The sequence below is a fragment of the Giraffa tippelskirchi genome, chromosome 6 (assembly GCF_054371585.1).
Source record: "Giraffa tippelskirchi isolate mGirTip1 chromosome 6, T2T-mGirTip1v1.2.pri, whole genome shotgun sequence".
Classification (NCBI taxonomy): Eukaryota; Metazoa; Chordata; class Mammalia; order Artiodactyla; family Giraffidae; genus Giraffa; species Giraffa tippelskirchi.
In genome coordinates, this window is record NC_137280.1 from 114,190,242 (window position 1) to 114,260,615 (window position 70,374).

Consider the following 70,374-nt stretch of genomic DNA (forward strand, 5'->3'; position numbering starts at 1 on the left):
AAGCAAAGACATCACTTTGCCAATGAAGGTCTATATAGTCAAGGCTATGGTCTTTCCAGTAGTCATGTATGGATGTGAAAGCTGGACCATAAAGAGGTTGAACACCAAAGAATTGATGTTTTCGAATTCTTGTGCAGGGGAAGACTCTTGAGAGTCCTTTGGACAGCTAGGACATCAAACCAGTCAATCTTAAAGGAAATCAACCCTGAATACTCATTGGAAGGACTGATGCTGAAGCTCCAACATTTTTGCCATCTGATGCAAACAGCCAACTCATTAAAAAAGACCCTGATGCTGGGAAAGATTGAGGACAGGAGGAGAAGGGGGGTGACAGTGGATGAGATGGTTGGATGGCATCACTGACTCAATGGACATGAATTTGAGCAAACTCCAGGAGATGGTGAGGTATAGGGTAGCCTGGCGTGCTGCAGTCCACCGCGTTGCAAAGAGTTGGATGAGACTTGGTGACTGAACAGAAAAGTATATTCACTTTCATCTTTTGTTTGATCTAACTTTCTTCCTGTTTTCACCATGCTACACTTATGTTCCCGATTCCTTTCTTTTTCAAAGTCTCTGTCTTACAGTGTTATATATTCATGGGTATTGAATTATACGTTAAATTATATTGAAATCCTTTGTACATTTGCATCTTTATAGGCTCCATTGCCCCAAATTGAAATTCCTTCCCTATTCTTCCCATATTCAAACCATTTATCTTTCAATGTTTTCCTTATGTACTGTTTCCTTTATAAAGATCTTGGCGTCCCTCTTCCTATTCATCCATCCATCCACCCAGGTCTCACCCCATACTGAATTCTGAGAGCTCTGAGTACCCCATTCGTTAGATCACTTGGAATCTTATCATGTGTGCATGTCTTGCTCTCTGTTGTGGGTTGAACCCCACAGAAGATATGCCTATGTCCTAATCCCTGGACCCTGTGAATATAAGCTTATATGGAAACAAATTCTTTGCTGATATAATTAATTCAAGGACCTTGAAATGAGATCATCCTGGATTACCTTGGTAGGTCATAAATCAAATGACAAATGTCCTTACAAGACACAGAAGAGGAGACACAAGAGGAGGAGATGAGGGCACACACAAGCTAAGGAATGCCTAGAGCCACCTGCAGCTGGAAAAGGATGAAGGAGTCTCTTCAAGAGCCTTTGGAAGGAGTGTAGCCCTGCTGACACCTTGATTCGGTACTTCTGACCTCTACAACTGTGAGACAATAGACTTTTGTTGTTGGTGGTAATTTGTTAAGGCAACCACAAGAAACTAGAAATTCAAATGACCAGCTCTTACCTCTTTGTATGGGATCTTTCCTCTACCTGGAGAAAAGTAGCCAGAACAGAGAAGCCAAAACAGAAAAAAAAGAACACCAAGAACTGAGCTGAATTCACCCCAGTTCAGAATGACCCATCCCTTACTAGCTGGTTCTCATCTCTAAATCAGGGACATGTGCCATTTCCTCCAGAGAGTGACTGTGAAGTTTCCATGTGGAGATGGATGGGGAGGTGGACACAAAGAAACCCCCTTCTTCTGTGTGTGCAGCTCTCACTGTACTCACTCACTGTTGCTGTTTTGTGATTAGTTTCCCTATCAAAGTGACAGGATAAGGTCTCACCTATGTGGAGAGAGGACAAAGTCCCTCTGAAAAGTGTGTGGTCATTCTAGGGTTAATCATGAGGAAGAGGCAAGTCCTAGACATGAAATCATAATTTGGAAACCAAGCTGCAGGCAACCTCTCTGGAGCTGGGATTTTGATATAGCAGCCTCCTTTCAGTTTCCCCAAATAGCCATGTTCTTTTTTGTTTTAGGCTTCTGTATTTGCTATTCTCTCTAGCCAGAACATTCTTTCCCCAGCTAACCTCTATCCTGAGTCTGAGTTCTGAAAAGCACCCTTCTGTGACTAACTAGATTAGACCAGGACCCTTGAAATACTGCCCTTACCCTAGTGCCCTCCTCCTCAGAAGCATGCCTCACTCTTACATCTTGTTCAATATCCTGACTCATTTGGTGTTATACCGCAGGTTCCATGGGCAAGAATGTGCCCATCTAGGTCACTTTCCTTCCCCTGAAGCAGAGTAGAGCACCTTCCCCATCCCCACCCCCACCGACTTCAGATAAGGGAAGTGAGCCTCAGGTCACATTCTATGGTTAGAGGTTATTCTCCAGTGGTCCCTGCCCCCAGCCTTCAGTTAAGCCTCATTCATATTTTCTGAGGCCAACTGTGGCCAGACGCACAAGTGAGCAACACCCCTGAAGCTTGCAGTCACCCTCAGGATTATCCCGGGGAGGGTGAGTCTCTGTCAGGGGCCAGGGCTATCACAGCTGCACCTCCGCATGGGGAGTCTCTCTTATTAATACTCCTGGCCTTGACAATTTGGATGTGAATTTATTGAAATGCCAACCAGTGAATTTCCTTATAACAGAAAATGTCAAATTCACATGAGAGATGAGTACAGTCCAACAGGGCCACCAGCATAGGATTTGGTAAAATGTAGACTAGATCAGGCAGAAGCAATGGGGGGTATCTATACCTGTGTGCCAGGGCTTCCCAGGTGGTGTCAGTGGTAAAGAACCTGCCTGCCAATGCAGATAGACATAAGAGACGTGGGTTCTGTCCCTGGGTCAGAAATATCCCCTGGATGAGGGCATGACAATCCACTCCAGTATTCTTGCCTGGAGAATCCCCATGGACAGAGGAGCCTGGCAGTCTGCAGTCCATAGGGTTGCAAAGAGTTGGACACGACTGAAGCGACTTAGCATGAACACATGCATACCTGTGTGCACTTGTGAAGGCTGAGTTACAGGAGATGCTGAATATAATGGAAACAGTGACTTGGAACTTCAGGCATCTCCTGAAAAGACAAGCCAATGGAATCACAGAGAGGTCAACTGAAAAAGAGCAGGACCACAGAGGGGCGCATCAGATTCCTTGAAGAACCTAGCAGTCCAAGTAATTGGAATAAGGTAGCACATGAGCCTGACTAGAGCCCAGAGAGAGAAGGTGCACTGGGCACACGATTACCACCAGCACTCAGGTTACCCAAAAGAGGAGCCCAAGTTAGACTTTTCTAGAAAAGGTTCCACATGTTGCTAATGCTTCTGGGATAAAAGCATTCGTCACCTCATCCACTTTGGGATCAATCTCCCACCAAAGCCTCAAATGTTAAACATCTGACTGGCCACATAGAATGAATTGTAGCATAGGAGGCAATAAATGTTTAGCTCAGAAAATTGGACAGTTACAATTTATATTCACTCCTATTTCTCCATCTTGGGATAGTTCACTCATCCTAATTAACACGGGGGTGGGGGTAACACTCACTACCCTCCTGCTCAGCCAGCAGCTCCTCCCACCCACGTGTCTCTAGCTGGAAAATCATTCTCTCCCAAATCTCAACTGAGAACACCAGTTGAACGAGGTCCTCTCTCCCTCTGCCAGTTAACAAGGAAATCCCTCAGGGTTGGGAAGGATGGGAGAAGTCAGGAGACAGACCAGACCAGACAACTTCCCAACATTCAGCAGCAGGGGATTGACTGGAGGCCAGGCCTCTGGTCTCTGAGGCTGATCTACACCAACTTCTTGGCTTTAAAGAAGCTCTTGAGGTGCTGCATCTGCCAGATGCTGGTGGCCACGAGGATGAGGGTCTGCAGGATGGACCACCACAGCACCCTCTGATTGGTGCTCTCGCTGGTCTGCCGGAAGCGCTCCTCTCGCCACTGTGGGAAGGGGAGAAGGAGGAAGGCATGTGGCTAGAATGGAACTGATCTCCAGCGGAAAAGCTGAAACAGCTACTCCCTGGGAGGTTACACGTCTGCTGTCCCAACTGGGCCCAGCCCAGCCCCTCACCCTCTGGTATTCCTGCTCCTTCTGGATCTTCTCCACCTGCTCCACCAGCTGCTGTATGCGCAGATGCAGCAGGGTCAGCTTGTCATTGGCCGCAAGTTCCGTATAATCATTGGTGTCTTCACCCAACTGCATGTCCAAGTGGATGGCCTGAGGAGCAGAGGAGCCAAGGGTTGGAGGTCAGGGAGAACCTGCAGGAAACCCAGCTTCCACACACTAGTCTGGGCCTGACTGAACTGAACAGTTCAGTTCCTCACACTCAGTGATGTGGGGACAGCCCTGCTCCAGGTGCCAAAATCCCAGATCGAGGCCCTGCTTGCATGGAGTTCCAAGTCCAAAAGACAGAAGAGACAGAACAAAATGTGCAGAGAAACCAAAGTGTGACTCAGTGTTTGAGACAGCCAGCTTCTAGGAGATCTGTGTCAGTGGGAGGTGGTAACGAAGAGCCTGGCAGCATTCAGCTGCCGGACAGCTCTGAATCTCACATTAGAAGCTTGGGCTTCATTCTAGAGATGGCAGGGGGCCTAGGGATGATTTTAAATCCAAGTGACTCCCTCCTGGGTCCCCTCTCATTCTTCAGGACCTGTCCTCTGTAGGCTTACTTCATGGAAAGCCCAGCCCTCATCAAGAGACACCACATACGGAACCCTTCTCACCCCAGGGACTGAGACATTGAGGACTGGTAATGTTCCCCTCCATACTCACCAGTTTGCCATCATAGAAGAGGGCGAACCGGATGGACTTCAGGTGAAGGCAGACCTGGTGCTCTCCTGGAGACTGGGAGGTGAAGGTGAAGCTGCCCCGAGGGCCATACTGACGGGCCAACAGATTCTAGCAGAAACAGCTTCTGGTGAGCACAGAGAAATGGACCAGAAACCTGCTTCTAAGAGAGGAACTCCGAGGGTATTCCAGGTTCTGATCCCCACTGGCCAGACCAGGAAGGAGGGTGTGAGAAAAATGGCATCCGTCCGGGTTTGAAAATCTCAGATCCCAGCACTGCCAATACACAATACTCTACAGTTTGCAAAGAGCGTGGCCTTCCTTGAGCCCTTCTGCCTGTGAGGAGATGGTCCCTCCTCTAAGAAACGGAGGGTTAGGGAGGACTAGGCATTGACGCTGGAGACCGCTGATCCAGGCAGGGGTCGGGTGAAGGGGGCGGGGCTGCAGGAGGTCAAGGCCTGCCTCACCTTGTTCTCAGGGTCCTTCACAAACACGAACAAATTGATCCACTGCGGGGAGGGCTGGTACTTTTCCATAGCAGGGTCGTAAAGCTCGGTCTTGTAGTTACCTAATGGAGAGGCAGCCTGGATGCATCTCCATCCACAGTCGTGACCAAGAGCCCACCAGGGACTTTTGGTCACAGGGGTGGTGGTGGGCGGAGGAACAGGAATTTCTGGTCTGATTGTGGGGCCTGACCACAGCCCTCTGGCTCTCTCTTCCCTTCTCCAGCCCTGTTTTTCTGCTGTTATCCGGATCTGGATCAGTCTTGCCTCCTCCGTGTCCCCAACCCCTGCTCAGGCAATGGAGAGGGTGCTTTGACCACACAGCTGTCCACCTGTTTCCCATCCGTGCCCTCCCTGGGGCCTGAGCTGATCCCGCGGGCCCCATCTCCCATTCCCTGTCAGGGCTCTGGGTGTGGGTAGGGCAAGGGCGGGACTGGCGGCGCGCGCGCACCTATGACCACGGTGCCATCGGGAATCTCCTGAATGAAGCACTTCTCCTCCAGCTCACGGACCTCGAGGTAGAACGCGCCCCCGCCGCCCGCCAGCGCCAGCAGCTGCCCCAGCAGCAGCGGCAGGGCCAATCCGGCTGCCCTCGCTCGGCCATATCCCAGCCCGGGACCGGCCCGGGGCCCAGGGCCTCGTGTCCCGCAGGCCCCCGCCACTTTCTCAGGCGAGTCCGAGGGCCTCTGCGCCCCGCCTGCGGAGACTGCGAACTAGCGCACAGACTACAAATCCCAGGAGCGCCAGCGCGGCCCCGCCCCAGGGGCGTTCCCGCGAACCAGCGTTGCGAATGGGCCACGCGAGCTCCCAGCCTGCCAGTGAGGCGCTCTAGAACGCTTTCCTTGCCTTACCTCTCTTAATTCTCGCAAAAACCCAAGGAGGCAGGTGCTCTTAGTGCCATCTTGTTGATGTGGTAACTGAGCCTCAGAGAGAGGAAGGAAGAGGATTGCCCTCTGAAACTTGCAGAGCAGTTGCCAGAGATGGGTGGCTGGGCCTAAACCTCAAGGAGGTTAGAAGTGATGGTAGACGGAATGGTGAGACAGAATGACAACTGCATACAAGCCCCGTGGAGTTCAGAGGCTGAGATAGTAGTTCGGGAAAGGGAGGGAGAAATGTCCCTTTTATGGAAGGGGTAAGTTTGACTCAGGGCTTCGCAGGTGGAGCTAGCGGTAAAGAATCTGCCTGCCAATGCAGGAGAGGGAGGAGACACAGATTCAGTCTCTGGGTCGGGAGGATCCCCTGGAGGAGGACGTGGCAACCCACTGCAGTATTCTAGTCTGGAGAATCCCACGGAGAGGAGCCTGGTGGACTTCAGTCCATAGGGTTGCAAAGAATCGGACATGACTGAAGCGACTTAGCAAACTCGCAAGTTTGACTCAAGCTCTGAAAAATGGTTAAATCTCCCTGAGCAGCGAGGGAGCAAGGACCACTTAGGTGGAAAGACCTAGAATTACCTAGCAGCAGTAGGACAGTTAAGGTACTAGAAAGTTTACGGGAAAGAGGAGGTAAATTGGGCCAAATCACTTGAGGGGGCAGAAGCTGCCAGGCCCACTTGACAGGTGGGACCCTTCATCCAATGGGACCAAAAGAAGAGATCGTGGGTGAGCCTGGAGAGTGAAAGAAGGCAGCAGGAATGCAACTGGAAAAGGAGAGGGAATATACAACTGAAAGGTGTGGGAGAATGGGGCCAACATGACAGGATAGGGACCCAGGAATAGAAAATCTCAAGAATTTCAAAGCTCACAGTGCCCTGAGTAGGCAGTGTAGACCCAAGCATCAATATAAAGCAGTAATCTATCCAGATGGTGGGATGAAGTCTTCCATACATACTCATTGGTTTATTCAGCAATATAAAATAATGATGATGAAAATGATAATATTCTTTTATTCTTCTGTGCCAGCCACTGTTTTAAGCACTTTTAAGTGTACTAACTAAATTAATATTTTTAAAACTTCATAAGGTAGATTCTCATGGGATTCCAGTTTAACAGGTGGAGAAACAGTGGCAAAGAAAAGTTGAGTAATAATTGCCCAAGGTCATCCAGCTGATAAGCAGCAGACATTTGCTCACACAAGCTCTGGGCAAGACCTTACGATGCATATTGGACAAAAAGATGAATAAAACCTGTCTCCTTCCCTCTAAGAACCCACTGAAAAACAAAGCATCAATGTCAATACAGTATTTTAAGATTAATTATATGTTTAAGTTACCAGAAATTGTCCCCCCACTTTAGCAGTGTGGCCCGTTGATAATTCTAGGGGAACGTTTTTGTTCCTTCATTGAGAATGATCTTTAACAAAAATGGCAGATGCAAGTGTTAACAAAGGCAGATTCTTTAGAAAGGTCAATTAAGACAACAAGTGAAAAGCATCAGTTGGATTTGGAAACTAGTTGTTCACAAAGGGCATTCACCAGGAGCTGGGAGCAGGGATGATGACTCAGGGTTTGGGAGACTGAGTGAGGTGCTGTCCATGGTCCTGAATGGTGATTACCAGTACCACTGCCTGCATTAAAGGACTGGTTTTGTTTTTGTTGTTGTTGTTGTTTTTATATAAAATTTCCAATCCCTTATGAACCAATGCTTTTGTAAAACAAAATTTTAAAATATGAAACATTATGTGCTTGGATGTCACATCAATGTTAAATTTCTACAAAAGTTTCTAAACACTCAATTTCTGTACTTTATCTCTTTGAAGATCTATAACAAATGCTCATGGACCAACACTGGCCCACAGTGAGTAGTACTGTTTCATAGCCAGTATTCAGACTTCCCACAGAAATCTTCTAAAGGGACAGAAGTGTAAAATTATTAGGGGCTGCCAAGACATGCATGTAAGAAGACAGCACACCAGCAAGATTTCAAAGTCAAGAATTCAGATGTTGGGAATGGTGACATGGTTTCCAAGTGGCAAAAGTATTGTTTTGATGATAAAACCTGTTTTTAAGTGATGACAGCGTTGAGAATATAAGAGCAGTGAGGGATTCTCCCACTTGACAGTGATCTCATTCCATACTGCCAAGACTGCTGAACCTGGGTGTCATTTGTGAGATTCAAAGGGGATATTGGGAGAACTACATCTGCTTGCCTTATCTGGGGTTCCCCCAAGATCTAGTCTCTGCAGGCCTCTACTACGTGCTGTGCCCTTTTTAAAGGATGTCCCAAACCCCCATTGCTGCTCTCTTTTCCACTTGCCTAATTCCTATTCACCCTTTCAAGTCTCAAGTGCAGCTGCACTTTCTTAGGTGTTTCTAATCCTGGGTTCCTTGGGGCCTTGTATTAACCACGTTGAGTTACAGTTGTCCATTCACACTCAAGTCCCTTAGGGCTGATGGCTAGAAGGGATAAAGACAGGTTTCTGCCACAAATTTATCTCTGTTCTCACCAAAGCCTAGCAAAAATCCAGGAACAGCATGATTGTGTGATGGATGTTTGGTTAGAGAAAGGGAAGAGAGATGAAGGAGAGAAAGAAGAAAAGTATGGAGAGAAAGGAAGGGGAATAGAGAGGAAAAAGAAAGAGAAATTGGAGAGAGAAAGAGAGAAGAGGGAAAGGATGAAGGGGGAAAGAAGAAAGAAAGGATGAAGGAGGTGGGAAAGAAAGAAGGAAGAAGAGTAATGGTGAGTCATAAGCACTGGAAAAGCCAAAATCTCTGTACCTGATGTCTGGCTTTTCTTGTGATGTCCCCTCCTCATTATGCCCATTAGGCATCTCAAGCTGAGGATGGTGGGGGAGGAGGCTTATCAGGGTTACGATGTCCTGCAGCTAAAATTGGAGCTTCCATGTGCAATTCTGCTCTGGTGCTGGATGGATTCTGTTGGTTTGCTGGTGACCTCCACTTCATCCCCAGGATACCACAGTTTCACTGTCCCTTCTTCTGGTCCATTGGCCTCTACATTCTTCCTCCTCCCTGGCCTGTAGAAAAATATTCTTTGTGACCATCTCCACAAAGGTATTTCCTATGCGTGTTCTTTCCCTGTGCTTTCTGTCCCAGAACACCTAGGCACTGAAGGGCATGTATGTGCTGCATCCAGGGACATCAAGAACATTATCACTCTGGATCTGGAATCAGCTACACTTCTTGATTCAGATACCTCCTGCTCCCAGGCTGACATTGATCCCTCTGACAGAATTCTTTTACTCCTGGTGAGTTTTCTCACTGTCTTCCCTTCCAGTTTTCCTCAGATCTTCGGGCAATGGGTCTCACAGGTATGTGCCTGGCTTGGTCCTCCCTCCTTCCTGCACTGCAGGGGTTCCCATAATGAGGGCAAATCAAAGGGAGTGTCTCAGTCCCTGAGAATCAGGAAGCCATTGATCCCAGGACTCAGCGGACTACTAGGGGTAGTGTGGCCAAAAACAATACACTTAAATAACACACTTAAGTCTCAGCTCTACTCCAGCCAAAATGTCATTATACTTTTCCACAGTAAAATATTTGAAGCATCCTCAAAGTTCTCCACCATCTTCCAAACATCTTTTCTGGATGATTAAAGAAATGCACAGACTTGGCTGAAGCACCAGGACTCCTCTCTGGGCTCTGTTTTAACCAAGGGCAAACCCTCTCCTCTCATGCCTGAAGTTGTATAAATGAACCTGGACGCGGGATGCAGCTTTCTCAGACATTGTCTACTGCTCATAACCCTTTCTGTCAAGTTCCCTAACTGGTAACCACTCCTGCCCTTGACTGAAGACTTCCTCTCCAGTCTTTCATACAAATGGGAAACCCCATTCTTTAGGTTCAAAGATCATTCATTGTCTACAACGAGATAGAGCCCAGGGGAAAGGTGGAGGGAGGAGAGGGGAGGAAAATGGCAAATGCAGACAGTGACACTTAGTTACTTCCACTTTCTCCCCCTTTCCTCTCCTCTCTTTCCTCCCCTCTCTCCCATAGCACCTCCCACCTCTCTCTCCTGTTTTTAAAATGCAAGTTTTACTATTATTTAGGCATGGTGAGGCCTAAAGATAGGAGATGATTGCTATTGAAAAGATAGTTGGGGACTTCCCTGGCAGTCCAGTGGTTAAGACTCTGTGCTTCCTCTGTAGGGGATGCAGGTTCAATTCCTGATTGGGGAACTAAGATCCCTCATGGAGCATGGTGCGGCAGAGAAAAAAAAAAAAAAGAAAAAGAAAAAGAATAAGGATGAAAGAAAGAAAAAAAATATATTTTCTTACTCACAGTTCTCAAGAGGACTGTTTACACCACATCATGCAGGGCCACATGGGGAAACACCAGGTTGGTTAGGAGGCAGGAGTGAGGGGAAATCATGGGTAAAAGCCTTTATTGTGGTTTCCATGGGAAGGGGTGGGTGATTGGTTAGTTTGAATAATTTCAGCAGTCTCTGTGGTGTTTTGGCTTTCATTGGTTGTCTGGTATCTGACCATGGGGTGATTAGGGCAGGAGAAATACTAGTTTGGCACATGAGAGTTCAATAAAGATGGTGGTTGAGGGCCGGTGGTGGTGGTGATGGTGATATGGGCTTTGGATTGGTTCTTTTGCATCTGAAAGATACCCTCTGAGTGGAGTTCTTTGCTATTTCTAAGAACTGACTCACCCTGGGAGGGGCAATGAGGGCCTAGATGCCAGAGCACCAAGACCACAGAAAATAAGAAAATACGGTTAATACACTCCCAGCCAGAGTCTGTGCCACTGGGTCTCCAAAAGGTCATGGCAGCATTCTCATCCCAGCTACACTGAAGTGTTTACAAACCAGGAGATGGGGGTCAGAATGGAAAGGCAAGAGTAGAAAGGTGGGTCACAGTCCTGTCTTCTCTTGGACTGGAGTGGAGCAGATTGGGGCTGAGGTTAAGAGGAAAGTAAGACAATTGGGTTTCTGCTGCTGCCACTGCCATAATACTGCTATACCAAACCTGGTAAGTCCCAGTTATACCCAACCTGGTAAGCCCCAATCATGTTTCTAGCTTTGAATAACAAATTCAAATGACCTAAGGTGGGTTCTGGTCTCCATCCTTCTCCATCCCCCTCCTTAAAACTAGGATTCAGGATTCTGGACTAGCTCTCAGTTGATTATATGAGCTTGTACCTTGCTTCCCTTCTCTGGTGCTCAGATTTTCCTGCCCCTAGGGCTGATCCAGATGAGGGCTCAGCCGCTGTGCTGCTTGCTGGTCCATGTTGCAGAACTCTCTGCCTCTCAGGGGCTTGTGTCAATCACTCCATCCTACAGTCCCAAGTGTGTAGATACTTGTTGATTAAATAGGCACTGCCAGCCCTGGAGAGAAAGGGAACCCCAGGACTGCTCCCTGAGTGTGGGAGAGGTGGCACTGGTGTTTGCTTCTCAGGAAGCAAACACCTCCTCCTGGGGGAGTTTCTGCCTTAATAGTTGGATGGAATTAAAGTGAAGTAAGTTCTTCAGTTACCGTTAACACTGATTAATGTTATTTGATCTCTAGTTTCCCTGTTCCCTTGAATGTATGTCAAGAATAAGCTCCATACTTGTGTCCCAAATCTCTCTCTCTCACACACACACACACCTTAGGTATACATTTTTTTTTTTTTAATTTATGTGGTGGAACTGGGTCTTAGTTGCAGCATGCAGGATTTTGATCTTTGTTGCAGCATACGGGATCTTTAGTCTTAGCTTATGAACACTTAGTTGTGGCAAGTGGGATCTATTTCCCTGCCCAGGGATTGAACTCTGCATTGGTAAGATCCCCTGAGGGAGGGCATGACAACCCACTCTGGTATTTTTGCCTGGAGAATCCCTTGGACAGACAAGCCTGGCAGGCTACAGTCCATAGAGGTGCACAGAGGCGAACATGACTGAAGTGACTTGTCATGCATGCATGCATAGGAGCATGGAGTCTTAACCACTGGACTAGGAGGGAAGTCCTTGGATATACATAGTTGAACATTCATATTCTCCTACTGCTGCCTTCTTTACTTTCCCTGTATTATTTAATCCCTTATGAACATTTTCCTTGTTACTGTTCAGATTCCCATCTCTGAGTGTTCTCCAAGCTGTAGCCCTGGATTTAGGAAACCTGTTTAGGACATGAAGCCTATCTTCTGCTTTGACTATGTCAATGCTCAGTGGGGAAGATTTCCAGCAAGACTGATAAAGGTCTGGATAGAAACTGTTTTCTTTTTCTACACTGCTACAGAAACAGAATGTGCCAAGAGTTGTCTGCTTCTTGATGAAGAGGGAATTCATAGGACCTGGACTCCATCTTAGGCCTATGTATGCTGATCATGCTTGGCTACCTCTCTAATGGACTCTAAACTCTGTGTTTAGTGCCTATGGAAATGACAATAAAAGGATAAGACCCCCGCCAGACAGGGGAACCATGAAGATCATATCCAGGTTACTCATTGCCTAGGAGAAAACATACACTAATCACCCCTGTCTCTGGACAGGCCATAAATTTTTCTGTACCTATCAGAGTGTAACCTTGGGCTTATTGATTATTGGCCAGTTGTTTAACTGTTTGAACACATAACACATAAATGATGAGATTATTGTGGTTGTATTTACCCTTCCTTTGTTTATGTAAGTCTCAAGGAATTTGGGGTGGTGAGTTCAGACACGTACACATCGGGTATGAAAGATTTTCACAAATGCTGGTCGGGGTCCTTGACTAAGAGAAGACTCTGACTTGGGCCCGCCGGTGCAATAAACTGCACTCCACTACTTGCATTGTCCTTCTGAGTGAGTTTGTTTCCCAAAATGTGTGCCTACAACATTGATAGTCCAATTCTTAATGTGAAGACTCTGACTTAAAGAACTCAGAGGAAACCGATGGAACATACCAGAGAGTGTGTCAGACTAAAAGTGCAGAGCCTGGTGACCGCATAGCTTGGGAAATATGACATGTGTGTGAGATGTGGATACATCCCTCTCCTCATCTCTCAAGAAACTTCCTGTAACAGCACTTTAGTAAAACTGAAAATTTAAATTTAACCATGGTAAAAGATTGAAAGATTTCCTTCTAGAATCAGGAACAAGGCAAAATGTCTATTCTCACCACCTTGTTCAGCAGCACATCAGAAGCTGTAACAGCTGCAGTAAGGCTGAAAGAAGAAATAAAAAGCATGCAGATTGGAAAGGAAGAAATAAAACTATCCCTATTTGTAGATGACTTGATTGTATAGATGGAGAATCTCAAGGAATCTACAAAAAACTCCTAGAACTAACAAATGAGTTTAGCAATTTGCAAAATATAAGAGTAACACAAAGAAATCAAGCACATTGCTATGTATTAATAATAAACATAAAGAAACGAAATTTAAAATGTAATACCATTTACAATCATGCCAAAGGAAATTACTCAGGTAAGATCTAAGCAAACCATGTACAGGATCTGTTTACCAAAAGTTACAAAATCCTGATGATAGAAATCAAAGAAGACCCAAATAAATGTAGAGACATACTGTATTTGTGTACCGGAACACTCAGCATAGTAAAGATGGCAATTCTTTCCAAATTAATATTCAGGTTTAACACAATTCTTATTAATATCTCCTGAAGAAGGAAATGGCAACTCACTCCAGTAGTCTTGCCTGGGAAATACCATGGACAGAGGAGCCCAGCTGGCTACAGTCCATGGGGTTGTAAGAGTAGGACACGACTTACCAGCTAAACAAAAACAACAATCAAGATGATAGTAATAAAGGCTATGTGGTATTGGTAGAAAGATAGACAAATAGCTCAGTGGGACAGAACAGAAAACACAGAAATAGACCAACAGAAGCCATTCTGATTTTTGACAAAGATACAAAGCAGTTCGACAGAAGAAAGATATCATTTTTTTTAAAGGACTTTATTTTTTAATGCAGTTTTAGGTTCACAGCAAAATTGAACCAAAAGTACCGAAAGTTCCTTGCCCAGAGCATGCACAGCCTCCCCACTGTCAACATCCTGCACAAAAGTAGTACGTTTGTTATAATCAACTAAAGTACATCGATACACCATTACCATCCACAGTCTATAGTTTACATCAGGTGTCACTATTGGAATTTTGCATTCTATGATTTTGGACAAATGTATGATGACATGTATCCATCATTGTAGTATTACACAGAATAGATTCAATGCCCTAAGAATTCTCTGTGTTCTACCTATTTATCCCTCCTCTACCCCTCACCTCACTCCTAGCAACCATTGATCTTTTTTCTTTTTTTTTAATATTTATTTATTTGGCTGTGCTGGTTCTTAGTTGCAGCCTGTGGGATCTAGCTCCCTGACCAGGGATTGAACGCAGATCCTCTGAGTTAGGGGCACAGAGTCTTAGCCACTGGACCACCAGGGAAGTCTATAACCACCACCGATCTTTTTATTGTCTCCAGTTTTCCCTTCTCCAGTGATAGTTTATGGTAAACGAGGTCAGATTCATGACCAGGCTTGATCACTTAAGAGCTTTTGTGTAACAGAGTTTTATTAAAGCATGAAAAGGGACAGAGAAAGCTTCTGACATAGACATCAGAAGGGGGATGGAGAGTGCCCCCTTGCTAGTGTTAGCAAGGCCCTAGGTGCTTTTATCAGACCCACTCCCACATACATCTTAAGATAACAGGATTAGTCTGAAGGTTCTTGTTAAGGAGAAATATATCCTCGAGCAAGATACGTTGTTGTTACATAATCCTTACTAAGATTAAGGAATGTAGAAAAAAAGTTTGTCCTTTCCTCCTCCTTGAGAATTCCAGACCCCTATCTTCTCCTTGAGAGCCCCAGACCCCTCTCTCCTCCTCAGGGACGCCAGACTTCTGATTAACCTTCCTAGGAATTGACTCTCTCACCAGAACGGCAAATGGTTAGCATCATTTCCCTAGTGGCTCAGACGGTAAAGCCTCTGCCTACAATGAGGGAGACCTGGGTTTGATCCCTGGGTTGGGAAGATCCCCTGGAGAAGGAAATGGCAACCCACCCCAGTACTCTTGCTTGGAAAATCCCATGGACAGAGGAGCCTGGTAGGCTACAGTCCACAGGGTCGCAAAGAGTCGGATACGATTGAGCAACTTCACTTCACTTCTAGCATCATACAGTATGTGGCCTTTTCAGTTTGCCTTCTTTGACATAGTAATATACACTTTTGGTCCTTCGTGTCTTTTCATGGCTTGATAGCTCATGTTCTCTTAGTGCTAGCTAATACACTATTGCCTGCATGTACCACATTTTATCCATTTTTCTACTGAAGGACATCTTGGTTGCTTCCAGGTTTGGGCAATTATGAATAAAACCACTATAAATGTCAGTGTGCATGTTTTGTGTGGACTTCAGTTTCAACTCCTTTGGGTAGATACCAAGGTACATCACTGCTGGATCATACGATAAGAGTATTTTAGTTTTGTAAGACACTGCCAAACTGAATTCCAAAGTGACTGTACCACTTTGCATTCCCATCAGCAATGACAGAGTTCCTGCTGTACAACATCCTCATCTGCATATGGTGCTGTTGTGTTCTACATTTTGGCTGCTCTAAGAGGTATATATAAGATCTCCCTTTAGCTCAGTTGGTAAAGAATCCTCTTGCAATGCAGGAGACCTGGGTTCAATCCCTGGGTTGGGAAGAGTCCCCTGGAGAAGGGAAAGTCTACCCACTCCAATATTTTGGCCTGGAGAATTCCATAGACTATATAGTACATGGAGTCACAAAGAGTCAGACACGACTGAGTGACTTTCACTTTCAGAGGTGTATGGTGCTATTTCATTTATTTCACTGGTGTTTTAATTTGAAATTACCTAATGACTTATGACATGATTATGTTTTCATGTGCTTATTTGCCATTTATATGTCTTCTTCGTCAAAATGTCTGTCTAGGTCTTTTGCCCATTTTTAATTTGGGTGGTTCATTTTCTTATTGTTGAATTTCAAGAGTTCTGTGTATGTTTTGGGTAGCACCCCTTTCTCAGATGTCTTTTGTAAACATTTTCTCCCATTATATGGCTTGACTTTTATTCTCTTCAAGATAAACTTTTCACCAAATGATGCTACAGAAATTTGTCATCCTTAGGCAAAAACTAAAAATATAAAAAAGAAAGAAAAGAAAAAAATGTTGACCTGTCTCATACCTTATACAAAAATTAACTTAAAATAGACTACAGGTTTAAATGTAAAATGTAAAACCCATAAGGGGAAAAAAATTGATAACTTGAACCTCGTTAAAATTTTGAAATTTTGCTTTGTAAAAAACCTTGTTAATAGAATGAAAAGATAAGCAACAAAGTGACAGAAAATATTTGCCAAAGTATTTTCTGCATGTATTTGACAAAAGTCTACTATATAGAATATATGTAAAGAACTGCCATCATTCAAAAGTAAAAATTCAAATAGAAAATGGACAAAGACGTGAAGAGACATCTAATTAAAGAAGATGTAGAGATACAAATAATTGCATGGAAAGATGTTCAACATCAGCCATTAGGAAAATGCAAATTAAAACCACAGTGGAGTTGAAACAGCATTTCTCAGATGGGACTCAATGTAAGCTCCTTTCAATTTTTTTGCGTATATACCTAGAAGTGGAGTTGCTGGATCTTACGGTAATTTTATTTTAAATATATTTTTTTATATTCCCATTAACAGTGCCCAAGGGTTCCAATTTCTCTGCATTCTTGCCAACACTTATTTTTTATTTTGGGGGATGGAGGTACTATCTCATTGTAGTTTTGATTTGCACTTCCCTAATAGCTAATTATGTTGAGAATCTTTTCATATGCTTATTGACTGTTTGTATATCTTTTTGGAGAAATGTCTATTCAAGTCCTTTACCTATTTTTGAACTGAGTTTGTTTTTTTGTTTGTTGTTGAGTTTTAGGAGTTCTCTGTATATTCTATATATTAATCCTTTATCTAACGTATGATTTGCAAATGTTTTCTCCCATTCTGTGGGTTACCTTTTTACTTTGTTGATAGTGTCTTTTGATCCACATTAAAAATTTTTTCATAAAGTCCAAATTGTCTATTTTGTCTTTTGTTTCTTGTGCCTTTGGTATCATATTCAAAAAACAACTGCCAAATCCAATGTCATGAAACTTTGGCCATATGTTTTCTTCTAAAGGTTTTTATAGTTTAAAGCCTTATGTTTAAGTCTTGAGCCCATTTTGAATTTGTTTTGTTTATGGTGGTAACAATGAAAGTTCATTCTTTTGCATGTAGATACTGAATTTTCCTATCATGTTTTGAAAAGACTGTCTTTTCCCTATTGAATGGTCTTGGCACCCTTGTTGAAAATAACTTGACCGTTATGTGAGGGCTTATTTCTGCACTCTCTAGTCTGTTCCATTAACCTATCTGACTGTAATTTATGCCAGTACCACACTATTTTGATTAATGTAGTAAGTTTTGAAATCAAGAACTTGATTCTTCTTTTTCAAGATTATTTTGCCTATTTTGTGTTCCTTGATATTCTATATGAATTTTAGGATGAGTGCAAAAAAAGTCACTGGGATTTTGATAGAGATTGCGTTAAATCTGTAGTTTGCTTTGGGTAGTACTGACATCATAAATTATTAACTTTTCCAATTCAAAGACACATAGGGTGTCTTTCTATTGATTTATGTCTTCTACAATTTCTTCTAGAAATTTTTTGTAGTTTCATTATACAAGTCTTTCAACTCTTTGGATAAGTTAATTCCTAAATTTTTTTGTACTATTGTAAATGGGATTTAAAAATTAACTTTTTTTCCAGCTTGCCTATGGGAATAGAAATGCAACTGATTTTTTGTCTTGACTTTGTATCCTGCTATTTTGCTGAATTTGTTTATTACATCTAATGGGTTTGTGTATGTGTGTGTGTGTTTGGAATCTTTAGGATTTCTACACAGACCATATTATCTGTGAAGAAAGATAATTTTACTTTTTCATTCTCAATTTAGATTACTTCTATTTTTTCTTGTGTAATTGTTTTGTCTAAGTCTTCTAGCACTATGTGAAGTAGAAGTGGCAAAAGAGGACATCTTTGTATTGTTCCTAACCTTAGAAGAAAAATTTTTAGTCTGTCACCATGAGTATGATGCTCATTGTGGATTTTTCACATGTGGCTTTTATTATATTGAGGTAGTTTCCTTCTATTCCTAGTTTCTTGTTTGCTTTTATCATGAATGGGTATTAAATTTTGTCAAATGCTTTTTCTTCATCAATTGAGATGGTAATGTGCTTTTCTTTTTTCTCTTAATATGGTGCATTACACTGATGAATTTTTGTATATTCAACCATCTTTGCATTTCATGGATAATTCTCACTTGATTGTGGTGTAAAATCCTTTTAATATGCTGCTGAACTTGGTCTACTAGTACTTTGTTGAAGATTTTTGCATCAATTTTCATAAGGAATATTGGTCTGTTGTTTCTTTTCTTGTAGTGTTTTTGCCTGGCTTTAGTATCAGAAGAATGCTGATTTACCCTGAATGAAAGAATTAGAAATGAAGTAGAAAATGCTCCCACTTTAATTTTTTGAAAAGTTTAGTGTTGGTTCTTCTTTAAACGTTTGGTAGAATTCACCAGTGAAGCCATCAGCTGATGGCTTTTTCTTCCCTTTGGGAGATTTTTAGATTACTGATTCACTCTCCTTATTTATGTTTCTTTGTAGTTTAGTCTTGGTAGGTTTTGAGTTTCTAGGAATTTGTCTGTTTCAACTAGGTTATCCAATTTGTTGGCATACAATTACTTACAGTGCGTGTGTGCTAAGTCGCTTCTGTCATGTCTGACTCTTTGCGACCCTATGGACTGTAGCCCTCCAGGTCCCTCTGTCCATAGGGATTCTCCAGGCAAGAAGACTGGAGTGGGTTGCCATGCTCTTCTCCAAGGGATCTTCCCAGCCCAGGGATTGAACCCACACTTCTTATGCGTCCTGCATTGGCAGGTGGGTTCTTTACCACTAATGTCACCTGGGAAGCTCTTACTTATAGTACTGTCTTATGATAATTTTTATTTTTCTAGAATTGTCCTCACTTTCATTTCTGATATTAGTCATTTGAGTATTTTTTAAATCCATCTAGTTAAAGATTTGTCAATTTTCTGTTCCTTATTTTATTTATCTCTGCTCTAATCTATAATTTTCTTGGGGTTTAGTTTGTTCTTCTTTTACTAGTTCTTTAAGTTATAAAGTGAGGTTGTTGATTTGAGATCTTATTTATTAACATAAGCATTTATAGCTATAAATGTGCCCCTTACCACTGCTTTCTCTGTGTCCCGTAAGTTTTGGTACATTGTGTTTTTGTTGTCAGTCATCTCTAAGTGTATTCTTAGAAATAACTTGTGATTTCTTCTTGATCCACTGGTTGTTTAAAAAGAAAAAAAGTTTATAATTAAAATCATACAATCCCCTTTACTAGAAAGTAAGTACCATATGGCCAGAGAATGTGTCTATTTTTGAGTCACCAACATATATCTAATACCAAACATAGGACCTGACACAAAATAGGTGCTCACATCATAGTGGTTAAATAAATGAATAGCTCTAATCACACAAAAATCTGTTATTTAATTTCCACATATTTGTGATTTTTTCCAGTTGTCCTTCTGTTAATGATTTCTAACTTCATCTCACTGTTGTCAGAGAACATACTTTGTATGCTGTCTAGTTTTTAAAATCTATTATGACACTTTTTCTCAATATGTGCCTAATATTTTCTCTATTCTGAGAAATGTTCCATGTGCACTTGAGAAGAATGTGTATTCTGCTATTGTTAGCTAGAGTGATTTGTATGTCTATTAAATCTGGTTGGCTCATTGGGTTGTTCAAGTCCTCTGTTTCCTGACTTGTCTTCTGTTTTATTTATTTATTTTTTCTATGCATTATTGAGAGTTGGTGCCGGGAGCCAGCACACGAGATCCCACCCATGACAAGGTCATGAGGAGAAGACCTGACGAGCAAGGCAACTCAGGCCTCAGGGATTTCGATAAGCTGCCTGGGTGCTCACCTTAAAGATGATATCTATCTTTCTGATGCTTGCTCTAATAGACCGCTCCCTAATTTCTGAGACTTAGGCAGAAGGCCTTTCCTGATCTTTTCCCAAACAGATCAATTTAAAACTTTAATCGACATGCCCCCTGAATGGTGGCACCCTATAAGATTATCCATGATAAAAAGAGTATTTTAATCTAAACTCCCTTTGCTAGCATCTTAGTTTGCTTGACAAATGTGCCTGTGCCTTTGGAGCTAATGTGCATGACTGCTCCTCAACAATAAACAGCATTGAGAGCCTGAATGCACAAAAAGCCCCAATGGGCACAGAACCCTTCGAGGGGGAGAAAGCCTATTGGAAAACATAAGAAATATTACTCTATAAAACGTTATTCAGTCTATATTTGCTTGCTGTGTTTTTGCTATTAATGTGCTGAGCCTGTATAATAAAAGTATAATAGTTAGAGACTTATAAAAATAAAGGTTTAGCCTTAATATAAAAATAATGACAGTTGTTAATCTAGCTGGTGATTTTTGTTAAAGAACTGACCTTTGTGCTACATTGTTTCAGCTTGCTGTACCATGACTTTATGGGACCGCATTCTTTTCTGTTAAGCTCAAGGCAAAAGATAGATTACAAAAAATAGGTTTTACTTTAAACCTTTGAGTTAATGAATCCTTTCTTTGTCATAATCCACTGTGCCTGTATTCTTTAAAAAACAAGTGTTTTGGCTGATCAACCCTTATCAATAAAGAGTCATAAGATGTTAGCAGGCCTCCAGGCCAGAAGATAATGTAAACAACATGAGACCTTCCTAAATAAGATACACAAAAAATATCCTGGTTTCAATAAGGGTCAAAAACTGCTGACCCGTTGAGCTGATTTGGCATGACTCTACATTTTACATTTTCCTCTACGTACAACTCAAGATATAAAAGCTCCCTTTGAAAAATAAAGCTCAGACGCTGCTTCACACCTGCCTAGTCTCGCTGTGTCTTCTCTTCTCTCCGCCGAAGCCATCCATCCTGAGGGAACCCCTGGACCAGCTGGCGCAGGACCCCAGCAAGTGGCGCCCAGAACAGGGACCCGAAGGTAATCCCCCCATTGTTCAGTTTTCGGGACGGATAGGACACCACTAAGGGTGCTGCAGACCTCCCTGCATAAGATAGGTAGGGTAAGGACTAGTGGGTAGTTTTGTGTTTGAGAACAAATTTGAGAACTAAAAAGATTAAGATGGGTAATAGCGAGTCAAAAGAACAGCAACTTTTTATACACGTAATCTTACAATTATTGAATAAAAGAGGAATTAAGGTAAAGAAAGCTAGCATCCAATCTTTTCTTGCATTTGTACAAGAGCAATGTCCTTGGTTTCCAGAAGAGGACACTGTTAACTTAGATACTTGGGAGAAGGTAGGAAAACAGTTGAAAACTTATTACACTCTGCATGGTCCAGAAAATGTGCCCACTGATACCTTTTCCTTATGGAACATGATCAGGAATGCCTTAGATCCCGTACATGAATCTAAAAAGATACCTGTTAAAGAAAAAAATGAGGAAGAAGAGCCCAAGCCTAGCTATCAACAGTTAAGAAATATGCTGGCTGCCATGACCACTGATGGGCTTACAGAGAGAAGAGATCAAAAAAGAAAAACAACTTTGGCCCCAGGATGAGGGAGATTTAGAGGAAGCGGCAGCTCATTACCACTCTGATGAAAATTGGTCCTTTTTAGCCAAAGATGCTCCTAAAAGTTTAAAAGAAACATCTCCAACTATACCATCCATAAAATTTAATCAGGCTCCAAAACTAGAAGAGAAAAACATAGGACGTCCTCGTCTCCCCGTGCCTCCCCGCCCATACAGGGGTAAGGGGCCTCAGCTAAAAGTTGCTGGGAGAAGGATCTTCTCAAACCCTGAGGATGAATTTGACCCTCACCTCGAGGCTTGTTTCCCCGTGCTGTTTGACGAATGGGGTGAGGAAGAGAGTCCCTCATGGGAACCCCTCCCGATAAAATTGATTAAAGAACTTAAACAAGCCTGCTCGTCATATGGGGCTACAGCTCCATATACCTTGATCCTGTTAGATGCATTGGCAGCCAGGTGGATGACTCCTTATGATTGGAAAACGGTTGCTAAGGCTTGTCTATCTGGGGGACAATACCTACTCTGGAGAACTGAACATGAAGACCTTACTCGAAAACAGGCTAGCGCCAACCGCAGGCATGGCCCAAAACATATTGTACAAGAAATGTTGACAGGAACTGACCACTTCAAGTCAGTCATGGAGGGACCAAATGAATTTAGATACAAGAGCCTTAGAACAGGTAACAGCTTGTGCTCTTGGAGCTTGGCGATCATTGCCTCAGGGAAGAGAGTCAACCTCCTCTCTATCAAATATTAAGCAAAAACCAGAGGAACCCTATGAAGATTTTGTATCAAGGCTCACTGAAGGAGTCCACAGAGTTATTACTAGTGAACAAGCAGCTGAGATCTTAATAAAACAGTTAGCATTTGAAAATGCAAACTCTACCTGTCAGGCCATACTTCACCCTATAAAAAAGACAGGTGATATAGGAGATTATATTAAGCAGTGTGCAGATGTAGGTCCAGTGATAATGCAGGGTGTTGCTATAGCTGCCGCCATAAAAGGAAGTTCTTATCAACAGGCAGTACAATCCTTTTTTACAGGCAAAAGTAATCCATTAAACAGTCATTCCAAATAATCAAGGCCAAAACGCTAAAACCTGCTTTTCTTGTGGTCAAGAGGGACACTTTAGTCGCAACTGTCCCCAAAAAACAGCTAGTTCTTCTTTACAAAAATCTACATCCTCGGCTATGACTCCTGATCGTCCTAAGGCTCCTTGTCCTCGTTGTCAGAAGGGATGTCACTGGGCAAGAGATTGCAGATCAAAATTTCATAAAGACGGAACCTTGTTGGTTCCTGGCCAACAGTCGGGAAACGGGTTGAGGGGCCGGCCTCAGGCCCTGACAACGATTGGAGCAACAACACTGAACCCATTCATACCCTTCGTCCCATCACAGAACTCATCAGAGCAACCCCAGGCAGCGCAGGGCTGGACCTCAGTTCCACCACCTCGACAATATTAACCCCAGACAGTCCCACCATAAAAATCCCTACCGGGATTAAAGGTCCACTACCAACAGGCCTGGTGGGAATCGTATTGGGCAGAGGCTCTTCAGCTATGCGGGGTCTTACGATTATCCCCAGAGTGATTGACTCAGACTATACAGGAGAAATTCAGGTCATGATTTCTCCCCCAACTAAAACTACACAAATTCATCAGGGACAGAAAATAGCTCAACTTTTACTTTTGCCTTATTGTACTACAGTGGGACGTACTGCCACTCAAAGTAAAAGGCAAGCAAAGGGATTTGGGTCCAGTGATATGGTCTTTTGGGTGACAGAAATTACTCAAAAATGCCCCATGAAAAGCATCCTAGTTAGTGGCAAGCCTATTGTGGGGCTATTAGACACGGGAGCAGATGTCTCCTGCATTGCTGGAAAAGATTGGCCCAGCTCATGGCCAACACATACTACCGAAAATGAGTTGATAGGATTAGGAAAAGCCCCTTCAGTAGTTAAGAGTGCTCAAATATTGAATTGGCGGTTTGAAGATACCTGTGGAACCTTCCAACCCTATGTAGTTCACTCCCCTTCACCCTATGGGGAAGAGATATACTGTCTCAAATGGGAGTGCTACTTTTTAGCCCTGATGATATAGTGACCTCTTAAATGCTCCACATGGGTTACAATCCATCAAAAGGATTAGGCAAACAACAGACAGGAATAATTGAGCCAATCTGCCCAACTCCCCGACAACAACGTACTGGATTAGGGTATCCAAATTTATGATGGAGGCCATTGTTTGTGCTGCCGACCCTATCACATGGAAATCTCAAGATCCAGTGTGGGTAGAACAATGGCCTCTACCTAAAGAAAAATTACTAGCGGCTAAGACTTTAATTCTTGAACAGTTACAATTAGGACATATTGAGCCCTCTAATAGTCTGTGGAATACTCCCATTTTTGTTATTAAGAAAAAAATCTGGTAAATGGCGCCTTTTACAAGATCTGAGAGCCATTAATGCCACTATGGAAGATATGGGAGCCTTACAACCCAGGCTCCCTTCCCCGGTGGCTATTCCCGAGGGATATAATATAATTGTTATTGACTTGCTGCTAAGGTGCTAAGTCGCTTTAGTCATGTCCGACTCTGTGCAACCCCATAGACGGCAGCACACCAGGCTCCCCCGTCCCTGGGATTCTCTAGGCAAGAACACTGGAGTGGGTTGCCATTTCCTTCTCCAATGCATGAAAGTGAAAAGTGAAAATGAAGTCGCTCAGTCGTTTCTGACTCTTAGCGACCCCATGGACTGCAGCCTACCAGGCTCCTCCGTCCATGGGATTTTCCAGGCAAGAGTACTGGAGTGGGTTGCCATTGCCTTCTCCGGTTATTGACTTACAAGATTGTTTCTTTACCATTCCCTTAAATACCAAAGATAAAAAGCGATTTGCCTTTAGTCATTCATCAGAAAATTTTAATTTAAACAGCCTTACTGAAGATTCCAATGGAAAGTGCTGCCTCAGGGAATGAAAAATAGTCCCATCCTATGTCAAAAATTTGTCAGTGCTGCTTTAGAAGAAATCAGAGCTAAATATATACAAGTGTATATGATCCATTATATGGACAATATCTTTATAGCCCATCCGGATAGAACACACCTACAAGCTGTTCTTCATGAACTAATTCAGGCATTACTTGCTAAGGGCCTAAAAATTGCCCCAGAAAAAATTCAGACTAATCCACACATAACTTATTTAGGAAGGGTTATAAATTCAAAAACAGAGACTCATGCCCCACTACAGTTAAGAAAAGATCATCTTGTTACTTTAAATGATTATCAAAAACTTTTAGGAGATGTTGATTGGATAAGACCTTATCTAAAATTAACCACTGCTGAGCTGAAGCCTCTTTTTGACATTTTGCGTGGAGATCCTGACCCAACTTCAAAAAGACAAGTAACTGCTAAGGCTCAAAAGGCCCTACATAAAGTAGAAAAGGCTCTGCCTGATAGTCATGTAAAAGAATTAAACTAACAACTGCTTGGCAATTTCTCTGCCTAGCTACCCCAATTGCACCTATGGGAGTTTTATAGCAAGATGGCCCCCTGGAATGGATTCATCTCCCAGCTCAAGCTAAAAGGGTGGTGGCTTCTTATCCAGAGTTAGTAGCTACCCTAATATTAAAGGGAAGAAAGCGGAGCATTGAATTATTTGGTAAAGAGCCATCAGAAATTGTAATTCCATATAACAGAGAACAGCTTAATGCTCTTTTAGTGTTTGATGAAAATTGGCAGATTACAATAGGAAACTATTTCGGTCAAATTCTGCATCATTTACCCTCACATGCTTTGCTGAACTTTATATCTAGACATCCAGTTATTTTCCCTGTTAGGTGCAAACAACTTCCTATTCCAAATGCTCAGATGGTCTTTACTGATGGTTCAGGTAATGGCAGAGTTTCTATAGTTACAAAAGACCAGCATAAGGTTTTACAAACACAGGAAACTTCAGCCCAGAGAGCCGAACTCACGGCTGTAATAGAGGCCTTTGTTATGTTTGCAGAAAAAGAATTTAACCTTTATTCTGACTCTCAGTATGTGGTCAGGCTGTTTCCATACATTGAGACTTCAGTTCTAACCAAAAACAAAACTACAATATTTCACTTGTTAACCAAATTACAACAACAAATCTGGAAACGAAATCAAGCATTTTACATTGGCCATATTCGAGCCCATACTGGATTGCCCGGACCCGTAAATGCCCTAAATGATCTGGCAGATTCGTTAACTAGGGTCATCGTGACACCTGCTTTTGAAAAGGCCCGAGCCTCTCACTCACTTCATCATCAAAATGCTACTGCATTAAGATATCAATTTCAGATTCCTCGAGAATCTGCTCGAGAGATTGTCCGTTCCTGCTCACATTGTCCCACTACTATAAAAAGTTTGCCTATGGGAGTCAACCCTCGCGGTCTTAAGCCTAATATGCTCTGGCAAATGGACGTGACTCGTATTTCCTCATCTGGAAGATTATCTTTTGTTCATGTAACTGTCGACACCTTTTCTCATGTCATCATTGCAACTGCTCGCACTGGAGAATCATATAAAGATGTAATACAACATCTTTTTACTTGTTTTTCATATTTAGTCCTGCCAAAAGCTTTAAAAACTGATAATGCTCCTGCTTACACTTCCAAGTCTTTCCAAGACTTTTGTACAAGGTTTCAAATAAAACATAACACAGGCATCCCTTATAATCCGCAGGGACAAGCCATAGTAGAAAGAGCACATCAAACATGAAAAATACAAATCAAAAAATTACAGGAAGGGGAATTCAAATATAGTTCCCCCCATCAGATTCTCCAACATGCTCTTTTTGTAATTAATAACTTAAATACCGATTTTTCCAGAGCCACTGCAATGCTTCGCCATTGGTGCCCGGAACAACAAAGTACAAAGCCGCCAGTAAAATGGAAAGATCTTCTCTCCGGACAATGGAGGGGTCCTGATCCCCTAACTAGCGGCCGAGGGTACGCTTGTATTTTTCCTCAGGACGCAGATTCCCCGATTTGGATTCCAGACAGACTGATTTGCCATGTCGCAGCTCCCCAGACATTCGATTTCTCCATTGCTTCGACCACAAAAGAGGAAGGGCACTCCCCTGCCCCCGCCTCCACCACCCACCTGGCGAGTCCAACAGACTCCAAGACAACCGACGGCGGAAATCCCGGAAGAACAGACGGTAGAGCCACCCACTGGGCAGATGTCGCGGCTTTGCATGGAAGACCATGGTCCCCCTACTCCTTTACATCACAGGAAACCACCGAAACGACCTGCGCAGACAACTCAACAAGCCTCCATACCCACGTGGGGGCAAATTAAGTCACTCTGTCACCAAGCGCAGGGAATAGCTTCTCTACAGGGATCTTCGGCATCTCCTGAAAAGATGTTTATTGCCATGCTTGCTTTACTGTCTTGCCAGATGAACTACTCCGGAGGACCAAATACAGTCTACTGTGAACAATGCATGCTTTCCTCCTGCTTAACTCCTCAAAATAATATTTGTTCCTTTGTGATACTGCGACGTCCACCTTACTTTATGGTGCCTGTTACAGTAAATACCTATTGGTATGACAATTATGGTCTGGCCGTTCTGCAACAGCTACGAGATTTAATGCATCCCAGATGGTTTGTAGGGCTACTTATCTTAGGGATTTCAGCTTTAATAACAGCAATTATTTCTGTTACTGTGGCAACAATATCATTGACTCAACAGGTACATACTGCTCAATATGTCAATACTATGTCCAAAAATGTTTCTCTAACTCTAGCTACGCAAGAGATTATAGATAAAAAATTAGAAATAAAAGTGGACACCCTAGAAGAAGCAGTCATGCATATTGGAACTGAATTACAGGCTTTAAAGGTAAAGCTAACATTATCCTGTCACGCCGACTATTGGTGGATCTGTGTAACACCCCCAAAAGTAAATGATACAGATTATAATTGGGAAAAGATTAAAAATCATATTTCAGGTGTTTGGAATAGCTCCAGCATTGGTTTAGATCTAAAAAAGCTTCACGATCAAATAAAGACCCTAGAACATTCCCGTCTAGACTTTACTCCTGCAGGGGCTGCTAATGATTTCTTTCATACCTTTTCTAACTTTATTACTTGTCGGGAGCCAGCTCACGAGATCCCACCCATGACAGAGTCATGAGGAGAAGACCTGACGAGCAGAGCAACTCAGGCCTCAGGGATTCTCGGAAGGCTGCCTCAGTGCTCACCTTAAAGATGATATCTATCTTTCTGATGCTTGCTATAATAAACCTCTTCTTATTTTCTGTGACTTAGGCAGAAGGCCTTTCCTGATTTTTTCCCAAATAGATCAATCTAAAACCTTAATCGACAGGGCCCCCGAACGGTGGCACCCTATAAGATTATCTAGGATATAGAGTATTTAATCTAAACTTCTCTTACTAGTGTATTAGTTTGTTTAATAAATATAACTGTGCCTTTGGAGCTAATGTGCATGACTGCTCCTTAACAATAAACAGCATTGAGAGCCTGAACGCACAAAAAGCCCCAATGGGCACAGAGCCCTTCGTGGAGAAAAAGCCTACTGGAAAACATAAGAAATATTACTTTATGAAACTGTTATTTAGTCTATATTTACTTGATACGTTTTTGCTCTTAACGTGCTTAGCCTGTATAATGAAAGTATAATAGTTAATGATTTATATGAATAAAAGTTTAGCCTTAGTACAAATAATAAGACAATTGTTGATTTAACTGATGATTCTTGCTAAGAACCGACCTTTGTGCTACATTGTTTCAGCTTGCTGTACCATGACTTTATGGGACCACATTCTTTTCTGTTAGGCTCAAGGTGTAAGATAGATTACAGAAAACAGGTTTCACTTTGAAACTCTGAGTTGATGAACTCTTTCTTTGTCATAATCTGCTGTGCCTGTATTCTTTAAAAAAATGTAACTCTGGTACCTTCTGTGCCTGATACAAAAGTGTTCTGGCTGATCAACCCTTATCAATAAAGAGTCACAAGATGTTAGGAGGCCTCCAGGCCAAAAGATGATGTAAACAATATGAAACTTTTTGTAACTAAGATATACAAACGGTATCCTGGTTTCGATAAGGGTCAAAAACTGCTGACCCATTGAGCTGATTTGGCATGACTCTACACTTTACATTTGTTTCTATGTACAACTAAAGATATAAAAGCTCCCTTTGAAAAATAAAGCTTAGATGCTGCTTCACACCTGCCTAGGCTCGCTGTGTCTTCTCTTCTCTCCGCTGATGCCGTCCATCCTGAGGGAACCCCTGGACCAGCTGGAGCAGGACTCTGGCAAGTTGGCAGCTCCCCTGGCAGCTCAGTTGGTAAAAGAATATGCCTGCAATGCATATCCAGGTTCGATCCCTGGATAGGGAAAATCCCCTGGAGAAGGAAATGGCAAACCACTCCAGTATCCTTGCCTGGAAAATCCCATGGACAGAGGAGACTGGTGGGCTACAGTCCATGGGGTCACAAGGGTCAAACATGACTTAGTAACTAAACCACCCACCATTGAGAGTTGGGTACTAACTACTCCAGCTATAATTGTAGAACTGTCTGCTTTTCCTTTCAATTCTATCCATTTTTTTTTAATTTATATTTTTTGACCAAGCAGAATGTGGAATCTGGTTCCCCAACCAGGGATTAAAACTGTGCTTCCTGCATTGGAAGTCTTAACCACTAGACTAACAAAGTCACCAATTCTGTCAATTTTTGCTTCAGAATTTTGATGATCTATTATTAGGTATGTAAATATTTATAATCATTTTATCTTCTTGCTGTATTGAACCTTTTATTAACATATAATGTCCTTTGTTTCTTGTATTTTTTTAAACTTAAAATCTATTTTGTTTGATACTAGTTTAGCCACTCTTGCTCTCTCCTGGTAACTATTTGCATGGACTATCCTTTTCAATTCTTTCACTTTCAAATCTGTTTCTGTCTCTGTAGCTAAAACGAGTCTCTTGGGAATTCCCTGGCAGTCCAGTGGTTAATCAGCTGGTAAAGAATCTGCCTGCAATGCAGGAGACCCCGGTTCGATTCCTGGGTCAGGAAGGTCCCCTGGAGAAGGGATAGGCTACCCACTCCAGTATTCTTGGGCTTTCCTGGTGGCTCAGATGGTAAAGAATCTGCCTGCAATGTGGGAGACCCAAGTTTGATACCTGGGTTGGGAAGATTCCCTGGAGAAGGGAAAAGCAATTCACTCCAGTATTCTGGCCTGGAGAATCCCCATGGACAGAGGTGCCTGACAGGCTACAGTTCATGGGGTTGTGAAGAATCGGGCACAACTGAGCAACTAAGTACAGCACATCAGTTGTTAGGACTTGGCACTTTCACTGCCATGGGTCAGGGTTCAATCCTGGTAGGGAAACTAAGATCCCACAAACCCTGTGGTGCAGCCAAAAATAATAATAATAAAATATTCTCTTGAGTTAGGCAGTGGCAGAGGGAGGCACAGGTGGGCCCCTCCAGGCCGGTTGAAGGAACGGAGGGCAAGCAAAATTTTGTACCGCTGCCCCAGCCCAGCCTCCCTCAATTTGGATCTGCCGGTGGTGGGGACCCTGGTTCCTCAGCACACCCAGCTCCAGCAGCCCCAGAGCCTGTCCTCAGGCCTTCCAAAGCCCCAGTGCCAAGCCAGACCCTTGGCGAAGACAGTTGGTAGAACTCAACAAAAATCCAGTGGAAGGCTTTTCAGCAGGTTTGATAGATGACTATGATCTCTATCAGTGGGAAATTTTTACTGTTATTCTTCCTAAAATAAAATTCATTATAGAAATCTGGCGCCCAAATGTTGATAAAAATGGTGAAACATGCATTGGTATTCTTCACAAGCCTGAGAAAGATAAATATGGCTATGAAAAACCTGAGGAACACTGGCTGCCTATTCCCACTGTGGAAACCATCATGATTAGTGTCATTTCTATGCTGGTAGACCCTAATGGAGACTCACCTGCTAATATTGATGCTGTGAAAGCATGAAGGCAGAAATGGTGAATTAAAATGGAATGTTGGGGGACTTTCCTGGTGGTCCAGTGGCTAACACTCCATGCTTTCACTTCAGGAGGCCCGGGTTTGATCCCTGGTCAGGGAACTAGATCCCTAGATGCCACAATTAAGACCTGAAACAGTAAAATGAATTACTTTAAAAAAAGGAAAGTTTCCTGCTGTATAAGGAAAAGCCAAGAGACTGCTTTTGAGTGACATTTATTCAACAGTTGTAACTTCACTTATTTCAGGGTTTCCAGTTGAGAAACATGGCACTATTTTTCCTGCACTCTACCCACCTATTGCTGGACTTCTGTTGTAACAAGTTGGCAAATAATGGCTAGAACTGGGCTGCAATAAACATGCCAGTATCAACGTTGACAAGAGCCTAAAAAGTGCCAACTTACAGATAATTATGCATTTAAAATTCTAATGAACTGCTTTAACCGTCAGAAAGAATTTTAAAGACTTGTACATAGCACAATATGATCCAGATAGTATACATGTGTTTATGTACATCCACAAATATACCTTGTACCAGATAATGTTTTCTTGTAGTAGAAGAAGAATCACGTAAATTCCAAAAGATTTTAGCAGGTTTTCTTTCCATATTGTTTCTTATTAATTTTAAAAGATTCCTTAAAGCAAGTCAGATGAAAAGCAATTAGGACTAAAAGTTTCCATTTAATTTCCTTTTTTTTTTAAATGTATGGGCGTATTTACCTACATATTTCTTGAGGCAAATCATCTACAGTAGTAACTTGAAAACAGTTCTAGCAGAATTGTGGAATGTCTATTTACAAATGCACTGGACAAAGCAGTAGTTACAAAAATCTCAGCTTTGGCAGGACGATGGATCAGGAATAATTATTTCCATGTCTATAATTAAAGCACGTGTTTTTGAATGTTTCCATTTTCAGTTCAGTTTAGTCACTCAGTCATGTCTGACTCTTTGTGACCCCATGGACTATAGCACACCAGGCCTCCCTGTCTATCACAAACTCCCGGAGTTTACTCAGACTCATGTCCATCAAGTCGGTGAACACATCCAACCATCTTATCCTCTGTCATCTCCTTCTCCTCCCGCCTTGAATCATTCCCAGCATCAGGGTCTTTTCCAGTGAGTCAGTTCTTCACATCAGGTGGCCAAAGTATTGGAGTTTCAGCTTCAGCATCTGTCCTTTCAATGAATATTCAGTACTGATTTCCTTTAGGATGGACTGATTTCCTTTAGGATGGACTGACTGGATCTCTTGCAGTTCAAGGGACTCGCAAGAGTCTTCTCCAACACCACAGTTCAAAAGCATCAATTCTTCGGTGCTCAGGTTTCTTTATAGTCCAACTCTCACATCCATACATGACTACTGGAAAAACCATAGCCTTGACTAGACAGACCTTTGTTGGCAAAGTAATGTCTCTGCTTTTTAATATGCTGTCTAGGTTGGTCATAACTTTTCCTCCAAGGAGCAAGAGTCTTTTAACTTCTTGGCTGCAGTCATCATCTGCAGTCATTTTGCAGACCAAAATCACTTAAACATCTTAACATAATATGTTTCCATCTTAAACATAATAAAAATTCAAACATGTGGACCAATCACTGCTGTGAAGCATCATCACCACAGTTTTACCCACAATGCCCGACTCAGGCACTTAGAGAATATCTTCTCAAAGGAGCTGGAGTTACTTTCTCCCAATTGTGTATTGATTTATGTAGATTTCTCAAGACTTCTTTCTGAACATTCAGTTCAGTTCAGTCGCTCAGTCGTGTCTGACTCTGCAACCCCATGAATCGCAGCACACCAGGCCTCCCTGTCCATCACCAACTCCCGGAGTTTACCCAAACCCATGTCCATCGAGTCGGTGATGCCATTCAACCATCTCATCCTCTGTCGTCCCCTTCTCCTCCTGCCCCCAATCCTTCCCAGCATTAGGGTAATTTCCAATGAGTCAACTCTTCACATGAGGTGGCCAACGTATTGGAGTTTCAGCTTCAACATCAGTCCTTCCAATGAACACCCAGGACTGATCTCCTTTAGGATGCACTGGTTGGATCTCCTTGCAGTTCAAGGGACTCTCAAGAGTCTTCTCCAACACCACAGTTCAAAAGTATCAATTCTTCGGTGCTCAGCTTTCTTCACTGTCCAACTCTCACATCCATACATGACTACTGGAAAAACCATAGCCTTGACTAGATGGACCTTTGTTGGCAAAGTAATGTCTCTGCTTTTAAATATGCTATCTAGGTTGGTCATAACCTTCCTTCCAAGGAGTAAGTGTCTTTTAATTTCATGGCTGCAATCACCATCAGCAGTGATTTTGGAGCCCCCCAAAATAAAGTCTGACACTGTTTCCACTGTTTCCCCATCTATTTCCCATGAAGTGATGGGACCAGTTGCCATGATGTTAGTTTTCTGGACGTTGAGCTTTAAACCAACTTTTTCACTCTCCTCTTTCACTTTCATCAAGAGGCTCTTTAGTTCTTCTTCACTTTCTGCCATAAGGGTGGTGTCATCTGCATATCTGAGGTTATTGATATTTCTCCCAGCATTAATCAATGATATTTCTTACATTTGGTGTATAGACTAGAGAAAGTCATTTGTAAAGTGTTACAATTCTACCTACTGCAAATTACCTACTAGTAGGTGGGATGAAAGAAAACTATTTCACAAATTAATGCAAAAACCCTAACAATTCTATTTTGGTTTATAGTATCTCAATTTTAGGAGTAATATTATCAGCTTCTTGATTACCTGTACAAATGGATGGGAAAAAACCACAGGTCTATAAATTACAATGAGTAATCCAAAAACTTTTCAAGTGCCTTCATCTGATCGTTTTCCAGAATATCTATGTTTTGTTATATAATAAATATTTTCATACAAAATCAACATGTATTAATTTCCTTTAAACCATCCAGGCTTCATTAAACTCCTTTCACTTACTAAACTTTTGTATCTTCTTTGTTTTGACACACTCTCCTTTGCTCTTATCTCTTCTGTATGTCAGGAAGTTTTCAAATCATTTAGTTCAAATACTGAACTATGCAATAAGCAACTATTTGATTTTTTTTTTTTTTTGGCTGTGCCACCTGGCATGTAGGATTTTAGTTCCCTGACCAGGATCAGACCCGCTCCCTACAGTGGCAGCCCCGAGTCCCAACTGCTGAACCACCAGGGAAGTCACAGCTACTTGATCTTTAATGATGACTTCAGAGGAGTGGTCCTCACCAGGTGCTTTATCCATTTTATATTTATTTGCACCCATCTCTTGGATTGGACATAGTAATAACAATTTTCATTGTTGAGAGCTCTTGAGTTCAGTCATTATCCCCAAGAACAAAGAAGAGTTGGTTCTAAATTCAATTCAGATTTAAAATTATTAAAACTTACCCTAAACAATACAAAATTTGGTTTTATTTTTGCCCTTCAGTTACCCAATGTGAAGTCTGGATGAATAAAGAATGCACAGCTATAGCTTTCTACTTAACTTCTATGTTTGCTATTTAAAATGCTGTTTACCCTCAAACCCTTCTCCTTCTTCATATTCCTTTGCCTCTATTCTATACTGCAGATTTTTTTCTTGCCTATTGTAAAAGAAATTGTGATGTCTATTTTCATGCAATTTGATTTTGGAATTTTGTCACCTGATATAGTGAGTTCTTCCAAAATAAAATTTTTTTCCAATAAAATTTTAAAAAGTAAAATGAAATAAAATGAGCCTCTTGCAAATAGCATATACTTGGGTTGTGCTTTTTACCCATCCTGCCAATCTTTGTCTTGACTGGAGAGTTTAATCTATTTACAATTAATAAATTACACTTAAAATAATTACTTATTAGGAGGGACTTACTTCTGTCATTTTGCAATTTTTTTCTATTTCCCTTATAGCTTTTTGTTCCTCATTTCTTGTGTTTACTTCTTTTGCATAACTTTTTGTAGTGAAACATCAAAATTCCTTTCTCATTTCTTTTTGTGTACTTTTTTTTTTTTTTTGCCATACCTTGCCATACACAGGGATCTTAATTCCCCAATGAGGGATTGAGGCTGTGTCTCATGCAGTGGAAGCATGGCGTATTAACCACTGGACCACCAGCAAAGTCCCTTGTGTCTATCCTTTAGCTATTTTCTTTGTGGTTACCATGGAGATTATATTTAACATCCTAAAGTTATAACACTCTAATTTGAATTTATACCAGCTTACCTTCAATAACATGTAAAAACTCTGCTCCTTTAACAGCTCTTTAACAGTTCTCACCCCTTTCGGTTGTTTATTACAAAATTTTATCTTTATACATTGTAATGTTTATTTTTTACTATAAGAAGAAACTAACAGTTGGTGCATGCAATAAGCTGAATAAATCTCCAAAATTATGCTGAGTGAAAAAAGCCAATCTCAGAAAGTTACATACTGTATGATTCCATTTATATAACATTCTTGAAATGACAAAGTTATAGAAATGGAAAACAGATTAGTGGTTGTCTGAGGTAAGAAGGGGTTAGGGGTAGGGTAAGAGGGTAGGGAATGGGTGTGGCTATAACAGGACAACATGAATTATCCTTGTGGTGATGGAACTACTGTCTCTGGACTGTATCAATGTCAATATCCTAGTTGTGATATTGTGTTATACTTGGGCAAGATGATACCATTGGGGGAAACTGAGTAATGGGCACTCTGGATCTCTGAGTTACTTCTTACAGTTTCATGTGAATCTATAATTATCTCATGTCCATCGAGTCGGTGATGCCATCCAACCATTTCATCCTCTGTCATCCCCTTCTCCTCCTGCCTTCTACCTTTTCCAGCATCAGGGTCTTTTCCAATGAGTCAGTTCTTCACATCAGGTGGCCAAAGTGTTGGAGTTTCAGCCTCAGCATCAGTCCTTTCAAGAATATTCAGGACTGATCTCCTTTAGGATGGACTGGTTGGATCTCCTTGCAGTTCAAGGGACTCTCAAGAGTCTTCTCCAACACCACAGTTCAAAAGTATCAATTCTGTGGCGCTAGCTTTCTTCACCGTCCAACTCTCACATCCATACATGACCACTGGAAAAACCATAGCCTTGACTAGACGGACTTTTGTTGGCAAAGTAATGTCTCTGCTTTTAAATATGCTATCTAGGTTGGTCATAACCTTCCTTCCAAGGAGTAAGTGTCTTTTAATTTCATGGCTGCAGTCACCATCAGCAGTGATTCTGGAGCCCCCAAAAATAAAGTCTGACACTGTTTCCACTGTTTCCCCATCTATTTCCCATGGAGTGATGGGACCAGATGCCATGATCTTAGATTTCTGAACGTTGAGCTTTAAGCCAACTTTTTCACTCTCCTCCTTCACCTTCATCAAGAGGCTCTTTAGTTCTTCTTCACTTTCTGCCATAAGGGTGGTGTCATCCGCATATCTGAGGTTATTGATATTTGCCCACAGTAGTAGATATAATTGTCATCTGAGTTAAATTCACCCATTCCAGTCCAGTTTAGTTCACTGATTCCTAAAATGTCGATGTTCACTCTTGCCATCTCCTGTTTGACCACTTCCAGTTTGCTTTGATTCATGGACCTAACATTCCAGGTTCCTATGCAATATTGTTGTTTATAGCATCGGACTTTACTTCCATCACCAGTCACATCCACAACTGGGTGTTGTTTTTGCTTTGGCTCTGTCTCTTCATTCTTCCTGGAGTTATTTCTCCACTAATCTACCGTAGCATATTGGGCACCTACCGACCTGGGGAGTTCATCTTTCAGTGTTCTATCATTTTGCCTTTTCATACTGTTCATGGGGTTCTCAAGGCAAGAATACTGAAGTGGTTTGCCATTCCCTTCTCCAGTGGACCACATTTTGTCAGAACTCTCCACCATGACCTGTCCATCCTGGGTGGCCCTACATGACATGGCTCATAGTTTCATTGAGTTAGACAAGGCTGTGTTTGGTTAGTTTTGTTAGTTTGGTTAGTTTTCTGTGATCGTGGTTTTCAGTCTGTCTGCCCTCTGATGGACAAGGCTAAGAGGCTTATAGAAGCTTCCTGATGGGAACTTGTATCAAATGTTGATAGCTCAGTGAAAGTGAAAGTCACTGAGTCATTCGACTCCTTGTGACCCCCATGGACTATACCTGTCCATGGAATATACATATCAATGGACCATAGAGTCCATGGAATTCTCCAGGCTAGAACACTGGAGTGGGTAGCCTATCCTTTTTCCAGCAGATCTTCCCAACCCAGGAATCGAACTAGGGTCTCTTGCATTGCAGGCAGATTTTTTACCATCTGAACTATCAGGAAAGATCGGGATGTCTCTAAAAAGCTTAACTTTAAAAATACTTGAAAGTATTATCATAAAATGTTACCATTTGTTAATTCTGTAATTATTTGTTAATTCTAAGTGGTGGTTGCTGCTACTGCTAAGTCGCGTCAGTCGTGACCGACTCTGTGCGACCCCATAGACGGCAGCCCACCAGGCTGCCCCGTCCCTGGGATTCTCCAGGCAAGAGTACTGGAGTGGGTTGCCATTTCCTTCTCCAGGGCATGAAAGTGAAAAGTGAAAGTGGAGTCGCTCAGTCGTGTCCGACTCAGTGACCCCATGGACTGCAGCCCGCCAGGCTCCTCCGTTCATGGGATTTTCCAGGCAAGAGTACTGGAGTGGGGTGCAATTGCCTTCTCCAAGTGGTGGTTACAATAGCAGTAATATAGCATGTAGTTAAAACAGCAGAAAGAAAAATGCAAGCCCAGAGCGGCAGATCCTATGCCCAGGGAAATCAAGCATCCTAGGTTAGGATCCTTCCTGTCCCTTATCATAATTCGCTTGCCGACTCAAAGTACGTTAGTTTCATCATCTGTAAAACAAAACAAAACAAACTGATAATCAACACCAGTCACTGGGCGGCGATGAGAGTTAAAGGAAAAAAATTCCAATTCTGCAGCTCTAATTCGGCCCTAGATAGAAGCGGCGCCCCAATCAGGTACTGCCGCGCCGTGGCCTCGGAGCCTCTGGGACTTGTAGTCCACCCGGCGGAACTCGCTGTCCCGGCAGGTCCCGCGGCGGCGGCAGGGCTACGTGGCGCGGCAGGCTGCGCCTGCGCGGGCAGGTGGGGCAAGATGGCTGCGGAGCGGAGCTTGTGGGTCGTCGGGCTCTGCCCTGCGTCCCGGTTGGGTAGGGTCGTACGGGTCCTCCTCCTACTGCTGTGGTTTGCGGCCCGCGGAGGCGCGTTGTACTTCCACATTGGGGAGACGGAAAAAAAGTGCTTTATTGAGGAGATTCCGGACGAGACCATGGTTATAGGTACGGGGGAAGGGAGAGAGTTTTCAACAAGAGCACGGTCTGGGGGTGGGGGTGGGGGGAGTGCGGGAGAGTCATGTCTTCAGAGCCGGGAGCAGGCTGCCTCGCAGTGCCCTGGCCACCCTGGACCCGGCGCCACCTCGCGCTTCTCAGACTGGGCTCGCCCCGCTTCCCTCCAGGAAACTACCGGACGCAGCTGTATGACAAGCAGCGAGAGGAGTACCAGCCGGCCACCCCTGGGCTTGGCATGTTCGTCGAGGTTAAGGACCCAGAGGATAAAGTGAGTCGGCCCTTTAGCCCCGCTGAGCCCCGCAACCCCCACTCCGCTCTGCATTTGCGCGCCTCATCAAGCAGGCGCTGGTACTTCCCCTCATAGTTTCCGCATTTGCTAAACTGGTAAAAAAAAAACCAAAAAAACAGTTGGTACTATGGGAAGAACCTGCGTTTTCACTCCAGTCTAACCTTGGGTTGTTTCAGTGCTAGCTGCTTCTGTTACTGATTTTTTCTGTTCTGTTTTTGTTACTGATCACAGTGTGACTCTGCCAAGTCAGTTGCTTTCCCTGAGCCATTTTTATAGGTCTGTGAAATAGAAATTCATCCATCTTACAGATGTGATGGGTGGATTAATTGTGGTGCTGGAAACCAAAGAGTTTTGTTGACTCTAAAGCTGTGGCATATAGACTTTAGGATATCAGGGAACAGGGCACTTTCCAAAAAGAATGAGCAGCTTTTAATTTGACAAATAAGGATGTTAAACCATATCCCAAACCAACCAAACAAAACCGTTTAGCTGGCACCTTTCACTTAGAAGAATCACAGAGAAAGAGTTGAAAGGCCATGAGTTATGAATAAAGTAAAGAGCTTTCCAAGAGTGGCTACATGCCAACCTCATGTCAGTCTCTTCACCCTTTCTCCAGATAGCTCAAAGGCAAGTTTTTGGCAACTGCTGCTAAGCAGCATTGAAACTTTCAGTGTTCTGGGATGTCTCTGCTTGTCAACTTTTAAGCCACTTAGAACCTTAAGCACTACTTAGCCTTATCCCTAATGTAACGCTCATTGAAGTCTCTGCTCTCCAGGTTATCCTGGCCCGGCAGTATGGCTCTGAAGGCAGATTCACCTTCACCTCCCATACCCCTGGCGAGCATCAGATCTGTCTTCACTCCAATTCCACCAAGTTCTCTCTCTTTGCTGGAGGCATGCTGGTAAGTGGACCCATGTTGGATTCTTTCACCCTCTAGCTCGTCAAGACTGGGAACTGGTGGTACTGTAGGTGACTATGTCAGATGTTGTGTTTCTTAGTAAACTGGGTTTCCAGTGAACATTGAGGGTGTGGTTGCAGAGCTCTCTGTATATGCTTTGCTGAGAGCATCAGCCAAAGCTTATTCTTGCCTTTGGGCCTAGAGCCCCCTAGGGCCAGACCCTGAGGAGGCCTCAGTCAGTGTTGGCTAAATGAACAAATGAAGAAAGGTGGGAGGACCAGCTGTTAGGCCCTGGCAGGAAGACAGAGCAGGGCTACCTGATTCTCCCAACCTTCCTTGTCTTGTCTGTCTCCAGAGAGTTCACCTGGACATCCAGGTAGGTGAACATGCCAATGACTATGCAGAAATTGCTGCCAAAGACAAGTTGAGTGAGCTGCAGCTACGAGTGCGACAGCTGGTCGAGCAAGTGGAGCAGATCCAGAAAGAGCAGAACTACCAGCGGGTGAGTGGCTGGGCCAGGAGCAGTGGGCCTCTTCCCAGAGGCTGCCCACTGGCTTAGCCAGGAGTTGCACGTCAGATTCATTATGAATCCAAGGGACTTCTGTGTCTGTGCTGCACTGCCAGTTTAAAAGGTGGGATGGGTATTACTAACTCTACTTTGTAATTGAGAAGACAGTCTCTTAAGAGGCTGTCATTGTCTTATTAGGAGCCACACAAAGTGACAGAGCAGGAGTTGATACCAACACCTTGGGTGCTCTTTCCATGGTTCTCAGTGCTCCCAGGATTAGGGGTTTCAAACTCACTTGTGTCCCAGAGCCAGGCCTGTACCATGAATGGATCTGTGACCATAAGGACTGGTAGAATAGTGACCTATCTAAACGGGAACAGCTACTGTTGTCAGCTGAGGACAGCGTTGTAGAATTGCTCACCCAGGGTTTTAGGAGATACTTAAGAGGTCCAGGTTTGGTTTTTTTTTCACATAAAAAATCTGAGTTTTAAATGTTGTCTAAACATTGTGTGAGCCTATAAAATACATGTGTGGGCTCAGTTCAGCCCCTGAACCACCAATTTGCAACCTGTGCACACAGTATGCAAGGAGCAGTTTGGGAGACCCAGGCAGAGGGCTCAGAGCAAATCCATTTCTGAGTGTGCCAGGACAGCTCTGTCTGATAGAGTAATGCTGCAGCCACTTTACCACTCGCCCAGGCATCAGGGTAGGACAAGGTGAGGGCTATACCTGACAGATGAGCCAATAAACCTGGGAGAAATGAATGGGTTACCCAGGGGCATATGGCTGGTGAGGATGAAGACAATTCGTTCCCAGGTGGGGTGGTTTTTTCAGACACTTGCAACTGGAACCTGGACAGAGTTAGTTGGTCCTGGGGCATCCTCTGGAGAGGGAACCCAGTGGTTCTAGTGGCCCCAGATGAGGACCAGGCAACTCAGGCTTCTCTTCTGTTTTCCCTTCCCACAGTGGCGAGAGGAACGCTTCCGGCAGACCAGCGAGAGCACCAACCAGAGGGTGCTGTGGTGGTCCATCCTGCAGACCCTCATCCTTGTAGCCATCGGTGTCTGGCAGATGAGACACCTCAAGAGCTTCTTTGAAGCCAAGAAGCTGGTGTAGCCATCCCAGGCTTCCCAGGCCAGCCTTCCTCTCTGGCTGGGGAAGAAAGGGCCTCCTGGACTGACTTCTCTCTGGCAGGAGGACTGGTTCCCAGCCATGGGTATTTGGAGGGGAGAGGGGCCACAGCCCAAGCCAAGGGCAGCAGCTTGGCTGGCTAATACTGAGCAGGTGGTTGGATAAATGCCTGCCCCCTCCCCTGGGCCCTTTGCAGTAATCTGGTGAAACCACCGGGAGCCCTACTGACACCTCAGAATCACAGTGTTACTGATCAGGGATGTGAGCCTGTTGTCTGGGGTGACTCGGGGGGAGGGGAGCGGGTGGGCAAGCCAGTCTTCCTTCTGTCTTCCTTTGCTAACTTGGAATTTTGACCAGGTTGGGGCATAGCTGTGATCCCCTGCCACCCAGGAAACCTCACTATTCCCTCCTTGGGCCTAGACCCAGCCTGCTGATCCGGGGTGTGTGTGTGTCAATTGCGGGTGGGGTATAGGGAGTTGCAGTGTGGGAAAGTAGCCCTGAGGTTGACCCCAGGTTCTTCACGTGGTTGTTCTTTTGGGGACTGAAGAAACTGGGGTCAGGCCAAGCAGAGGCCTTGGTGCTGGTTGGGGATGGGGCCTGCAGAGTCTTAGTTACTGATTTCATTTTCAATAAGTCTAGGTTTGTTACATTGGTTTCCCAATAAAAAAAAAAACTGATTTCTTGTCCAGTGTAAAGTTACTCTACTGCCAGTGGGCATAGCACTGTAGGGTGCTTGAGGGAATGTCAAGTTTTTCCAGTGGGCAAAGCACTTCACATTCTAAGACAAATACCCACCCGTGGACTTCATTCCTTTCATCCTCTCCATACCTTCTAGTGGCAGTGGGTGGTGGTTTTGCCCAAAATCATGCAACAAGTAAGTTGTGCGGTTGGTGCTAAAATCCACACCGTTTCTTCTATGCATTTGCCATCTCACCTACCTTTCCAAAACAGGTGGACAGAATTGTTCTGGTGCTTCAAAAGTGCCCTGTTAGTGAAGGTAGTGTACACTGATCAGAGGAGTGCAACACGTATGGGAAGAACAGGAAGCCCTGGGCTGGGGGCAAGAGGAAGGTACTGATGGGCTTAACCAATAGCATGGAATCTCAACAAGGACCTTGAAGGAGAGGAAGGAGTCTGATAGAAGGCGGACAGGTGGTTGAAGGGAACAGAGGCAAACAGCTGGTGTGGAGATAGACGGGCATTGTTTCAGCTAGAGTTGAGGGGTCAGTGAGAAAGCTGGAAAGGAAAGTTGGTTAGTATTAGAAAGTTGAATCCCAGGTAAGAGATTTGGACATTGCCAAGTGTTCAACTAAGTTTTGAGTATTAGAACCCTATGAAAATAAATATGAGGGAGGTTAATTTCCTCATGGCTCAACCATAAAGAATCCTGCCAATGCAGGAGACGAGTTCGATCCCTTGGTTGGGCAAATACCCTGGAGAAGGAAATGGCACCCACTTCAGAGGAGCCTGGCAGGGTACAGTCTATGGGTTTGCAGAGTCAGACATGACTTGGCGACTAAATGACAACAATCTTAACAGTAAGTAATGAGACAGGGTAAGAAGGCAAGTTTGGGGACTACTTGAACTGCTAGGAGAATGTAGTGTGAACACATACTGCCACCTAGACCTCCACATTTAGGGAAAAAAAAAATTTAAGGATAGCTTTAAATGACAGAAAAATTGATGATAGTTAACATTATTAACATCATGCAGTAGTATGGTACATTTGTTAAAAGTGAATTAACCAATAGGGATGTGCTCAGTCATCTCAGTCACACAGGACCCTGAGTCCACCAGGGATTTCCCAGGCAAGAATACTGGAGTGGGTTGCCATTTCCTTCTCTAGGGTGAACCAATAGGATAGTCCATGCTTTATGCAGATTTCCTTAGTTGTTAACTTGTGTCTTTTTTGTTCCAAGAGCTCTGGTAGGAGATAACCATTGTTACATTTAGTTGTCTTTTCTTGGGCCCTTCTTGGCTGTGACAGTTTCTCAGACTTGTTTATTGACTTCACAGTTTTCAGGAGTACTGGTCAGGTATTTTGTAGAATTTCTCTGAATTGCAATTGCTCTGATGTTTTTCTCATGATTAGACTGGGGTCCTGGGTTTTTAAAAGAGCACAGAAAGAAAGTGTCATTCTCATCCCATCATATTAAGGGTACTAATTATCAACATGACTAGATGTCACAGTTTAAAATTAGTTAAGGGGCTTCCCTGTGGCTCAGTGGTGAAGAATTTGGCTGTCAATACAAGAAACATGGGTTCGATCCCTGATCTGGGAAGATTCCACTTGCCAAGGAGCAACTAACCCCATGTGCCACAACTATTGAGTCTGTACTCTAGAGCCCTGGAGCCATAGAGCCTGTGTTTGGAACAAGAGAAGCCACTGCAATGAGAAACCTGCGCCACACAGGTAAAGAGTAGCTCCCGTTTATTATGGCAACCAGACAAAAGGTCAAGCAACAATGAAGGCCCGACACAGTCGAAAAATAAAATTATTAAAAAAATTAATTTGGATTTTTACATGAAATCTGATTTCTTGAGGTAGATCTGATACTAGAGGGGCTTCATTCTGAGATGACAACAATTAGCTGGATTGAAGAGTCCCCTTAAGGTGCGCTTGTGCTTTCCAGGCCAATCCCATCTCCCAGTTTTCATCATCGGCCGTGCCTGACTGGTCTCTGCAGGGGTCACCCTTGCCTTTGTCATCAGCTAAATCAAGGCTGGATTTGTCAAGGTTTTAGTATAAGGTACGATGACCTGGGAGAGCTCAGCAGGAAGGGACCAGTGGGTTGTATGCTGGGTTAAAGGGGAAAAGGGGGCTGCTGGGAATGATTAATTTCCTACGCATAGTGAAGTCCTCTCAGAAACAGTAGTTGAGATCATAGACTGTGCAACCAGACTACCAGGGCTTATATTCTGAACTACCTCTTCATGCCTTAGTTCACTCGTTAAAGAGGGCATAAGTACGATACACATAAAGACAGATAGCAGTAGTAAAGAATTTGGAAAAATGACTAGCACATAGTAAGAACTCAGTGGATGTTATTAGCTATTTATTAGAAACCTTAAAGTTTGCCTGGAAGAACAGAGGAGATCAAGTCTAATAACTTTCCCATTCTCTTTTCCTAGGTGGAAAGCTGGCCCAGGCAGAGGCTAAGTTCCCACTGTTGACAAGGCCAATATGGGAAGTCAATTTTACTGCCTTCTTCAGTTCTCAATTCAGCTCCGCGAAATACTCCTCCACTCGATGACATCTGTCATTTATATAGCATTGATGATTGTGTCCATCACTGTACCGAGTGTGTGCATTTCTCCTTTAATCCTCACAGCAACCATATATATCAGGAACCATTTATATACTCAGGTGAGGAAACATAAGCAGATTGTGTCTTGCCCCAAAACACAACCAAACTAGGAGAGTCAGGTTTCAAATCCAGCCAATCTGTCTTTAATACCAGTCTCCAAACTACTACTTGGGGTAGTAGGCTGATCGCAAGACAGCCTTGAGCTTGGCCCTGTCCCCCTCCAAGCTTGTTGCGGACAAAGAATGCACTTGGGGTAACGGCAGGACTACTCAGACGCGCTCCCCGCCCTCCCTTGGGAAGAGGAGGAAGATGCAGATTATCCCAGGGCGCTGGTTTGGAAGTCTGGAGTTTTCATTCAGTCCCAGACTTGAGCGCTCTCCCTGGCCTCAACCTCTTGAGACCTCCAGCGCTCCCCGGAAGGAAGTTACCAGTTCAGGCGGTTGCGCGTTCACGTCTTCCTTCGGATGCGGAACCTTTGACACCACAGCTTCGGGGAGCAGACGGCGTAGACGGAGCAACGGACCCAACGGACCAAGGGGCGGGGCGGACGGGCTTAGGCGGGGCGGGAGGCGGAGGCGCCGCGTAGGCCAGGGAGGCCGGGCTGGCCCGGCTTGGGAGCTCTGTCCCCATGTGCCGCCGCCTCCCCCAACGATGTTCCCCTCCCGGAGGAAAGCGGCGCAGCTGCCCTGGGAGGACGGCAGGTGAGCTCGGCGGCCGGCCCGGTCCCCGTCCTCCCGGGTGCCAGTTCTTCCCGGGCCACCGCGAGGAATCTAGGAGCCCGAGGCTGTTGCGACTCCGTCTCTGCAGGGCTCTCTGAGGGTCTGTGTTTCTCCTTGGGGGTCTCTCTCTGTATTTGGGTTTCTGTTTCTTTCTGTTTGCGTCTCTGGCTCTATCAGTCTCTGTCCCTTAGCAGCTCTGTATTTCTCGTTTGATTTCCCTTTGTGACTTTCTGTCCCTCTGTGCGAGTTTCTCTCGTTATGAGTCTGTGTTTTTCCACTGGCTTCAATTTTTATGCGGGTCTTAGAGTCCGTTGACCTTTCTCAGTGGATCTCTTGTCTGTCCCTGGTTTCCGAAGGTCTGTATTTCGTTTCTCTGGTCTCTGCCTCCCCCATCACATGCCTGTAGACTCAGACCCTTCTCTTGTGCTTCCCCATTCTTTGCTGACCCCCCAGAAGAATACACTAGACAGAAGCTCTGTGCTCTGCCTTGCTGGCCACTGCCTGGCTGGGACTGAGTTCTTAGACTTAACATTACTTCATTTCCTGTGCAGCTGTACTTGAATGTGGCCTGCCCCATGTGTTAGGTGTGGGGTTGACCCAGACCTTAGTTAGTGGTTGTCACTAAAGCAGAATGGGGATGAGCTGTTTGGCCATTAAGATTGGAAAGGACGCCCAGACTTCAGTCTTGAGGTGTACCCTCAAGTCTTTTCAGAACACATGATAGTGGATCTACACTTGGTGAATGACACCTCTTTCCCTTTATGTCTGTTAAGTTTGCCCAAAGGTGCCCAGAGACTTTGGAATATAGTGGGCACAACTGTTTATTTTGGGGAATTTTTCAGGCTTGGTGTTGAAGTAAGAAGACAGGAATATAGTAGAAAACCTAGACTGTGGATTTAGGCCTGGACCGCAATCCTCTTTAATAGCCATGTGGCCAGAGCCAACTTAATCTTCCTCCTCAGCTCTTCCATCTCTGAAACAGGGATCATAGTATCTACTCTGCAGGTCTATATGAAGATATAAAGGAGATCACACATATATAAAACTCTTGACACTATGCTTGGCACAGAGAAGGTACTAGTTATCTTCCAGTTACTTTTGCTGTTTGGAGGTGCTGTAACCAGAGCAGCTGAGTATTCAAACCTGGTGTCACTAAGGTTTGTGTGAGGGAAGAAAGGAAAAGTTATGGAGAATTTCCATTTCCTAATTTCTTCCTAAGAATTTTAGGAAGACAACCATATTCCACAAAACTTTACTGGTATCACTTCATGTTTTTGACACAGGGATACAAAGATCCATGCAACAGATGCTTACTAAGGTAGCAATTAAGAGTGTTGGCTCTGGAAACAGCCTGTCTGGGTTTGAATCACCCTCTTATTAGCCTTGGACACAGATTGATGAAGGAGACAAAACCTCATCTGGTCTGCCTCCCCACCGCCAGAAACAGGGTGGCCTGGGCTTGGTAGCCGCTGAGCTGCATATCTGGAGTTTGCCACCAGGTGGCACCAGGAGCAATTGTCAGTGTCCACTGTCCTGAGGAATTGGGATCCAGCTCTGAATTCAGTTGTTCAGTGATTTGGGCCCTTGCAGCACAGGAAGAGAGTGCCTGTGGGGATGTGATCCTAGTAGAAAGGTAAAGCTGGACCCAGGGGACAGAAGGTGAAAGTGCATGGAATATCCATCCATGCCACACCTCTGGATAATGGTCACTGCTTCTTCTCCCGAAGGTGGGATGTTTCCTCATGTCCATCTCCCCGGTCTCTACCCCACCCCCAGCAAGAGCCCAGAGAGAGAATCTGTAGAGGTTCCAGCCTTCCCAGGCCAATAGCAGGATTGGCCTCTGCTCCTCCCCAACGGAAACCCCCACCACATGACAATGGGGGGTAAGTCAGAAGTCCTGCAAGGTTGTCCTGCCGTGCTCCCTCCCTGCTGTGTGTGGGACCTGGGCCTGGCTTCAGGGTTGCTTCCAGTTGGCAGTTGTGCCTCTAGAGAGAGACAGAAGTTGGTCTGGTTTTACTGTGTGACAAGCATGCCCTGAATGCTTGATCCCTTCCTGTAACTCACTTAGCAAGCCCTCTGCTGTATGACTTGTGCTAGGTCCACAGCTATGAATCTGATTACCTGTGAAGAAGACAGGCAGGGACACAGGTGATTTCAAAACTCCTAGATGCTTCAAGGAGGGCAGTACCAGATACTCCGGGAACACAAAGGAGGGAGTATGTATCTCAGTCTGTTGTGTATGTGGGAGTAGGGGGTGACAATGCTGGCCATGACATTGGAGTTTGGCCTTGAAGGATCAACGGGTGTTTCCAGCCATTTTAGACAGAAGCAGCAGACTCGGTGAGGGCTGGAGCGGGAAGGAGTATGGTGAGTGGAGAAACCGAACTGCTCAGTGTGTAGCACTGGGTGAGTGGCAGGGAGCAGCTGGAGATGGGGCCAGGTTACAGAGGGGTTTGACCGTCAGACCACGGAATTTGGCCATTATCTTGTAAACAGGAGGATCATCCATTAGATTTGAAGCGGTGTGAACAGGGCAAGGACCAGATGAGACTTGAACTAAAAGATAGGCAGTGGGTGAGGGAGGAACAAAGGGTACTTAAGAGGTAGAATCTATACGCCCTGGTAGCTAATTGATAATTCTCAGAGGTTCTAAAGTAAATTACTTTGCTTATTATTTCAGAAGACAGGAAGCTTCTGTTTCCTTGGATTCCTTAGTTCCTTCACTGCCCTCAGGAACTTCCAGAGAGAGGGGCAAAGAAACCAGATGAATTCCATCCATTTCTTTGTTTTTCCCAGCACTACCCCAGAGTGTAAGATATTCCGCTGTTGTTCCAGCTTCTGAAAAGTGCCTGGGTGCTGTTCCCAGCCCTCAGCTTTCTTTCCCTTGTGTGTTTCTCATCTTTTGTCACATGAGCTGCCCTGGAATGAAGCTTTGAGATGCATTCTGTGAACTGCCTTTGTTGGTTTGGGCCTTACATTGGTTTGGGGACAGACCTGATCTCCCCAGAGTAAACAGTGGTCTTTTTACTGGGGCTGAAACAGTGAAACAGCTCCCCTTTTTGGGGGGGCTTTCTGGTCTGAGAGGTAGGATAAAGCCAAGATTTCTGATGAGGGTAAACCTGCAGGGGAACAGGTAGAAGGCAGTGTGTGGGGTCTCTAAGGTGGGCTTCCGCCTTCGGCTCTGGACGTGAGATGTTGTCTTGGGGAGGGGCAAGTGCAAGGGACAAGGAGTCTCTTCCCTGCCCTCGAGCAGCTCTTGGTCTGATCTGGACTCAGGCACAGAAAGTAAGAGAGCATTGAGCGAGTGGGGCAACTCCAAGACCTGCGAGTGTTTGGAGGGCCTCCTGGAGGTGGGGTGGCTCAGGCTGAACCTAGAGCTGTAAGCAGGATGCTGATGCATGGTAGCAGCACAAACAAAAGCACTAAAGTTGCTTCTGCACTAATTCCCAAGTGCTTGGGGCCGACCAGTCACATGTGCCTTACTTGTGGGAAGCCAGAGAAGGGTGTGTTACAGGACCTTGGCTCACCTTGCCCTTCTGACCCGCTCCTTGTTCTTGTCCCAGGTCCAGGTTGATTCCCAGTGGCCTCCCCCGGAAATGTTCCGTCTTCCACCTCTTTGTTGCCTGTCTCTTACTGGGCTTCCTCTCCCTGCTCTGGCTGCAGCTCAGCTGCTCTGGGGATGTAGCCCGGGCAGCCAGGGGACAAGGACAGGAGACCCCAGGCCCATCCCGGGCCTGCCCGCCAGAGCCACCTCGTGAGCACTGGGAAGACGATGAGTCATGGGGCCCCCACCGCCTGGCAGTGCTGGTGCCCTTTCGAGAACGCTTCGAGGAGCTCCTGGTCTTTGTGCCCCACATGCACCGCTTCCTGAGCAAGAAGAAGATCCAGCACCACATCTATGTGCTCAACCAGGTCGATCATTTCAGGTAGGGACCACCTCCAAGCCGGCACCCACTCACCTGGGCCTCACCTTGCCCTGGCCTCTCCCTTGCCTGCTCCCTTTCCTGACAGCAGTCCAGTACCAGGTAGCCCAGGCCCATGAAAGGCCACCTGGGGGAGCCGCGGAAGAGTGGGAGGAGCTCGACCCCTCTCATTGGGTGTGATGGGAATTTGAGGGGAGGGTTTGGGACTGGAGAGGCCCCGGATCTGGTTTCCATTTTACGGAGGTCCCTGTGGCTGCTCTTTGTGTACTAGGCCATACCAGGCCAAGAAGGGGAGCGAGAGACCTGTTGGGCAGGTGTTGCCCTCATTGCCATTGGGGCACACACAGTGGAGAGAAGCAATGTGGAGGAAGTACAGGCAGGGCTTGCTGGTGGATTAGCTCTGGGGATTAGGAAAAGAGAAGGGTCAAAGGCATGGCCTTAAAGTTGTTCAAAATCTGGCATTAACTTAAAATCCTTGCCCTAACCAAAAACTGCTCCCCTCCGTGATCACAATCCATGCATTGCACAGCCCACCCCCACCTCCTTTTCCTCCAGCTCGCTCCCACTGGGGGACACACTCCAGCAGTTCTTGGAACTTGCCAGGTCCTTTAGTCCACGATCCTCCCAGTGTTCTCTGCCTTCCTCCTGACCTGACCTCTACTTTCTCCTGACCTGACTTGACTACAACTGAATCCCTGATTTCCCACCCGCCCCTGACGTGCTTCTCCTGCCCTCTTCCTCGTTTTAGGGGATGGAAACTCCACACTCCCAGCTGCTCAGGCCTGAAGGTGCTGGCTCCACTCCTGCTCCCTCACACAACACATCTAGTCCACCAGCACAGTGCGTCTAGCATCTGCCCTCCTATCATCCCCACTGCTACCTGAGTTAAGGCATCATCAGTTCATGCCTAAATTATTGTAGCAATCTCTTAACCTTTCTCCCTGCTTCTACCCCTCACCTTCCAGGCTCTTCTCATCATACCAGCTAGAGTGATCCTGTTAAACACTGAGCCACTGCACATGATGCCTTCACTCTTAGCCCTTCAGTGGTTCGCCATCTCATCCAGGGTCAAAGCCCATGTCCTTCAGGGACCTGTCACCCTCTGACCTCATTCCCTAAAACCTCACTCACTCTGCTTGACCACATTGCTGACTGCTCCTCCCTCCAGCCTTGGGAGTCACTTTGCGCTCTGCTCAGAGCCCCGTTCCCCTGATTTCCACAGGGCTCATTCCCTCAGGCCTTCAGGTTTCTACTCACATATCACTCTGTTACGCTGGCTCTCCCTGACTACCTCATCTAAAAGGACAGCCCCTACCTGCTAGCGTGTTTTATTCTTCTCACATTGCTTTACTGTTCTCAACATTTACCGCTCCCTGGCTTGTTGCATGTTTACTCAAGTTTTTTTTTTTTTTTTTTTTTTGTCTTATTAGAATGTCAGCTCCTTGAGGGCAGGGCTTTGACTTCTCACTGAGCAGTTTCTGGGACATAGTAGGTGCTCAGTAAACATTTGTTAGATGAGTGGAGGAGCAGCTGGGCAGCCCTGTAGTGAAGTTGGCATCAGGCTGGAGGGCAGCATGGATACTGGGGTCGGTTGCTGTGGAGGACAAGCTCTTACGTGGAGGCTGGGGGAGAGCAAGCTCGCTGCCCCCCTGCCCAGCTTTGGCACCCTGTACAGGTTCAACCGGGCAGCACTCATCAACGTGGGCTTCCTGGAAAGTGGCAACAGCACAGACTACATTGCCATGCACGACGTGGACCTGCTCCCTCTCAATGAGGAACTGGACTATGGCTTCCCAGAGGCTGGGCCCTTCCACGTGGCCTCCCCAGAGCTCCACCCACTCTACCACTACAAGACCTACGTTGGTGGCATCCTGCTGCTTTCTAAGCAGCACTATCAGCTGGTGAGGCCTGGCATGCCTGCTCTGCTCAGAGCCAGGCAGCACCTACCTGGATAGGGGTTGTGGCCAGAGGAGTGGCAGTTCTGGGGCCCAGTAGATGGAGGATCCTTCCTGGGGCCAGCAGGGGAGCCCAGGGTTAGCCAGAGGCATGAGAGAGGAGCAGGACCAAGCAAGCCAGTTAGGGAGGGTTTCTGCCTCAGTAACAGAACACCCCATGTGAACTAGCTTCAGAAGCCCCGTTCTTTGCCTCTCAAAATGGAAAAGTCTGCTCAGCCTATCAGACAGTTCACCAGGACACCATTTCACTTTCCATCTCTCAGCTCTGCCTTCTCTAGACTGGATTACTTTCAGACATTTGGGATGCAATGTAGTGGTTGTAGCTGCAACCTGCATCTGTGTAGGCCCAAGTCCAGTGGAAAATGGAGCTCCCTTTCCCAGCAGCCCAGACAGCAGTCCCACAGCTGCTCCACGCTGGCTCTTGATTGGCCTGTCTTGAGTCATGGCTAATCCCTGAATCAGTCACTGTGGTAGGGGTGGGAGTGGGATGGTGGGGTGGGAAGAACTGAGTGGCTTAGACCCCCATCTCTTGCTCCTCTGTTCAATCTGGTTGAAGCCAGCTTAATGTAAATGAAGCCTGAAGTCATGGCAGAAATAAATGTCTGCCATCTGACTTCAGACACTGTCTCTCTCTAATATACAGAGGAAGAGACAAAGGCAGAGAGACCCTCAGGAGAAATGGGAGTAGGGGACCAGGCAGAAATAGAGCAGGAGCTTGCACTGTGCCCATCATCAGCTCTTCAGAGGTCCTCTCCCAGCAGTCAGACATTTTTGAGAAACTGTTCATCTCACACAAATCCAAGGCCCCATTAGAACAGGCAAAGGAACTGGGGTATGCTGACTGTTCCCCACTGGTACTACAGAGGTTGTAGGAACCAAAAGCATCTGACCATTCATAGCTGCGGGGGAGGAGGAGGAAAGGGGGCCTGTCCTGGCCCCACTTCGGCTGGGGACTCCCAAGTAGGAGACCAAAGAGCACCCCTTGTAGGATGGGGCAAGTGATACTGCCTGTCTTTGTGTCAGTGCAACGGGATGTCCAACCGCTTCTGGGGCTGGGGCCGAGAAGATGACGAGTTCTACCGACGCATCAAAGGAGCTGGGCTCCAGGTAATGCTCCCCCCACCCCCTAACCCGCCACTTCCTCGGCCATCATGGCAGTCCTGAGGTTCCTCTCTGCCCTCAGATGAAGTTCCTGGGGCTGGGAGATGGCACCCCTGGTTCCGATCCCAGCCCTGCTGCCTACTAGCACACCTCTCTTAAAGAATGGGAATACAGGCCCCTGCCTGTGGGCTGTCATCTAGTGGTGAGGGCCAGGGCTCCAGGAGAGGCAGCCTGATCCAGCTTCCTTTGGCCTCCTTAGCTTTTCCGCCCTTCGGGTATCACAACCGGGTACAAGACATTCCGCCACCTGCATGACCCAGCCTGGAGGAAGAGAGACCAGAAGCGCATCGCGGCTCAAAAACAGGTGATGGCTGATCTCTTGATCAGGCTGGACAGGTGCTGGCCGGTCCCTTGATCAGGGGTGGACAGGTGCTGGCCAGTCCCTTGATCAGGGTAGGTATGTGGTATATAGGGAACCAGCGGGCCCAAGCTTTTCACCAAGTTCTCATTGTGCCCAAGTGGTCCCATCGTCCCCTGCTTGGCCCAGGTCATTGTGGGCATTCTGCTTGGGCACAGGGCCCTCTTCTGGTGGCTGCCATCGCCCCTGGGCCTTGTGGGTCAGCCAAGAATCAGAGGCCATTTAGGCTATGTGTGTCAGGTGGGGTGGGGACAAGACTCCACTGAAGGTGGCAGAATCCCAGGCAGACCTGGGACACAGGCGTCCGCATCTCTCAGATAGCCTCTTCTCTCCGAGCCAGATTAGTTGAACTAGAAAACCCCTGCCCTCCTGCTGATGGGGATGTGCAGCCATGGACCGGAGACTTCCTGTCTCCGAGCTTCCCTTTCCCCTCTGTGGGGATCATAGGACCTCTGATGACGAGATCATGGGGGATCAGTGGACAGCTGGCATCTACAAAACCCTGAGTACATGCTCTCTCCTTTCTTTCTCAGGAGCAGTTCAAGGTGGACCGGGAGGGAGGCCTGAGCACTGTGAAGTACCGCGTGGATTCTCGTACAGCCCTGTCTGTGGGCGGGGCCCCCTGCACTGTGCTCAACATCCTGTTGGACTGTGACAAGGCTGCCACTCCATGGTGCACATTCAGCTGAGTTGGCTGGACAGTAAGGAAGCTTGTGCCTATAGGCCACACTGCTACTCAAGCCCAGGACAAAGCCTTGGCCCAGGCCCAGCTCCAGTAGGACATGGAGTGGCCTGAAGCAGTGGCCACCCAGCCACATGTTTGCAGCAACCTGGCTCCCAAAGGCAGGCTTGAGCCAGGACAGGACACACACAGGGTGCCTGGGATGCTACCAGCAATAAACAGTAATTGAGAGAGGCTGGGACATGGCTCCCAACTGGGACTCTCCACCCTGCCTTACTGCTTGCCCTGCCCTGCCCTACCCTCCTTTTGTGCTGAGATATACAAGTTCCTCCCTATGGGCTGCCTCGTGCAGAGATACAGTTTAGAAGCCGGGCCACTGATATGGGTGGCCAGGGCCATCAGGAGGGTTAAAACTGCAGAGACCAGTGTGCAAGTCCTACAAAGGGAGCAGCTGAGACCAGCTCTGGCTGGTTGTCACCATGCAGGAGTGTGGGCCTAGTGTTGCCAGATCTTCTGATTTTTCAAAACAAACTAGAATTCTGGATTCTTGAGTGAAATTGGTTAATTTTTTTTTTAATTGGTTAATTTTTAAATGATAGCAACTAATTCAAACTTTTAGAAAGTATGGCAGGCCAAACCTGTGGCTGAGGGGGAAGGGAGTGGGGCAGAAGAAGACATTTTTCTTAGCTAAAAGCTTGCAAAGAGTTGGGGCAAGGCTGGGGACGATGAGGCCAGGGGAAGCTCAGGTGGGAAAGAAGCCCAAGGCACAAGGTCCCTGTTCCCTCCCTCAGCCCAAGGGGTGCTTTATTCTGTCTCACTAAAATGGACAGAAGTAGATCACAAGACTGGACTGAGGGTAGTCAGGCTATATTGCGGAGACTCACTCGGTCATGGCTTGGGAAGGGAAGACCGTGTTCCTGAGGCGGGAGGAAGATGAGAAGCAGGAGAATACCCAGAGGGTTCCCACAATGTGAGGAGAGGTTACTGATGGTCATCAAAAGCAACAGAGAAGGAAGGAGGGGAGCCAAGGGAGATGGTGGAACCATCTGGAGGGAAGCCCAGAGCCAATGAGAGAGGGAAACGAGGGACCCTGAAAGGTAAATTACTCCTTCAAGGCATTTGACTGCAAAGATTTGGGGCAGAAGTTGGAAGAGATGGACCAGTTAAGGTTAGTTTAACAATAAACAGGACACCTGAAGTGCAAGAGGAAAGATTGAGGTCCCCAAATACAGGAGGGTAGATTCAGCATCTCTGCTCCAAAAACGCTCCTTCTCCAAGGGTGATCTCAGGGTTATTTTGTGCAGTTGTGTGGGTTGTGCACTGTACAACCTGAGCATAAACCAAGAGATTTAAGCAAAGAGGAGTTGAGGAGTGTAGAACTTCAGGTTCCATGTAACTGTTGAGACTTATAAGAGAGGGTCCTTGGGATTCTAAATCGACCTCATCCAGCAATTCAGCTTTACTTACTACAGTGAAAGGCAAACAGACCTTGATGACAGTGCAAGGGTAATCAAGGGACTTTCTCGACTTGAGGCCCAGGGGAAGGGAATAGTGCACTTTGTGTATGCTGGTCTACTGGGCAACCCTGACTATGTCATCTTGGACTTATGTAACAGGAAGCCTTTTGGAATTGGTGGGAGTAGGTGTGACAGTGCCCCCAGCTCTATACTCACCTGGCAGGTAAGAAGACAAAAAAGATGGGGACTCCTTCCTTTCCACCTGGGATGAGCAGGAGAAAAGCAGTATCAGCCAGGTCAGCCTTGGCTGGGTGCATCTCTAACCCTGCACTCCCACACTCTCTCACGACCACCACTACCACCTCCATGATCCAGACACCAGAAGGCACCCAGGCCAGGCCTGATGCAGCTCTAATCTTCAGTCCTCACCCTCACTCCCCATCTCGGGTCTCCCCTCAGCCTTTCTGGGAGAGTGGGAGAAGGCTAAGAGGTGGTCAGTAATGAGAAGAAGCAGAGAGCTCTTGTGCCTCCTCAGCGCCTTGGCAGCTCCTCTCTGGAGTGGAACAGGTGTCCCAGTCTTGCTGGTCAGTATGTGAATGTTGTAAACCCAGAATATAGGAGCACCTGGCATGTGCTTTACCAGTGTGATTCTAATGATGACAGCCGGCACTAGTTGAGCATTCTCATATACAAAATTTAGTATGCTGAATTATTTCACATAGGTCTTCACCTAGGAGCTAGGCCCTGTTTTATTAACCTGTTTTATAGATGAGGATGGTGGAGCACAGAGAGGTAAGAAACTTGCCTAGGGTTGCAAGGCTGATAAGTGATGGAGCTTGGGATTCAGATCCCTGGAACCTGTCTTCTGAGCAGGAAAACTGGAGAAAATCGAGGTGATTTTGGTTTGGCAGTGAATTTTTAGATACAATACCAAAAATATGATCCATGAAAGAAATAGTTGATGTTAGACTTTTGTTAAAACTTAAAACTTCTGCTCTGTGGAAGCAACTGTTAAGAGAATGAAAAGACAAGCCATAAACTAGAAAAAAAAATTGTAAAACACACCTGATAAAGGACTTGTACACAAAATACACAATGAGTTTTAAAATTCAACAGATAAGAAAAACCCAAGTGAAAAAACGGGCAAAAGATCTGAACAGACATTTCATCAACAAAGATACACAAATGGCAAATAAGCATATGAAAAGATGCTCAACATAATTTGTCACTAGGAAATTGCAAATTTAAAACAATGAGACACTAATACATACCTGTTAGAATGCCTAAAACCCAAAAAACGATCAGATGCGGTGAGGATGTGGAGCAATGGGAAACATTCTCACTGTTGCAGGTGAGAATGCAAAATGGTAAACTCACTTTGGAAGATGGTATGGTAGTTTCATACAAAGCTGAGCATGATCTTACCATCTGATTCAGTGAGCTCACTGCTAGGTACTTTCCCAACTGACTGAAAATTTGTGTCCTCACAAAAACTTAGATGTGAATGTTTTATGGCAGATTTATTTGTAATCACTAAGTACAAGAAGTGACCAAGATTTCCTTCAATATGTGAATGGATTAAAAAAACTAGTGGCACATTTATACAATGAAGTATTATACAGCACTAAAAAGAAATGAGCTACCAAGTCACAAAAAGACACGGAAGAACCATAAATGTGGCTGAGTGAAAGAAACCAGTCTAGAAAAGGTACATAGAGAATTCCCTGGTGGTGCAGTGGTTAGGACTCTGCGCTTCCACTGCAGGGGACATAGATGTGATCTCTAATTGGGGAACTAGGATCCTACAAGCCCTTTTATGTGCAGTCAAAAAAAAAAGCTTTAATGTATGCAAATTTTAAAAAAAATTAGGAGCTAAGAGGATCGCAGGGAGGAATGCACACTATGGCAGGAAAATCTAGCTGCCTTACATTACAAAACAGCCTCACTGAAGAGGATAGGGGAGAATGTGCTGACCTAAGTAACACTGGAAAGTATGCAATCTGTAAGACTGAAGTCAAAAAGAAGTGCATGTGTGCAGGATCCTCTAGTAGTTTCCCATAGGGATATGGTATGCATGCTAAGTTGCTTCAGTCATATCTTGACTCTTCGTGATCCTATGGACTGTAGCCCACCAGGCTCCTCTGTCCATGGGTTTCTCCAGGCAAGAATACTGGAGAGAGGGTTACCATACCTTCCTCTAGGGAATCTTCCCAACTCGGGGATCAAACCTGTGTCTCTTACGTCTCGTCCATTGTCAGGTGGGTTCTTTACCACTAGTGCCTGAGAAACCCTGGGGGTATGGGGTATGGTATAACAATTCTGCATACTAGGATTGAAGAATTAAGTGAATGGATGGTGGGAGCCAGTTTTCTTACTATGGAGTAGGAATTTTTTAGCAAAGAGCAGAATGCTAGAGTGATTCATGTGATGATGGATTAGAGTTGAACAAATCAGTATGAATTTGCATTAAACTTAATTGTACATAGAAATATTTATAGATATATGTGTATACACAGGTATCACACATGTATATTTCCTTGTTCTATCAACTGAGAGGACCTGGAAGCAATGGCACTCCAGCAACAATGAGCACACAACTAGTGCTCACATCATGGTTTCATTCTCCAGTGAAAGGAACCATGACTGCTGGGATAAATGGTTAGTCAAAGGCTAGGGTGGAAAACCTAGAAGATGAGCCTGGAGCATCTTTTAGTTCCGGAAAGTAAGGAAATGTTTTTTTAAAAATTGATGGGGTTGAGTGGTTACTTCCCTGGTGATCCATTGGTTAAGATTTCACCTTCCAATGGAGGGGGTGCAGGTTCAATCCCTCATCAGGGAGCTAAGAACCCACATGCCTCATGGCCAAAAAACCAAAACATAGAAGCAATATTGTAACAAATTTGATAAAGACTTCATAAATGGTCCACATAAAAATTCTAAAAAAAAAATTTTAATTCAGGGTATTGTCAAAAGAACACAGGAGCCATCTTAAAGGGCTCCCGATGGCCAAAATTGGGACAACTGAAGCCAAAAAAGGAATATGGGATTATGACCCAATGTATAAAATAAATATACTGATAAATGGGAGAAGAGAGAAGCATCTTATGCAGAATTATTCCAGATAATTTACACAGATGCTGTGCCCTCAAGGGAAGGGAGCATGACTACCCATTCTTTAAGCTGTTGACTGCTGACAGTGACTCTTCCAAAGAGTACAGTGTGGAAATGTGTGTGTGTGGCGGGAGAGTAACTCTAGAATGGAAAAACATGACAAACACTACCCCAGCCAGGTGATCAAGGACACCACCAACAGTGATAAGTGATCTTGATCGTATTACCCTTGATATGTTGTCATGAAAATGATACTTTATGTCAGTAGTCTTCCTTCCCCAAATCCATAATCCGAGTCTAGTCATAAGGAAATCAGCAGGACTTCCATGGTGGTCCATTAGTTGGAAATCTGCCTGCCAATGTAGGGCACACAGGTTTGATCCCTGGTCCAGTAAGATTCCACATGCCACAGAGCAACTAGGCCCGTGTGGCACAATTGCTGAAACCCAAACGCTGTAGAACCTGTGCTCTGCAACAAGAGAAGCCACCGCAATGAGAAGCCCACACACCACAACTCGAGAGTAGCCCTGAGCTTGCCACAACTAGAGAAAGCCCACACAAAGCAACGAAGACCCAGCACAGCCAAATAGAGAGGAAGAACGAAGTGACCAACGCATAGCTGATACACTTTTTAAAAAGTTTTAAAAATAGCAAATTCCAATAGAGTGTACCTTAGAAAACACCTGACCAGTGCTTCTCAAATTTGTTGAGGTCATCACATACAAGAAAAGTTGGAGAAACTGTCACAACCAAGGGGACCCTAAGAAACATCACAATAAATGTAATATGGTATCATCAGTGAGCTCTTAGAGCAGAAAGAGGACATTAGGTAAAAACAAAAATCTGAATAAAATACAGTTTTATTTTAGTTAAAAGCAATGTATTAGTATTGGTTCAGTAATTGCACTGTAATAAATGTACCATACCAATTGAAGTTGTTGATAATAGGTGCAGGTAGATGGGCATGCAATGATATCTTTGCAATTTTTCTGTAAATCTGAAAATGTTCTTTAGTCTTTTTTCAAAAAAAGGGAAACAAAGCTATGTTGGGGAGCCAAGAGGAGGCAGCTTTTGAAAAGCTGAAGTCTAAGTAGCCCTGGTTCATGGGGGTTGAGCAGGGGTACTTTTGAAGGCACATGCTTTCCTCTCACTGGTTTCCTCTACTTGCTTGTCTAGTCCTCAGTTCCAGCCCAGGTTCTCCTGTGACTCTATAGAGTTCAAACGGAGGGGCTTCAGGTTGGGGCATGAGATGTTGGCAGTATCTAAAGACATTTTTGGTTGTCACAACTGAGATGATAACAGGTATATAGTTCGTAAGAGGCCATCAATGTTGTCCAACATCCTACAGGACAACCCCACCCCCAACAAATAATTATCCAGCCTCGAGTTCTATAAGAGATGGGAATACCAGACCAGCTTAACTGTCTCCTGAGAAACCTGTTTGCAGGGCAAAAATCAACAGTTAGAACTGGACATGGAGCGATGGACTGGTTCAAAATTGGGAAAGGAGTACGTCAAAGCTGTATATTGTCACCCTACTTATTTAATTTATATGCAGAGTTGCTGCTGCTGCTAAGTCGCTTCAGTCGTGTCCGACTCTTTGCGACCCCATAGATGGCAGCCCACCAGGCTCCGCCGTCCCTGGGATTCTCCAGACAAGAACACTGTAGTGGGTTGCCATTTCCTTCTCCAGTGCATGAAAGGGAAAAGTGAAAATGAAGTCGCTCAGTGGTGTCCGACTCTTAGCGACTCCACAGACTACAGCCTACCAGGCTCCTCTGTCCATGGGATTTTCCAGGCAAGAGTACTGGAGTGGGGTGCCACTGCCTTCTCCGAATATGCAGAGTACATCATGTGAAATGCCAGGCTGGATGAATCCCAAGCTGGAATCAACCTTGCTAAGAGAAATAACAACCTCAGATATGCAGATGATACCACCCTAATGGCAGAAAGTGAAGAGGAACTAAAGAGCCTCTTGATGAAAATGAAAGAGGAGAGTGAAAAAGCTGGCTTAAAACTCAACATTCAAAAAAGGAAAGATCATGGCATCTGGTCCCATCACTTCATGGCAAATAGATGGGGAAACAATGGAAACAGTGACAGATTTCATTTTCTTGGGCTCCAAAACCACTGCAGATGGTGACTGCAGCCATGAAATTAAAAGACACTTGTTTCTTGGAAGAAGAGCCATGACAAACCTAGACAGCATGTTAAAAAGCAGAGACATCACTTTGCCAACAAAGGTCCATCTAATCAAAGCTATAGTTTTTCCAGTAGTCCTGTATGGATGCTGGGCTTCATCAGTGCAGCTACTTCCAAATCAGAGGGGTCCTCCCTGGCTGAGGGTAGAAGGGACAGCAGCTAAGTGAAAAAAGAGAGACTATCATTTTTTTTCCCCATTTAAGTGAGACTATCTAATTGGATTACTCATGTGGGTGATGTTTGGTTCCAGAATTTCAGGACGAAGCACAGGAGGCTTCTAGGAAGAAGCTGCAACAGGAGAGCCCAGAAGCTTCAGACAAGACATGAAGCAAGGAGGCCAGCAGAAATGGCTGCCCTGTGGACACTGACAGAGCATCCAAGGGCAACAGGACAGGACTACTCCACTTTGAGAAGAAATCTTGTTACTTTGGGTCTGGAGCAGGGCTACTACCAGTCCTCCCAGAGGTTAAGGAATCTTTAGAAAGAGCAGCCAGGCAAGTTTGAGATGGCAGAATCCCCTAGAATCCACAAACCATACAGAGATGAGATGGTGGGTCTATTCTTAAGTATTTTTTGGGTTTGTTACTTTCACTAGAGAGCCAGTTGCCAGCTGCAGGGACTCCTTGAGGCCACATCACAAGTCCCATCAACTCAGGCCATGGCTGTGAGAGAGCAGGTCTCCTATGCACCCAGAAGTAGGTTGGAGGCTTAGCCCTGGATTGAACTGGTTCTTCTGGACTTTCCCATGCTCTTCTGGGAAACTTTCTCCATCCAGCCTTTAAGTGTGTAGTGGAGTTTGACGGCAGAAGAGGAAAAGGAACCCTATGAGATACTGTGGTCAGCCCTGACATTGAGTATATCAGGTGTAATCACCAGGTGTAATGTCTGGGTTAAACCAGAGAAACAGAACTCAGTTCAGTTCAGTTCAGTCGCTCAGTCGTGTCTGACTCTTTGCAACCCCATGAACTGCAGCACGCCAGGCCTCCCTGTCCATCACCAACTCCAGGAGTCCACCCAAACCCATGTCCATTGAATCGGTGATGTCATCCAACCATCTCATCCTCTGTCGTCCCCTTTTTCTGCCCTCAATCTTTCCCAGCATCACGGTCTTTTCCAATGAGTCAGCTCTTCGCATCAGGTGGCCAAAGTATTGGAGTTTCAGCTTCAGCATCAGTCCTTCCAATGAACACTCAGGACTGATCTCCTTTAGGATGGACTAGTAGGAGATATATTTTATATACGTGTGTGTGTGTGTGTGTGAAATTGACTCATGTAATTCTGGAGGCAGGCAAGTCCCAAGATCTGAAGGCTGAGTCATCAAGCTGGAGACCTGAGAGAGCTGATGTTTTTGTTTCATTCTGCATTCAAAGGCCTGAGAACCAGCGAGCCAGTGTTGGAGTTCCAGTCCAAAGGCTGGCAGGCTCAAGACACAAGAAGAGCCAGTGTTTCAGTTCAAGTCTGCAGGCAGGAAAAAACAAGTGTCCCAATTCAAAAGCAGCCAAGCAAGGGGAATTCTCCCTTACTAGGGGCAGAACTTTCTGTTAGATTCAGGCCTTCAACTGATTGGATGTGGATAAACCATATTAGGGAGGGCAATCTGCTTGATCAGTCTACCAATATAAATATTAATCTCATCTAAAAACACTCACACAACACACCCAGAATGATGTTTGACCAGAATGCCTGGGCTCCCTATGGTCTAGATCAGGTCAACCCATAAAATGAACTGTCACTTTGGGATTCCTGAGCTACCAGCTCTGCCAGGGAACTGGTGGATCTAGTAAGGCAAGGTGCCTTGTCCACCTCACTGGACCTCACCCTACTCATCAGCAATCTCTCTTCCTTGAGCAGACCTGAAAGGAAATACATGTTTCTCTGCCTTTTTGACTCTGGCAGCCATGAAATTGCACTTCGCTCAAACTCCTACTATCAGAGTCCTTAACTGGCTGAGGGCCCCAGCTGCCACACTTAAAGCCACTATATGCTTTACTGAGAGCACACCTCCTGTGGGTTGCTCTAGTCCTCCACTCAGAAAGGACTCCTTTTTTGGCACCCAAACGTCTCTCTCCGTCTCGCTTGTGGTCAGACTTTTGTGGAAATATGACAACTCCCCCATCTCTTCTGGCTCCCTCCCTATTTCAGGCATTTCCCCCAATAAAATAATTGTGCAGTTAATCATCTCTTAGAGTCCACTTGTCCAAGGATCTAGACTGACACACTGACTTCTCCTCCTTCAAAGAGGCAGCGTTATCTAGAAAGAGCACACATTTCAGAGTCAGACAGACCTGGATTGCAACCTGAACTTCCCCCACTTACTTGCTGTGTATCATATTATTTGAGTCACAATGTCTCTGAACTTCGGTTTGGCCAGAGTTGTTGAATGATTAAATAAGATATTAAAAGATAAGAAACTTGAAATCCAAATTTCTTTCTGTAATTTAATATCTTAGTCTATTTGGGCTGCAATAACAAAAAGATCATAAATTTTTTTGTTGTTCAGTCGCTAAGTCCTGTCCGACTTCTTGTGACCCCATGGACTGCAGCACACTGGGCTTCCCTGTCCTTTACTGTCTCCTGGAGTTTGCTTAAACTCATGTTCATTGAGTCAGTGATGCCATCCAACCATCTCATCCTCTCTCACCCTCTTCTCCTCCTGCATCCTTCCCAGCATCAGGGTCTTTTCCAACCAGTCGGCTCTTCCCATTAGGTGGCCAAAGTATTGGAGCTTCAGCTTCAGCATCAGTCCTTCCAAAGAATATACAGGGTTGATGTCCTTTAGGATTGACTGGTTTGATCTCCTTGCTGTCCAAGGGACTCTCAAGAATCTTCTCCAGCACCACAGTTCAAAACCATCAATTCTTCAGCACTCAGTCTTCCTTATGGTCCAACTCTCACATCTGTACATCACTACTGGAAAAACCATAGCTTTGACTAGACAGACCTTTGTTGGCAAAGTGATGTCTCTGATTTTTAATACCCTGTCTAGGTTTCTCATGGCTTTTCTTCCAAGGAACAAGCGTCTTTTAATTTCATGGCTGCAGTCACCATTTGTAGTGATTTTGGAGCCCAAGAAAATAAAGTCTGTCACTGTTTCCGTTGTTTCCCCTTGTTTTTGCCATGAAGTGATGGGATCTTCATTTTTTGAATGTTGAGTTTTAAGCCAGCTTTTTCACTCTCCTCTTTCACTTTCATCAAGAGGCTCTTTAGTTCCTCTTCACTTTCCGCCATTAGGGTGGTATCATTTGCATATCTGAAGTTGTTGATATTTCTCTTGGCAAGCTTGATTCCAGCTTGGGATTCATCCAGCCTGGCATTTCACATGATGTACTCTGCATATAAGTTAAATAAGCAGGGTGACTGCCGGAGTCCCGCTCCAGCTGGTCCAGGGGTCCCCAAGGGATGAACGGCATCGGCGAAAGGAAAAGAGACAGAGAGTTTTTTTGATGGCCCAAAGACCACAATCTTTATTGCTTTAGTCTCTATGTATATAGCGCATGATCTTCTACGTAATGATTCTTACAATATTTTTCCATTTAGATCAACATCCCCTGATTCTAAGATGTGTTAAAAGTTTTTTCTTAGTCTATTGTCACATTTTGGTTACATGTTTACCCCGAAACCTATTTTTATTTTACTAAAACATAATCTATAAATCATATTATTCCATCTGCTTATTTTGTACAGCCTGCTACTACAGTGAGTACAGCGTTTTGCTTCAATGACTAAAAACTATAGTGGTGGCTAAGGGCAAAGTTTTTCATAGTACAGCCATCGTCAGTGGTGGCTTGTTTACCATCTACCTGCATACCACAAGACTATTTCTGGCAGGGGGAAGTCTTTTGCAGTTTACCTAGAAACTATTTTACAATACAATTTATATATATCTTTTCCGTTTATGCTTAGATTCTGAGGGGAAAAGGCAATTGGCTTAATTTCTGTAACTTTCCCTGATACATGACCCAAGTTTTCCAGTCATCAATAACAAATTCCTCATGAGGCCAGGTCACAATAGGCTTAGGGCTTGTTTTCCAAATGATCATGGCCTTATTCCCTGGTTGAATGTTAGGGACCCACCAGTCAAAGGCCTCAGTAGGTTTAATCATTTTTGGAATGTTTCTCTGGGGCAAGGGATCATTTTCCTTTTTATTGGGCTCTCATGATCTCATTATGGAAGCCCCTACAACTCCAGCCATCAAAGAATGAAACAGAGCTAGCCACAACAAAAGCATAGAAACAGGAAGGAGGGAAGGTTCCGATCCTGGAGAGAAACGCTTTGCAGTTTCTTCTTGAGTGGTGCCGTGACTTTGTCACCCGGCAGTAGTTCCAGAACGGCTCCCAGTCTTGACTTACTCCTTTCCCAGTTTTGAACCAGTCCATTGTTCCACGTCTGGTTCTAACTGTTGCTTCTTGACCTGCAAACAGGTTTCTCAGGAGACAGGTGAGGTGGTATGGCATTACCATCTCTTTAAGAATTTTTCACAGTTTGCTGTGATCCATGCAGTCAAAAGCTTTAGTATGTAGTAAAGCTTAACCAACAAACATTTATTTCTCACAGTTCTAGAGGCTGCAAAGATCAAGGTGCCAGCAGATTTGTTGTCTGGTGAGGGCCCTCTTCCTGGTTCATAGGTTGTTATCTTCTGGCTCTGCCCTCACATGTCAGAGCAACAAGGGAGCTCTCTGGGCCCTCTTTTATATGGGCACTAATCCCATTATTCAGGGTTCCACTGTCATGACCTAATCACCTCCCAAAGGCCACCATCTCCTAATACCATCACACTGGGGGTTAGGATTTCAATATACGAATTTTGGAGGAGGGGGACACAAACATTCAGCCTACAGCGTTTAGCTACAACTGCTGTACTACTACTGTCAACTTAGTTTTGATAAATGCACCATGGTTATGTAAGATATCAACCTTAGGGGGAGGTGGGCAAGGGGTCTGTAGAAATTTTCTATAATATCTTTATAATTTTCCTATAAATCTACAATATTCCCAAAGGGGAAAAAAAGAGATGAGAAACAACTACAAATGAGATGTAGTTGTTGCTCAACAAGTGACAGAATCCTGCCCTACCGTTCAGGCTGACAGAACTGAGAACTGCCTCTGCTACTGCATCTGCCTGAGCCATGGCCCCTCACCCACAAATAAGGTTTGGTTGTGGACTCCCCAAACTGTGATATTGAAAAGAAAGAGGTATTGTTTTATTTAATAGAAAGGTCACTATTCGGTTGTCTGATAGTTCAGCACTGAGTATTTGCTCACCTAGGAAGGGAGGAAGAAGTTTGTCCTTGATAACTATTCTCAGGGTCCCTGCGTCATAGAGGCCTCCCTGACTCCCATTCTGGAGTTCACAGGCGTGCGTACGGACACATATGCTGAAGTCCTATTTATTGTCTCTCCCCTCCCCCCATCCCTCTAGAACATCGTCCCCCTGGATTCAGAGCTGAGGTGTCACTACTATAGCCTCAGTGCCCAGGACGGTGCCTGCTGCCTTGTAGTTTTATGGAATTGAAGTTCCCTGGTGTGGGTTCCAGCCCCCCAGGTTCAGCCACTGTTTTGGGGGCCTCCTCTGCCCTAAAGGCTGGTGTCTTGTTCTCCTACCCTGCCCTGAAGACCTAGCACCACCCTTCTCCCATACCTGGGTTCCCTCTTTGTTCACTGGCTCTTTCCACCTGTCTGCCAGCAGCCGCCATGCTCTCTGCCAGCCTTAATTCTGCTTCATTTAAGCTCATTTGTACCAATTTCCTTTTAAAGAACTCCCCTGAAGAGAAGCACCTGTTCTGGGAGGCCCAGTTCCCTTTCCTAATTAGCCCAGAGCCTTGTAGAGGAGGCACTCCTGAAATGGCAGTTTTCTCCCCTCTGGGAACTAGCTGGAGCAGAGGCCAGTTCACAGGCCCAACAGCAGGTATTTCCTGGGAAGCCCTCTGCCGGGACAGAAGCAAGCCTAGAGAGACTCGGATATGCTCAGTTCCTACCGGGCTTGTGGTCGGTAGAACATTCTGTGAAAATTCTGAATTTAAGAAGTCCAAAGTGCGATCGGCACGCTGACCTGCCTCCTGAGGTGAGTTTTCCACCCTCACAGCTATGACACACCCCATGGCCTCACTGCAGGGGCTTTAGACAGACTGTCCTGAGGGCTACAACCCAGGATGAGGGTCTGTTCTACTCAGGAAATTGGAGTGAGAAGGAAGTTTGGGAGCAGTGTCCTTGCCCCAGGGAATATTTTCATTTCACCCAGACAGCTGGCAAAACCAGAAGGCCTCATCGACATAAATTTTTGCCCAACCAGAACTACCCCCTCTGTGTAGTGTTCTAGAATCTCATCTCAGCATGAGGAGACCAGGCTCTGCTAAGCACATTTTCACATCCTTCTCTCACTTTTGTGCTGCAGAAAACTCATTAGCACATTTAATTCCTCTTGGTTTTCATGGAAATGAAACCAAAGCAGGAAGTGGGGGAGGCAGAAACAGAAGGGCCCAGGAGGCTCACCTGGAAGAGGAGAAATTCCTGGGGCTGGGTCAGCCAGCGTCATAGGACTGGAACTCTGGCCTCAGCTAGATGAGGTCTGAGTCCCACCTCCACCATTAATTCACTGCAACCACAGACAAGTCACTGAATCTCTTGGAGCCTTGGTTTGCACATTTCTAAAGTAGAACTTTTAATACCTGGCTGCTGAGAATAAACGAGATAACATCAGTATCTGGCATCAGTTCAGTTCAGTTCAGTCGCTCAGTCTTATCCAACTCTGCGACCCCATGAATTGCAGCACGCCAGGCCTCCCTGTCCATCACCAACTCCCGGAGTTTACCCAAACTCATGTCCATCAAGTTGGTGATGCTATCCAGCCATCTCATCCTCTGTTGTCCCCTTCTCCTCCTGCCCCCAATCCTTCCCAGCATCAGGGTCTTTTCCAATGAGTCAACTCTTCACGTGAAGTGGCCAAAGTATTGGAATTTCAGCTTCAACATCAGTCCTTCCAATGAACACCCAGGACTGATCTCCTTTACGATGGACTGGTTGGATCTCCTGGCAGTCCAAGGGACTCGGAAGAGTCTTCTCCAACACCACAGTTCAAAAGCATCAATTCTTCGGCACTCAGCTTTCTTCACCGTCCAACTCTCACATCCATACATGACCACTGGAAAAACCATAGCCTTGACTAGACCAACCTTTGTTGGCAGAGTAATGTCTCTGCTTTTTAATATGCTGTCTAGGTTGGTCATAACTTTCCTTCCAAAGAGTAAGTGTCTTTTAATTTCATGGCTGTAATCACCATCTGCAGTGGTTTTGGAGCCCAAAAAAATAAAGTCTGACACTGTTTCCATTGTTTCCCCATCTATTTGCCATGAAGTGATGGGACCAGATGCCATGATCTTAGTTTTCTGAATGTTGACCTTTAAGCCAAATTTTTCACTCTCCTCTGGTATAGTACATGGTATTTGATACATAAGGAGTGCCCAATAAATAGTAGCTTTCATTACCATTGAAAGGCTTCAAAACAGTGAATGAGGTCACCTTTATCTTTTTTTAAATTATGTGACTCTATATGAAATCTCCAGAATAGGTAAATCTATAGAGACTGAAAGTGGTGGCCAGCAACAGCGGGGAGAGGGAATGGAAGGTGATTGCTGACGGATATAGTTTCTTTTGGGGATGATGAAAATGTTGTAAATCTGATTGTAGTGATGATATCATAACTCTGTGGATATGTTTAAAAGCCATTGAATTATATCCATTAAATGGGTGAATTACTTTGGCCACTTGATGTGAAGAACTAACTCAATTTAAAAGACCCTGGTGCTGGGAAAGATTGAAGGTGGGAGGAGAAGGGGAAAACAGAGGATGAGATGGTTGAATGGCATCACTGACTTGATGGACATGAGTTTGAGTAAGCTCCGGGAGCTGGTGATGGACAGGGAGGCCTGGAGTGCTGCAGTCCATGGGGTCGCAGAGAGTAGGACATGACTGAGCGACTGAACTGAACTGATGTGATGGGTGAAATATATCTCAATAAATCTATTACTAACATGCATTTGGATGACACATTAGAGTGATGAAAGACAAAATAGTAAAACTTTTAAAGTAAACTTTTTGCTTTCTTTTTGGATTGGAGATCACTTTTATCTTATTCAGAGAGTGCCACATTACCTCATTATGTCAACAATTCTAACCTAAAAGTCTACTGGAACTCACTGAGGATCGGGAGGACCTCACAGATAGGCCTTGTAGAGAGATATAGGCCATTTCCACAACTACACAAGAGGGACTTGGCCTCAGACCTTGAACTCACTGACTTTTTTTAAAGACAAATTTTCTAGTATTTACCTATTTTGGACTGCATTGGGTTTTAGTGGCAGTATGTGGGCTTCTCGCTATTTGTGGTGTTCAGGCTTAGCTGCCCTGTGGCATGTGGGATATTAGTTTCCTGACCAAGGATTGAACTCATGTCTCCTGAATTGCAAGGCAGATTCTTAACCACTGGACCACCAGGGAAATCAGGAACTCACTGACTTTTTCAACTAAATGCTATTAGCTAGACTGTCCTCCATATAACATTTGTACTGGTCTAGATTAAAACGCAAAACAAAAGCAAACCCTCCACAACAACAAAGAAAGAAATGTGTGCTTTCAGGGCTCTGAGAATCTGACACAGAGAACTGGGGCTGTGTTCCAACCTTATAGGTTTCAGAGTCTGTCTCCTCCTATGTAGTCTCTATCTGGGAGTTGACACGGAGGTGGTCTTCTGGTACAAAGGAAAGTTGATGGCAAGAGTTGAACAAAAGCAAAATGTAGGGCTTAGAATTGAATATTGCATTAAGAAAGTAAACTGTCTAAGCAGAATGATCTAGAACACATTCTAGATTCCTGAACTAGAGCAACGGTCCCCACCCTGGCCACCCACTAGAATCACCTATGGAGCACTAAAAATGATGGTGCCTGGGTCCATCTCCAGGGGTTCTGATTGAGTTGGTCGGCATAGTACCTGGGTCACCAGGATTTAAAATCTCCCCAGGTAATTCCAATGAGCAGCCATAGTTGAGAACCCCAGGTCTAGAGTGTTCTAGGCCTCAGTTTCTTTGGTCCAGGAACAAATTTTCAAAGGATTGTAGTAGGTGGGACAGGGCAAGGACGAGCTTCCTCCTCTACAGGAAGAGTGCACATTTCAGAAGACAGGTTAGTTGTGTGTGAAACAGCAGGACCCTATGATCCTTCCCCCCATGTCTTCTGCCTGCCTTTTGTCTGTGGAAAACTTTAATCAAAGAACAAGTTTAATTAGAGAAGTGAGAAATGTGGAAACAAAGGAAAATTAGAGAAGTGAGAAATGTGGAAACAAAGGAAAACAAAGGAGACTAAATAATAATAATGCAGTCATTAAGCATAGTCAAAGACTTTTAGTTCTTTCTCAAGGGCTATAGATAATATTCTGAGCCACCTCCTGTGAGCTGTCTTATAGATACCAAAACCCCAGGTGGAGAAGTTAGCTACATGTTGACCAGACTGTACCCAGGACTTGAGCTGCCACAATTCTGAGAATTGACTGCAAAGAAATGGAAACAAGTGGACTCTGGAACTGAAGATTACCTGTACCTAAAACAATCAAGAGATGCTGGTCAGACCACTGATGACCAATTTGAAGACAACTGTTATAGATGATTGTGCTGTTTCTGCATGTGACCCCCCCACCATCTGTTTATAAAAGCTCTCACCCCCTGCTTGTCGGGGGTGGGGAATCAGCCTTTGGACAGACATCTGCCATCCTCTCCCGGACAGTTGCTGGCATCTGAAATAAAGCAAACTTTCCTTTCCACCAACCTGGCCTGTTTACTGGCTTTGGGGCGGCAAGCAGCCAGACCCTCCCACACATACCTTTTGGTAACATGTGTATAAGGGCCAGTCTTTACCCAGGAATGGAAGTGACCAAGTTTAGTTAAAGTAGGAAATGTCATGGCTCCAGACAAAAAGCCTAAACAGTGAAGGCAAGACTGGTAGCAATCGTGGAGGGCCATGTCATAGCTTAGTGGCTTTCATGCCTCACTGTACATCCAGAGGGTGCCCTGGAGAAGGGGACCCCAGGGAGGAAGGGAGTAGGCTGGAGGGGCACTGGGCAGCATGTTCTCCTGGACTGCTTTGTTGCCTTGGTCTCAGAAAAGCTCTAGTCCTGGGCTTCCCTTTCCCTTGAACACTTTAGGGCCTTTTTAGGAGATGGGATCACTCCCCTCACCAAGTCTGGGGGTTCCATGGGAGTTGGCAGGGCAAGGGAAGGAGGGAAGGTTGAGTTGGACTTTGAAATGTGGGTGAGCTGTCTGGTGCAAGTTGTCAGGGTGTCTTGGAATGTCACTTGGGTGGGATGTTGGAAATCCAAGAAGTTCTTCTTTGGTGTTCCAGTATTTCTTTCAGAATCTTCTATGATGCTGACTGGTTAAAAAAAAAAAAAGGAAGAATATTCAAGTCAGAAGTCAGTGGATTGGACTAGAACAAAGATCTCATAAAACTCAAGTAATGATCAGTAGTCAGATCCGGCCAATGCACTAAGAACTAATAATTTGGATTGAAGGGGGCCACAGAGACAGGCTGATTTGTTTCCAGTTACTCTTTTCTACTGTGACAAGTAAAGAAAAAAATGAGCAGCAACAGCTGCAACTCATAGAAGTCAAAGATGGTAGATTAAAATGGCCTCCCAAAGGATAGATGCGTGAGTGTATGTCCAACTCTTTGTGACCCCATGGACTGTGTCCTGCCAGGCTCCTCTGTCCGTGGGAGTCTCCAGGCGAGAATACTGGAGTAGGTAGCCTTTACCTTCTCCAGGGGATCTTC

At 44.9% G+C, this 70,374-nt stretch overlaps 4 protein-coding genes and 1 pseudogene across 5 annotated transcripts; 4 read left to right on the plus strand and 1 right to left on the minus strand.

Moving 5' to 3' along the window:
- Positions 1-2,379: 2,379 nt before the first annotated feature.
- On the minus strand, positions 2,380-10,988 carry LOC145510881 (transmembrane emp24 domain-containing protein 9-like). The gene is made up of 7 exons (XM_081503047.1): positions 10,946-10,988; positions 10,209-10,244; positions 5,532-5,597; positions 5,045-5,145; positions 4,563-4,688; positions 3,861-4,007; positions 2,380-3,730 (listed from the first exon to the last, which is right to left on the minus strand). Exons 1-7 carry the CDS (start codon positions 10,986-10,988, stop codon positions 3,581-3,583), a joined length of 669 nt encoding a protein of 222 aa, XP_081359173.1. The 3' UTR covers positions 2,380-3,580.
- Positions 10,989-22,900: 11,912 nt separating this feature from the next.
- On the plus strand, positions 22,901-28,794 carry LOC145510549 (endogenous retrovirus group K member 7 Env polyprotein-like). Its single transcript, XM_081502035.1, has one exon. The coding sequence runs from the start codon at positions 26,614-26,616 to the stop codon at positions 27,736-27,738; it is 1,125 nt and encodes a 374-aa protein (XP_081358161.1). The 5' UTR covers positions 22,901-26,613; the 3' UTR covers positions 27,739-28,794.
- On the plus strand, positions 28,608-30,789 carry LOC145510882 (ubiquitin-conjugating enzyme E2 G1 pseudogene; annotated as a pseudogene).
- Positions 30,790-37,645: 6,856 nt separating this feature from the next.
- On the plus strand, positions 37,646-41,585 carry LOC145510552 (transmembrane emp24 domain-containing protein 9). The gene is made up of 5 exons (XM_081502038.1): positions 37,646-37,847; positions 38,024-38,124; positions 38,921-39,046; positions 39,399-39,545; positions 40,518-41,585. Exons 1-5 carry the CDS (start codon positions 37,664-37,666, stop codon positions 40,665-40,667), a joined length of 708 nt encoding a protein of 235 aa, XP_081358164.1. The 5' UTR covers positions 37,646-37,663; the 3' UTR covers positions 40,668-41,585.
- A 2,954-nt stretch (positions 41,586-44,539) lies between these two features.
- On the plus strand, positions 44,540-53,332 carry B4GALT7 (beta-1,4-galactosyltransferase 7). 2 transcript variants are annotated; one of them, XM_081502036.1, is made up of 7 exons: positions 44,540-44,691; positions 46,437-46,592; positions 48,273-48,635; positions 50,308-50,533; positions 51,611-51,694; positions 51,948-52,052; positions 52,640-53,332. In XM_081502036.1, exons 1-7 carry the CDS (start codon positions 44,642-44,644, stop codon positions 52,793-52,795), a joined length of 1,140 nt encoding a protein of 379 aa, XP_081358162.1. In that variant the 5' UTR covers positions 44,540-44,641; the 3' UTR covers positions 52,796-53,332. The 2 variants fall into 2 exon arrangements, with proteins under 2 accessions (XP_081358162.1, XP_081358163.1); XM_081502037.1 differs by lacking the exon at positions 46,437-46,592.
- The last annotated feature ends 17,042 nt before the right edge of the window (positions 53,333-70,374 follow it).

Bases quoted from the DNA above. Each gene is read 5' to 3' on its own strand.
- LOC145510881 (XM_081503047.1), bottom strand. From the start codon at position 10,988: ATGATTGGGGCTTACCAGGTTGGGTATAACTGGGACTTACCAG. The intron at 5,598-10,208 runs TTTTCTTTTTCT...GCGCGTTCTACC, and splicing joins CTTTCTTTCATCCTTATTCT to TCGAGGTCCGTGAGCTGGAG. The intron at 4,008-4,562 runs GTGAGTATGGAG...TCTGCTCCTCAG, and splicing joins TCTTCTATGATGGCAAACTG to GCCATCCACTTGGACATGCA.
- LOC145510549 (XM_081502035.1), top strand. From the start codon at position 26,614: ATGTCGCAGCTCCCCAGACATTCGATTTCTCCATTGCTTCGACCACAA.
- LOC145510552 (XM_081502038.1), top strand. From the start codon at position 37,664: ATGGCTGCGGAGCGGAGCTTGTGGGTCGTCGGGCTCTGCCCTGCGTCC. The intron at 37,848-38,023 runs GTACGGGGGAAG...GCTTCCCTCCAG, and splicing joins GGACGAGACCATGGTTATAG to GAAACTACCGGACGCAGCTG. The intron at 38,125-38,920 runs GTGAGTCGGCCC...TCTGCTCTCCAG, and splicing joins TTAAGGACCCAGAGGATAAA to GTTATCCTGGCCCGGCAGTA.
- B4GALT7 (XM_081502036.1), top strand. From the start codon at position 44,642: ATGTTCCCCTCCCGGAGGAAAGCGGCGCAGCTGCCCTGGGAGGACGGC. The intron at 50,534-51,610 runs GTGAGGCCTGGC...TCTTTGTGTCAG, and splicing joins CTAAGCAGCACTATCAGCTG to TGCAACGGGATGTCCAACCG. The intron at 51,695-51,947 runs GTAATGCTCCCC...TGGCCTCCTTAG, and splicing joins TCAAAGGAGCTGGGCTCCAG to CTTTTCCGCCCTTCGGGTAT.